The following is a 54,704-nucleotide window of genomic DNA, read 5'->3' as shown; positions in this document are numbered from 1 at the left end:
CTGTACATTCACTCCCCCTCCTACAACACCCACCAGCATGAGACTCAAACCCTTTGGGTTACGAGTCCAACTCTCTAACCAGTAGGCCACAACTTCCCCTTGTGTGTATTGATTATTTTGGTTTTTATCGACATCTGGTGAAAATTACAAGTCAACAGCACCTTTAGAAATATATTCACTTGGAAAAAAATCATGACGTTACCCTTACAAGACAAAATAATAACTGAATTTACAAAAATGTCCCCATTCAAAAGTTTACATACTCCATGAATATTTATACTGTGTGTCATTTCCTGGATCACATGTTAGTTGTGTGATATTTAACTAAGGGTATGTCCAACCCTGTTTCCTGGAGATCTATTTTCCTGAAAAGTTCGGCTCCAACCCTGATCAGCACAGCTTAACCAGCTAATCAAGATCTTCAGGAGCACTTGATAATTACAGGCAGGTGTACTGAAGCAGGGTATGAACTGAACTGTGTAGGTTGGTAGATCTCCAGGAAAAGGGTTGGGCACTGTCTGTCTGTTGGGGTTTTCCTAACTACCACACTCCACCCTGTCTCTGCTAGGCCTACCATAGCATCCTTCCTCACAGCACTGATACAGGAAAACCAGTGGACTCTGGCTGTACTGATTCCAGCAACATCTTAGTTAAGGAACACAGTAAAGCACGTAAACATTACAGCTAAATATTTTCTTACTAACTGCTCTCACCATTGGAATACAAACGAATAATAATAGCACAGAAGGGAATAGAATATATAACAAAAACTATATGTTCCTCTTATGTCAAGGGTTAATAGATGAAAACACAATCAAGACAAGGGAGAACATAAGACAATGGCGTATAACACTTCATCTAACTGTTGCATATGAGTGCCTGATTAATTGCATACTTTAAACGTACATACAGTAATTATGTATCCAGTGTTTTATTTTAATGACTGTCTACATATCCAATGTAAAGTAAAAAAAAAAAAAAAAATGAAAATATACATATATGTAGTTCTACCTCAAGTTTACAACTATTTAATACAATTTAGGCTACTGTCAAAAAAAATAAAAAAAAATAATAATAATAATAACAATAATTAAGCTTTTACTGAAAACTAGCTTGTTTCGCACTCTCTCTGATGACTTGCTTGATTTTGACTGAACATCACATAACCTCTAATCGGTTCAGTCGGCCCTTCTCGGGTTCGCCATTGCCAACTGGGCCAAATGCTCAACATTTATTATTATTGATATTATTGTTAACCATTGTGAAATCTTTCAAGCGATAAAAACCTTTGTGCTGTTGGAATTATGTTCAGAATTGCCAGATGGACAATCCGCTCCTGCAGGTAGGCATTTGAAGAAAATAACTGATAGTTGTGGTATTTGTGACTACAAGAGGCAAATTCTAGTTAATGCATAGATGTTTAGTATGTATTTTAAAGCATCATTATAAAACAGTTATGTTTGTTGAGCAGTAATTACAGTAAAGGTTTTCATTTCATACTGTGTAGCATTTTATGCTCCACCTTCTGCTCCACTCTTACGTGTTGTTTAGACAGTGTCTGCCCCTTCACATCCAAGCCGGCTCATATCACCTCTTCTGCCCCTTGGCTATCTGATGTTCTCTGTGAGCATCGTTCTAAGCTCAGAGCTGGAGAAAGAGTATGGCGCAAATCACAAAATCCTACTGACCTTAATGTATATTGATCACTCGTAACTAAAAGGACATACTATCACAACAAAATGAACAATTTGCCTAACTTTCGCATGCTCTTTAAAACATTTTCCTCCCTCCTTTGTCCTCCTCCTCCCCATCCTTCATCAACTCTAACAGCTGACGACTTTGACACATTCTTCATTAATAAAATTACAAAGCTCAGTGTGCAATTTACCACACCACAACTGTCAAACACATATCACCAGCAAACATAGACTCATTCACATTCTTCTCTTCATTCTCTGAGGCAGAAGTCTCAAACCCATCCTTTCTAAACATCTTGCTACTTGTCCGCTTGATCCTATTCCATCTCATCTGCTTCAAGCCATTTCTCCTGCAGTTGTACCTGTACTCACTCACATCAACACTTCCCTCCACACTGGTGTTTTTCCCTCATCATTTAGACAGGCACGTATAACTCCACTACTTAAGAAACCCACCCTCAATCCATCTCTTTTAGAGAACTACAGACCAGTTTCCCTTCTTTTCATTGCAAAAACACTTGAAAGAGCTCTGATCAAACAAGTCTCTGCATTTCTCACACAGAACAACCTCCTTGACAGCAACCAATCTGGCTTCAGAAGTGGACATTCAACTGAGACGGCCTTGCTCTCTGTTGTTGAAGCTCTAAGACTGGCAAGAGCGGAATCCAAATCTTCAGTTCTTATCCTGCTTGATCTGTCTACTGCTTTAGACACGGTTAATCACCAGATCCTCCTATCAACCCTACTGGCAAAGGGCATCTCAAAAACCTCACTCCAGTAGTTTGAGTCGTACCTATCAGATAGGTCCTTCAAAGTATCTTGGAGAGGTGAGGTGTCCAAGTCTCAGGATCTAACTACTGGGGTGCCTCAGGGCTCAGTTCTTGGACCACTTCTCTTCTCTGTCTACATGGCATCATTAGGTTCTGTCATTCAGAAACATGGCTTTTCATACCACTGCTATGCTGATGACACTCAACTCTACCTCTCATCCCATCCTGATGATCCGACAGTAGCTATTCTCATCTCAGCTTGTCTAACAGACATTTCTTGCTGGATGATGGACCATCACCTTCAACTCAACCATCCCAAGATAGAACTGCTTATGGTAAAAAAAAATAAAAATAAAAATAAAAAAATTATCAAAATTTCACCATCCAGTTAGGTTCATCAACCATAACTCCTTCAAAAACAGCCAGAAACCTTGGAGTTATGATTGATGATCAGCTGAATTTCTCAAACCACATTGCTAAAACGGCCTGGTCCTGCAGAATTGCTGTATACAACATTAGGACAACATTACTTCTTGCTCAAGTTTTTATTCTGCCCAGGCTAGAATAACGCAAAGCTCTCTTGGAAGTTCTTCCATTCACTTCTATTAAACCTCTACAATTAATCCAAAATGCCGTTGCAAGAGTTATCTTTAATGAGCCAGTAGGAACACACGTCACACCTCTATTCATCAATTTGCACTGGCTACCAGTAGCTGCTTGCATTAAAATTCAAGGCAATAATATTTTTGGCCTACAAAACCACTACTGGCTCTGCAACCTTTTACCTAATTTCATTACTTCTAGAGTTATGTGCCTCTAGAAGCTTGCGTTCACTTTCACTGACTTTTACATCAAGAAACTACTAAAACATATCTTTATTTCAGCCTCTAACTCTAGCCCTTTCTATTCTATTTGAATTCTACTTAATCTATTTATCATATTTTTTTTTTTAACTAAAAACATTTCTTTTCTATTCTATCTTCTTGCTTTTCTATCTCTGTGTGTGTGTGTGTGTGTGTGTGTGTTACTTGTTCACCAAGTTCTCTAATCTATCTAACAAATAAAAAATTGCATTACTGGCATGACTATAAAAATTACAATATTGCCAAAGCATAGAATATATGTGGAGTGGTCATTCCCTGATATTGTTGCCTTTTCCACTTGGAAAATGTTAAACTTAAAAAAATTAATCACTGTTTTTTTATATATCGATAAAATGAAGATACATTATGTAATTTATTATTTTATTTCTATTTTTGTTCCTCGTGTTTTGGTATTTTTTGTCAACCCTGTTACTAACACAAGCGTTACTATATACTTAGAACTACTACATGAGCAGCAATTTAGTCACTCTTTTCACTGTAATAGTTTAAATATATATATATATATATATATATATATATATATATATATATATATATATATATATATATATATATATATATATATATATATATATAAATTCAGATGACCAAGAACATCCTAATTTTGGAGGGTGACCACATGCCAGTTAAGAAGTTTATGTATTTATTTTTACAAAAGAGATGTTAAAAAATGGCTTCTTCCACAATAACATATAATTCAATTTACAATGGAAAAATCTGGACAGTTGGATTAAATATCATTTTCACAATTTTTATGAAACTGATGACAGAAACAGGAATGTAACAGGGATAACAGGACACATTCTTCAGCACACTACACTTATTTCACAAGTTTTTTCATTTTAAATTGCATTATATGGTTTTGCACTTATTATTCTAAACAGTCAGTTTTTTAGTTTAAGTCAGTTCATTGTTGATTTAGCATCACATTTCTAAGAAATCTAATGTCTCAACGGTATTGTCATTCGATAATGTGTTCCATCTGTTTGAATATATCACTAGGTGCCTTTCACACAGAATGCACTTATGTGTTGACAGATGCAATTTAACTGATTAATCGTTGTGATTGTGACACACTCTGCTGCCAAAGGTGTGATGAAGCTGTGATTAAATGTTTTCTTTAGTCCCATGCCCTGCCCAAACACCACTGAAAACCAGATATACCAACTTTCACTAAACGTGTGTAGGAGAAATGATATCATAAGTAATCATGCTCACATGTGGTTGCTATAGTGGCTTTAGGAGTGACTTGTGTTCGGTCTTCATGTGTTTGTTCGTATCATTAACACACATGATGCTGAATCTCTCTATAACTTCATCTATTGATGTTGCTGCTCTACTATGAAAATGAATGATTCATACATTCAGTTTTCTGTTTAGTATTTGTGATTTTGTCTTACTGCCACCCTTGCCTTCTCAGAGAAAGGTGTGTAGGAAGGTAGACTGACCAGGTTAATCTGTGTGTCATCTTCATTCACATTCACCCTTGGATAACATGCATTAAATATCTGAGTGCTAAACGTCCTGTTAAACTAGTCTTGTTAAACCAGTTCGCATGCAATCTTCGCAGCTGGAAGCCCTACCCATACATATAATACTAAAAGCTAGAAACTTCAGTTCAGAGTGAGTCTCACTGATCACCGCTCAGTCACTCACATGAGTCTACAGATATCTTTAGAGTGGAGACGGACATAAACAGGACTGACACTACTACAAACAGATAAGGACCGCAAACAAGTAAGAAACACTCTTTATCATTATATTAAAGAAACTGAAAGGATTCCGGATTAAAACCAGACAGCTCTTCAGAAACTTGAAAAATAACATCATAAGATCATTATACTGTGTTTTTCATTAGCACTACAATAGTATTTTGCTGGAAACTGTAGTTAGTGGTGTCAATTTTTGTAAAAATTTGTATGAGCTATTAACCCAGAATATGAGTATCTGTAAACAAGTCTGCATTCATCTGATTAAAAATACAGTAAAAATAAACATTACAATTATTACAATTTAAAGTCACTTTTTTCTATTTCAATACATTTTAAGATCATGTTAATTTTTATTATTAATAATAATATTTTAGTGAACATTTAGTTTTTTTCAGGATTCTTTGATAAATATAAACAACATGTATTTGGAAGTTGAACAACATTTGAACAACATTTATTTGAAGTATAAATCTTTTGTAACATTATGAACATTTTTACTGTCACTTTTGTTAAATTTAATCAATAATCATCGCTGCATAAAATAATAAAAAGACAACAACATCTTAATAACTATAAAGTTTTAAACAGCATATTGACTATGTATATTGTTTTGAGCCAAAATTATTATGCAAGTAGAAACTGTGTACAGAAAATAAACATTCGAATATGAATCAATTGATCTGGGTTTAATTTGCAATTATAACCATCTGACTGTACATTATTACATCATGCTCGCAAAATAAATGAATACATGAATGTGAAAAGTGATTACATCAGCAGCCATTAGTATTTGCTGAACAGTATATATATATAAAAACCTGATCAGTTGAAGGGGCTGAAGTTGCTCTTTGAAAAAGAAAAGTGTTTGAAGTGTATTTCAAACATGAATAGTAAAAAAGGAAAAAGTAGTCAAAAGGGACAATATTGGAAAAGAAGATTGTGTGTTTGTCTGAACCCTTCAGAAATGCCCAGTGTCTGTTTTATTCCCCAGTATGCCTGTAGAAACATTATCAATCAGAAACCGCTCTGCCATTGGCCGCTTTCCAACTGGCACTCTTACGCTGGAGGATCCAGACAAGCTGAAGTCACAGAAGCCAGACACGAAGTGGACATGTAGCACATGGTTTCGACAGTGCTGCCAGCGCTGCTGCTGCCGCAGAAATCCCACAGATCCCTTACCTATCTCTCTATCAGATACTCTCCTGGAGGTTCGTTCTATAGACCTGCTCAAATCGAAAAAAGAACAGAACCGTCTGGAGCATCATACGGATCGCTATCTCAGTGAGCACCTCGTCATCCGCAGAGGCCAGACCTTCCAGATGTGGATTGAGCTCTCACGGGCTTTCAACTCAGAGACAGATAAACTTCAGTTAGATCTGAAACTAGGTGAGTTTGGCCACCTTAAGCTTAAACACGCTCACCTTCAATCTGTCTGGTGTTTGTGTATACATCATGTCTTTGGATATGGTCAAGTTACATAATTTTACATTTTTTTTAACTTTTTATATGTTTGTGTGCCACTTTTTTTTTTTTTTCTTCAGGTAATCTCCCAGATGTATCCAAAGGCACACATGTGATCGTTCCTCTGGTTAAGGACCTGCAGGATGGCTGCTGGGAAGCCAAGATAGTTGAACAGAAAGGCAGCAAAATAAAACTCTCTGTCAACTCTCCACCAACTGCTGCTATTGGCAAATACAAGCTCTGTGTTGCAACATCTTCCCCAACGGGGGAGGCCGTGTCCCCATGCAGTCCCGACAACGACATCTACTTGCTGTTCAACCCCTGGTGCGAAGGTACAAACAAGGGTGGGGTGAGAGAGAGAACGACAACGTCAGGACATACAGACAAAAACACTGATGTAGTGTGATATTATCTGGCACGTTTCATATGTACAGTACCCTTTAGTGACAAATCTCATGTTAACTGTAAATCTATTATATTAGACATTAGATATCTTTTATCTAACATTAAATGAATCTAACATGACAAGTAGAATGTTATAAAAACACCAAATGTCAGTATCCTGCCTACATTTTTTTTACATATTAGTCAGATCTTGACGTTTCCAGTTTTATCCATTAATATTATAATGTTTACATAATCTATTAAATTGATATTCAATTCATTTAACTTATTATACTTACCACTAGCATGCTTTCTCCCTCATTTTGCTCACTCATAATGCATGATTACAAAAACAGAAGCAGTCTTTTGAACTGTGACATCCATTATTTGGACCAAACTGACTTGGACTAATAAATGTAAAAGTAAATGCAAGTGGAATCAAATAACGAACACAAATATATAATTGATTGGAAAATAATTAGTTAAAGTGAAAGTTTCAGGGCAAGTTTCGTCCTGTTTTTGGTCCACCTTTTTATTGTTCTTTCCTTACATCACACTCAAAGAAATCATTCCAGGACGCTGAATCATCCAGTTTCTCTTTCTCTCCTAGACGACTCTGTGTACATGGATAATGAGGAGGAGAGGAAAGAGTATGTTTTAAATGACATGGGTCTAATCTATTATGGAACGGACAGCCAGATTGGAGACAGGCCGTGGAATTTTGGCCAGGTCTGAGCAATCCATTCACGTACATCTAGGGTTTTGATAAAAGTAAAGAAAGTGACTAACTAAATACATTCCTTCTTAACGTCAACATATTGCAGAAAATCAGATATCAAATCTCCAGATTAAATGAAATATTTGCTCGTTCCTTGTGTTATAGTTTGATAAGGACATTCTTCCCGCCTGTCTGTTTTTGCTGGAGCGCAGTGGAGCCCCAGCTTCAGGATGTGGAGATCCTATCAATGTGGTCAGGCTTTTGTCTGCGATGGTGAGTTTGAACGCTCCTATTCAAGGAGTCATATCATTATTTTCTTCCACCGGGGTCCACTTATAACGACATTAATATTAATCTAATTAATATCTATTTCAGTCGTGAAACTCTTAATGGTGTCATTACATACAGTTTGCTAGCAATCACATCATTTACTACGTGGCACAACTGTGCTTGCTTGCTGAATATTTAAACAGTCTGGTTCAGTGTGTTCACTGTAAACTGGACCTGCTGCACAGAGTAGAGTTTCTCTGCAACCCTCCACCTCCCCCAGCTCCACCTGTCTACACCTATTACAGGATTTATATATGCCTATTCATGTAGGAGCAGCACATCCCAGGCTACACACTGCAAGCCTTAGTTTCTCAAAGGGAAAAAATGCATATTCTGTAATTATTACTCGCCCTCATGTCATTCCAAATCTCTAAGGCCTTCATTCCTCTTTGTAACACAAGTCAAGATATTTTTGATGAAATCCGAGAGCTTTCTGACCCTGTATAGACAGCAGCACAACTGACACGTTTAAGACCCAAAAAGGTAGTAAGGACATCATTAAAATAGTCCATGAGAAATCAGTGGTTTAACCGTAATGTCATGAAGCTACGAGAATATATGTCTTGGTACTCTTGTGAATGTGCGTGAAAGACTGACGTGGAAAAGAAGAAACTCTTCGTGCACAAAAATTTAATAAATCTTAAAATGATTAAAAGTTTTTATTTATTTATTTATTTTGTACTCTTTTAGGAACAACTCACTGAAAGAGAATCTATTTCTATGGCACCATCACAAAAAAAAAAAAAAAAAAAAAAACTTTAATCTTTAATACATTTTTAATGTAGTACATCTAGACATGTGGTGCTGGGGAGGAGGGGGGCTAAAGAAAATTCTCATGACACACAGCAGGAAATAGATAGAAAAGAGGGACTGATTAACTGCTGTCAGCTTGAAAGAACTCAAAAGGTGTTTCATGACTGAACTATGCAAGAATGCAACCACTTAGAAACATTCTGAATGCAACAGAAGAATATCTTTTGTCTTATGTTTGACAGATTAACTCCCCTGATGACGGCGGTGTGTTGGTAGGCAACTGGTCGGGTACGTACGATAATGGCACGGCTCCCACATTCTGGAGCGGTAGCAGTGACATTCTGAGAAAGTACTATGAAAGTGGAGGAACACCGGTTAGATACGGACAGTGCTGGGTCTTCTCTGGGGTCACCACCTCAGGTGTGAATATGTGCTTGAGAATGAGTAAGAACACGTTCATTTGACTTGAGCATAACGCTTAAAAGTCTTTCCTATTTTCAGTGATGAGGTGTTTAGGGATTCCGACCCGGAGCGTTACAAATTTCGAGTCTGCTCATGACTCAGATGTCTCCTTGACAACAGACGTGTATTTAGATGAGAACTTCCAGCCAATTGAGGAATTCAATCAAGATTCTGTCTGGTTAGTTAACACTTCATCCTCAAACTCGGAAGAGTGCACTATAATTGCACACATCTGAAAGTGCATATCTGAAAATGGCATTAAACATGCAAATTCCTGTCTACAGGAACTTCCATGTGTGGAATGACTGCTGGATGGCCCGTCCAGACCTACCCGCGGGTATGGGGGGGTGGCAAGTAGTAGATGCCACCCCTCAGGAGACCAGTCAGGGGGTTTTCCGCTGTGGTCCCGCTTCTGTCGCTGCTGTCCGGAACGGACAGGTTTACCTCAAGCATGACACACCATTCGTATTTGCAGAGGTATACCTAAACGTCTATAACTTTTAGTTTGTTTTTAAATGAGGCCCAAAGAGACTTGTAGGTTCTAAGTGCTTTGCTCTTTTTTTCTTTTCAAGGTGAACAGTGATAAAGTGTACTGGCAGCGAACTGCTGATGGCACCTTTACTCCTGTCCAAGTCAGTAAGAAAGCAATAGGTCACTGCATCAGCACTAAAGCTGTTGGCTCTGATGAACGTGAGGACATCACACACCTCTACAAACATCCAGAAGGTAAAAAATAAATAAAAATAATACCATTTATTTGAAAAGCTACAGTACCTGAAAAACGATGTATTCCGAAGAAGAGCTGTTTAAAACACAAGGTTTAGTCACTCCAAATGTTGAAAGCATCCTCACTTTTACTTTTAAATGCCAAAAACTTTTAACAGTAGGTTTTTTCAGATGTCTTGGAGATGTTCTTTCGGGATGGAGTCCAGATTCTCAGTTTTTAAAATAAATAAATCTGGACAAAAGTGAGTGTCACGTCACTCTTCCATATATATTTGCTGTCCCTCTCATTAGATTCAGAGGAAGAGCGCATAGCTGTGGAGACTGCCTGTCAGTATGGCTCTAAAGCAGCCATCTACAACATCTCCAGTGCTAACGATGTCACCATCCAGATCTCCATGGATGAAGAACCTCAGCTTGGTGCAGATGCTAAACTGCTCATCACTGTGAAGAACACAAGCTCAGAACTGCGTACTTTCTCCCTCCAAGGCCAGGTTATCGTTATGTACTATACTGGGGTGTATAAAGCTACAGTGAAGAAAGACCAGGTTCCTGTCGAACTCCAGCCCAATGAAGGTGAGAGAACTCAGGCAATAATGTCGCTTTGAATTAATTTTGATGAATATTGATGAAGTTTCCTCTCTTACTCGCTATAGTTGAGACTGTGGAGTGGTGTCTGCTCTATGATCACTATAAAGACCAGCTGGTGGACCAGGCCATGCTGATGCTCACAATCACTGGACGCGTCACTGAGACCAAACAGGTTCTGGCCACCCAGTTTCGGTTCAGACTGCGCACACCAGACCTAGTCATCAAAGTGAGTTTAAAAGACTTCTCTGTTTCAACCTCTAAATGATCCACGTGTATGCGTGGAGGTTAATATGTGTGGCAAATTAATTGAACTCTTTGTAAATGTGTGCTTGTTTACCTCCCAGCCTGAAGGGGACGCTGTAGTTGGCAAAGAAATGAAGGCTACGGTTGTTTTCCGGAATCCACTTAAGCGCACACTGAAGAATGTGAAGTTTCGCTTTGAAGGACTGGGACTGCAGAGTGTCAGGGAGGTTTCCTACGGGTAAGACGGTCATTCATAAGTGTGAATGTGAACTTAATCAAAATAAGGACATTGTGAACTATTGGCTTCACTGCTGTCTACGAACGCTTTCAGTAAACACTTGGTAAAACATCATATCATTAATTACACTTTGATTTATGAGTTTGGGGTTCATGATATGTTTTAAAGTATTTAATGCATTCATATGATAAATATAAAATGCTAACAGTAATGCTAAAAAATATTATTACAATAATAATGAAAAAAAAGGTTTTATGTGAATGTATTCTAAAATTGTAATTTATTCCTGTGATGTAAAGCTGATGATTTGTTGCTCAGTTGTTATTTAATTATCATAAAATTCAACAACAACAATAATTCTTATTATTATTTAAAAGTTTTTATTATCGATCATCATCATCATCATCATTATTATTATTATTATTATTATTATTATTATGCAGTTATCACAGTTGCACTGCTTCATATTTTTGGAAAACCATGATAGTGTGATTTTAATTTTTTTTATAAATAGCAAGTTCATAAGAACAGCATTTATTTGTGGATTGAAATGCATTTGATTTTAATTCATCTATAAAAATGTACTTACTATAAAACATTAACTGAACGTTAATGTAAAAAAAATAAAATATATATATTTAAACTTTATTATATATATGTAACACATTTTTTCAATCCATTTACAGCCATAATAATTCAATATAACTGTATAATATTTGTGCAATATATATATATATATATATATATATATATATATATATATATATATATGCAACATGGTTTCTCTCTCTCATCCCTCTCTCTATTGTTCTTTTTCCCAGAAATATAGAAAGTTTGGCTGCAGTGACACTGACCGAGAAGTTTATTCCTTTGGAGGCCGGCCCACAGAAACTTCTAGCATCACTCGACTGTCGTCAGCTGTCTCAGGTGCATGGAGTCGCCAACATTACTGTCAAAGCACCGTGAGACATCTCTTCACTGCACTGGACCTTCAGTGCCGCTGCAGTTCATTAAGAAAATCTCAATTGAGGACATTCTGTTCTTATCCATGTCTGAAGGGTTGTTTTTAATCTAGCAAACAGCTTGAGAATATCTTTTGGCACGCATTCTCAAATGCACCTGCATTTTTGCACTGTGTAGTACAATAACCACTTGTGCACATTTTACATAGGTTAATTTAATTTTATTAAATAGGTTAAATAAATATTTTATTTATTTATTTTTGTTACATGAACCAAAATGTCTGTATGAACTTTTGTTGCTTTAAAAGGTTGCTTTTTAGGTTGAATTTATTCATCGTTTTATTTTGTATTTTTCTCTTGGAATACAATTTTCCAGATATTTCTGATGATTCATAAATATTTAAGTCATTACAACCACGCTGTTTGTGTTTTTAGTAAGTAATCTGGCAAAGAGCCAAAGGATTATATTGCATCTTAAACATTCAAAAGCATTTCTAAATCATATGAAGTCTGGACTCGGGCGATATGTTTTGTCAACCATATCTGATTTGTATATTACCATGTTTCTGATCAGTATAGCTGCATTTTTGTCATACTGTACTACAATAAGTACAGTTTTTACATTACAGTAAGGGCTAGGTGTAAATGCACAGGTGTAAAACACAATCTAATAGGTAGAAAATTACATTTATTGTTCGTTTCCGGTTTTAGATGTATCTCATCTAGTTACAACCACAGTATGGATTTTGTTTCATTGAAATAGAACAGCTTGTGAAGATGTGACAGGTACAAGAAAAAAGCATGCACAATCGTACACAAGAGACAGAGATATTGGGGGAAATGAAGAAAAGGAAAACACTTTACAGCTTTTTATGTGATGGCCATGGTTTCAGAAATTGCTGTGGCCTGGATGAGTTTTGCTTAGGGCTCCAGACGTCTGAGAGGAATATAAGCCCGCACCCAAACAGGACGAGCAGCATTACTGAATGACAGTCGAAACAGACACCAGTTCCACAGTAATGGTTCCTTATTTTTTCACCTAGATTTGTCACCAGATCACAAAAAAATGAAGGCGCATTTAAGATTCATTGGAGTGTTTTGTATATTTTTAGAAGACTAAATTCAGAATGTGCTATTTACCATCAAGCGTTTCTCGTTTGATCCCTCGCCATCATCTCTTTCTCTCTCTGAAACCCGCCCTGCCCTAAAGTCAATGTTACAGATGAGTATGGCATATATTAAATGGATCTTGAAGCTGCTGACCGTTGTTTTAATATTGAATTGCATGGTTTTGTTCTACTATGGGGAGGGTAACATTGATTTGATCATATTTTTTATGAAGAAATTGTACTATTTATATAAACTTATGTATATTGCATTATAAGACTAATTACATGAGATGTTTATACTCTATGACTGCAATGAATAAAGAAAATGCTAATATATATGTATATAAACCAGTCGTAAGGGTGCATTGCTTTTTATTTCGATTTTTTCCATTACCATCATGTTTCTTACATTATCACTGAGATGAGCAACTACTAATGTGGTGAAAAATGATTGCATACAAGTATTATGTGAAGCCTACTTGTAATTGTTCTAATGTTGATGATTATTTTAAGTGAGGTAGTAACTAAAACTACACACTATAATACATGCTCTCCATTTTTTTAAAAATATAGAGATGAATTTATATATTTTGCTGGAAAATTACACTGAATTGTAGCTAATACTCGATGTAAACCCACTCTTTTATTTCTGTTTTTGTTTATTATCTGTATGTGTGAGATGTTTTTCTTCTTCTATATGCAGACTATCTAACTGCATCACATGAATATTGTACATAGCATTAGTCATGATCTTTGTCATTGAGTATGTTTATTGTACTCACATGTTTAGGTTACACATTACATAATTACACATACATTGTTTGAAATGAAGATTCACTCATATTCATACAGACTTTGTAATCAGCTCACAAATGCTTTGCTTTAATAAGCTCCAAGTTTTCAGCTGATTGATGTTTTCCGTAATTCAGTGTGTAGTTTTGAATAAATGATACAGTAGAATACAAAAATAACTTTCCTTTAAAAAATATATACTTTCTGTGTATATCTTCTATTGTTGGCATTATACTGCATGTATTTAAGAGATTCAAATGACATATATTTACACTGATTTAGACTGAGCTGTAATATTCAGTACTGACACCATCAAATTATGGAGCATAGATGAGAAATTTGTATGTGAGTGATTTGCAGAGTTTTCTCATTAACCAAAAGTCAAACGTGACTATAGATTTACAACATTGTTGGTTCCCACTCAAAGTGTGTGTGTTTCTCTTTGCATGGAATCAGCTGGATTCATGTTCCAACACCTGAACATTCCATGATGTCACAGTGAACAGCGCCTGTACATTCAGACACAGCTCATTCATTTGATTCAGCTCTTTTTCAGATTACTGACAAACAATAACAACAAAGTTCTGGGAATAATGGGAGGTTTGCGCAAACTAATGTCAATGTGCTGCTGGGTAAGTAGCCCACCTGACCTAAATCACCAAGTGTTACTCTGGCAACTGACAGTTAATCTTCATAATTAACTGAATTTCATAAATATCCATGTTTATGGTCATACCTCTTTTTAATTTCATCACGCTTTTTCTTGTTTTTAGGGTGAAATATGACAGTTATTTATTTATCTATCACGTACCAAGCCTAAGTTTTACCTACTGTCACTTCTTTTCAGTCTGAAAGTGATGATTCAGACCATGCACTACCATCAGACCGCTTCAAGACCACACCCCTCGAGGTAAAGTGTGTATTCGGCGCCCCCCTTGATTATCTGAAGAGACGGGGACACATGAGGCAGGGCGTCCCTGTGGTGCTGTTCCAGATGGTGGAGTTTTTGGAACAATATGGTAAGAGAAGTATATGTGTTCTTGAGCGTAGTAAGGCTAATTGTGAAATATATGCATGGATTATTTGTTTCATTTGAATTTGTGCATATATGTGTGTTTAGGTCTCCATCAGAGGAAGTTATTCCGTGCCAGTGGATCAGAGGCACGGTGCGATGAGTTGAAGAAAAGGCTGAATGGTGGTGAGTTTGAGTGTTTTGGCAGTGATGATGTCCATGCCGTGGCTTCTCTGCTGGTTCTCTTCCTGAGAGAACTGCCTAATGGACTCATCCCATGGTGGAGTGCCAAATGGCTCTTGAGTGTCTATACAAGTAGGTTCACACTCCAGAGTCTGCCTTCACCTCCAAAACCCCAAATCAGACCGAATGTGTTTTGATTCTTTACTCTATCATGCAGAAACCAGAGGCAAGGTTTTGGACCTCAAGCGTGCGAAGAGGGTCCTGGAGAGTTTTGCACCTGAAATCTTCAACATCCTGTGCTTGCTTATTCACTTCCTGTCTCGTGTAGCTGCTCGTAGTCATAACAACCACATGACTTCAGCAGACTTGTCTGAAATTTTTGGACCATGCATCTTCGCGTGAGTATTTGTGTCTTTATATTATTTGTGAAGCTTCTTTTGCTAATCGTTTGTTTTGAACCAGTGGTTCAGCGTGTGTAGCAAACTGCTCAAAGTCTTGTGATTTCTTAGATTGCAATGAATTCACTGACTTAGTATTCACCTCTAAGATAAAGAGAGTCAACCTTAGGGAAGTTCATACTGAAGAAAATGCTTCATTTCTGAAATGTTTCTTATAATGTCAATGGTTTGATTCTGGGTCAATCTCTGTGAACTCATGAACCATTGTCTATGATTTTTACCCGATCTCAGATCAGCTTTATAAATCTGTAGACATTTTTAATGACACGTTTCAGGAAGAGTTGCTTGTTGACCAAAATAATCCCTAAAATGTAATAAAACAACACATTTTATGCAGACAGTTCATATTTAATAGTACTGGATTATTGGTTAATTGCATTTAATAGATTATAGGTTCAATAAAACATTTGCAGTTGGTTTGTTAAAGGTGTTTTTATGCATTTTTGGCTTGAGTTTTCATTGCATTTTCATAGTGCGTGTCACAGCATGTGTCGTTTTGAGCACTTCAAAACAGTGAGTCATTTAGCAAAGCATTCGGATCAGCTGATTCAAAGTTTTGAAATGCTTCATTTCTCCCATGGTAGCCTAGGCTTTTGTATTTATCAGTCAACAGAGGAAAAATATAGCATGTTGTTTTAATAAATTGTTAAAGTCAAGCATAAATCAGCTTTTTCAAATACCCTGAATAGCTCCACCTTCAGCGTGTTTATTGGCTGTGTTTGCAGTGTTCGTGACAGCTGCATCAAACAAGTGGAAGAACAGCTGTGTATTTATCTGACACAGCAGCTGATAGACAATGTCACGTACCTGCTTCCGAACACGTACCCTCCCAGATACACCAGTGCCACGCTGTCCACCGGCGACTGTCCTCCTTCACCCTCTCCTGCCTCTCGGAGTATGGGAGCAGCTCACAGGACACTGTTATCTGGCTTCAGCTGTCTCTCTGTTATTTGGTGAAACACCTACTTCACAAGGACATTCAAAGCAGGACTGGACAACAAACAGGAGCGCAGAAAAATGACCTCCAGGACATGACAAAAATAAATAAATGAATAAAATAACATCAGTACAACGATTTATTGATTATTATGGATACTGTCCATAATTAAAGGACTTTTTTTTATTCAAAGTATTTTGAAAAGCATGTATCATCGTTTATTGAGCAGCAAATCAGCACATTACAATGATTTCTGGTTCATAATATAAATCAGCCTAATTTGTAGGCTATATCATAAACAGTATAAAGTTATATACAGTAAACTACATGTAATTCAACTGGCAAATAAATGTATATAAATAATATATTATAATTTGACATAAATTATTTATTGCAAATAAAGTATAATTGCAATTAAAATAAACAGAAACATAAATAAAAAACATATCAAAGCAAAAGGCGTAAAAATCTTTCTAATTGTTTGTCTAGATAACAGCTACTACTCTAGGTTACTACACTTTTACTACAAGAAAACCATGTTTAATTTACATAAGGGTTCAGATATCAGGATGATTTAGGTGTTGTTGTTGTTATTTAGCTATTGAATCTCTTTACGAATGAAAACAGGCCCTCAGACTGTATTTAAAATTATTTAGAAATCATTAGTCATCGTCAGTGTGAAACTGATTGCTTCATCCGCTCGAGCGCTGAGAAAAGTAACAGATTACACGCTGCTCGAAGCGCTTTTATGATTGAGCCACGGTGTACAAGCTCGTTTTTTTACCTGATTTAATAGAGTTTTAACAGTCATTTCGAGTGTATAAGCAGTGCATCTGCAAAACAACAAGGCAGCCAGCGCCGTCCTCCGCCACCGTGCCGCTACTACAGCCTCCAGCTTTCCTCGGGAACGATTTTTGAAGGGAACGCCAAGCTGCGTTCACAAATGCGCAGAGAGGAAGCACACTGCGGTGCAGAACTGGCGTGATCTGAATCGAATCTTAAAAAAAAACCGTACATTAATAACAGACAAACCGTTCCATTATCAGCAACAGACGTACATTGCAATACACGCTTCACGGTGAACACTGCGCGAGTGACAGCGGCGGACCGAGATGTCTGCACACGGTACAAGTACATCTCTTAATACACATTAAACGAGTTACGTCATACTGGCTCATCCTCAACTTAGACGTGTTTTTGGATATGCCTTTATAATGTCTTCTTCGCTTCTGAAACGGAAGTAGCTTTATACCCGTTGTGCGTTTATTCATCCCCGTTCATCGATCACGAGAGAACGGTGTCAGTCAGCTGTTTCGACGGAACGCTTTGCATGTCTGTCAAACACCTGACACCTCTTACAAATGACAGGGTAGCTACTAAAAGAGGCTTGAACTATCACCTACACGTCTAAAATCAGGTCTGTGATTGGAGCATAGTGATAATAAAATGAATGTTATCAGATGCAGAAGTTGGTTATTTTTTAAAACCATGAAACTAAATGTTTGCCATGTTAATACCTAGTAAGTTACATAGTAATTAGTATTGCATGGTACTACAAAAAAAAAAAAAAAAAAAAAAACACTCCAAAACAGTACTAAACTTACTGTTTTTGAGTATCATCTTGCTGAAAATGATAAGATGCTGCCATTTTTTAACACATTTGGGCACTTTATTAATAAGATTATAACAGGCTAAGTCACTTTTAATACTCGACTTATACAATTTACGGTTGCACTTTATTTTACAGTACGTGTACTAACATGTACTTATAGTGTACTTACAGTGTATTTAACTAAGAAAGTTCTGGTAATACAAGGTAACTACATGGGGTAGGGTTAGGTTTAGGGATAGGTTCAGGGTTAGTACCTAGTTATTACATAGTTATTGTAATTACTATAATAAGTACATAGTATGTACATGGGAAACAGGACTGTAAAATAAAGTGCTACCCAATTTACTCTACACTAGGAATAGATTCAAAATAGATTAATTTATTAGAAATCTTTTGTAACATTGTCTGTACTATCACTTTTGGATAAATTCAGTGTCCTTACTGAATGAAAGTATTATATATATATATATATATATATATATATATATATATATATATGGATGGATATACCTCTACACCTCTTTTGTGTGTAATTATCAAAATAAACTGTAACTTCAGCTTTGACAGTCGAATAATCCCCACATATCCATGGTTTCTGTCTCCAGTGAACAGGGAGAGCAGTGTTGTGTGTGGTTTGAAGGCGGAGGCAGAAGAGGACAGTAAAGAGATCATGGACAATGAGAGCACGCCACTGAGGAGATCCAGGGGCCCCGGTCCCCTCAGTGACAGCATGGTGGAGTATCACACGGAGCACCCGATGAGATCCAGGGGCCCCGGTCCCCTCAGTGACAGTATGGTGGAGTATCACACGGAGCACCCGATGAGATCCAGTGGCCCCGGTCCCCTCAGTGACAGCATGGTAGAGTATCACACAGTACACCCGATGAGATCCAGGGGCCCCGGTCCCCTCAGTGACAGCATGGTAGAGTATCACACAGTGCACCCGATGAGATCCAGTGGCCCCGGTCCCCTCAGTGACAGCATGGTAGAGTATCACACAGTGCACCCGATGAGATCCAGGGGCCCCGGTCCCCTCAGTGACAGCATGGTAGAGTATCACACAGTGCACCCGATGAGATCCAGGGGCCCCGGTCCCCTCAGTGACAGCGTGGTAGAGTATCACACAGTGCACCCGATGAGATCCAGGGGCCCCGGTCCCCTCAGTGACAGCATGGTAGAGTATCACACAGTGCACCCGATGAGATCCAGGGGCCCCGGTCCCCTCAGTGACAGCATAGTAGAGTATCACACAGTGCACCCGATGAGATCCAGGGGCCCCGGTCCCCTCAGTGACAGCATGGTGGAGTATCACACGGAGCACCCGATGAGATCCAGTGGCCCCGGTCCCCTCAGTGACAGCATGGTAGAGTATCACACAGTACACCCGATGAGATCCAGGGGCCCCGGTCCCCTCAGTGACAGCATGGTGGAGTATCACACGGAGCACCCGATGAGATCCAGGTGGCCCCGGTCCCCTCAGTGACAGCATGGTGGAGTATCATACAGTGCACCCGATGAGATCCAGTGGCCCCAGTCCCCTCAGTGACAGCATGGTAGAGTATCACACAGTGCACCCGATGAGATCCAGTGGCCCCGGTCCCCTCAGTGACAGCATGGTAGAGTATCACACAGTGCACCCGATGAGATCCAGGGGCCCCGGTCCCCTCAGTGACAGCATGGTAGAGTATCACACAGTGCACCCGATGAGATCCAGGGGCCCCGGTCCCCTCAGTGACAGCATGGTAGAGTATCACACAGTGCACCCGATGAGATCCAGGGGCCCCGGTCCCCTCAGTGACAGCATGGTAGAGTATCACACAGTGCACCCGATGAGATCCAGTGGCCCCGGTCCCCTCAGTGACAGCATGGTAGAGTATCACACAGTGCACCCGATGAGATCCAGGGGCCCCGGTCCCCTCAGTGACAGCATGGTAGAGTATCACACAGTGCACCCGATGAGATCCAGTGGCCCCGGTCCCCTCAGTGACAGCATGGTAGAGTATCACACAGTGCACCCGATGAGATCCAGGGGCCCCGGTCCCCTCAGTGACAGCATGGTAGAGTATCACACAGTGCACCCGATGAGATCCAGGGGCCCCGGTCCCCTCAGTGACAGCGTGGTAGAGTATCACACAGTGCACCCGATGAGATCCAGGGGCCCCGGTCCCCTCAGTGACAGCGTGGTAGAGTATCACACAGTGCACCCGATGAGACCCAGGGGTCCCGGTCCCCTCAGTGACAGCATGGTAGAGTATCACACAGTGCACCCGATGAGACCCAGGGGCCCCGGTCCCCTCAGTGACAGCATGGTAGAGTATCACACGGAGCACCCGATGAGATCCAGGGGCCCCGGTCCCCTCAGTGACAGCATGGTAGAGTATCACACAGTGCACCCGATGAGATCCAGGGGCCCCGGTCCCCTCAGTGACAGCGTGGTAGAGTATCACACAGTGCACCCGATGAGATCCAGGGGCCCCGGTCCCCTCAGTGACAGCATGGTAGAGTATCACACAGTGCACCCGATGAGACCCAGGGGCCCCGGTCCCCTCAGTGACAGCATGGTAGAGTATCACACAGTGCACCCGATGAGATCCAGGGGCCCCGGTCCCCTCAGTGACAGCATGGTAGAGTATCACACAGTGCACCCGATGAGACCCAGGGGTCCCGGTCCCCTCAGTGACAGCATGGTAGAGTATCACACAGTGCACCCGATGAGATCCAGGGGCCCCGGTCCCCTCAGTGACAGCATGGTAGAGTATCACACAGTACACCCGATGAGATCCAGGGGCCCCGGTCCCCTCAGTGACAGCATGGTAGAGTATCACACGGTGCACCCGATGAGATCCAGGGGCCCCGGTCCCCTCAGTGACAGTATGGTAGAGTATCACACAGTGCACCCGATGAGATCCAGGGGCCCCGGTCCCCTCAGTGACAGTATGGTAGAGTATCACACAGTGCACCCGATGAGATCGCATACTTAATGAGTAGGTACTTAATTTCAATAAGTACTTAATTAACGAGAGCTAAAAGAGTACATACTCTACAGCCAGTCCCCTCAGTGACAGTATGGTAAATAAAATAATTGAAATTAATATTTTATAATTAATATAAATAATAATATTTGAATATCAAATTTTCTATATGGAATTTAGTAGATGCAAACCAAAAGATTATTCATAGCATTATAATTATTATTATTATTATTATAATAGTTTGATTTTCATTCATGACATTAGTTGTATACCTTTTTTTTTTTTTCGGCTTTTGTTAAGAACGTCAGGCTAAACTAAGTGGCGCCTTGGCAACTAGAAGAAATAAATGTAATTTCTGTTTAAGTAATTGTTTTATTTAACTTTTTAAAAGAATATTAGTTAACTATAATCCTGTATTAACTATAAAAAATTAACTTTCTTCTTTACTTTCTTCCTCTCATTTAAGAGGATTTATTTGTCATCCAGCTACAGAGACAGCGGCCAGCCCAAGTCTGAAACCTTGATGGGTTCAGAAGCGTCTCTGCCCCACCTCGTTCATGTTCCCTCCACATCTCCCTTCCATCTGTGGACAGCAGAAAGCCTCCTCCATTTTCCCCCGGCCCAGAGGTGCCCAGCCCACATGACATTAACTGATGGACTGGAGTGGTGTGGATTATTGTGATGTTTTTATCAGCTGTTTGGACTCTCATTCTGACGGCACCCATTCACTGCAGAGCATCCATTGGTGAACAAGTGATGGAATGCTACATTTCTCTAAATCTGATGAAGAGACAAAATCATCTAGATCTTGGATGGCCTGAGGGTAAGGTTGTTTTTAGCTAATTTTCATTTTTGGTATGTCACTATAAGCCTAAAACTCACTAAATTGCTAGTGTATGCTTTTATTCCAGTACAGTGAACCATGCAGCAATAATTTATATTATTGCTGCCATCTGTGTTTCTGCTCCTGTAGGTTGTCTGGGCAGCTCTGACAGGAAGGTGTTCCTCTCTAACTGTACCCTACAGAGGGCAGGTAAAATGGCCCGACCCCGTGCGGCGGTGTGGTACCTGTCCACAAACATCTTCACAGCGGAGGAACTCTCTCAAAGCAGAACCAAACACAAAGAGACGTCTAAAGAGACTTGACCCAAACAAGATCAGTGCCATCAGAGGTGAGCTGGACGGATATTTGAGAAATGGATCATTTTCTGTATGATGCATCTTTTCTGTTGTTTTCACATTTAAACAATCTGATTTAAATTTAAAAAGCATTTCTCATGATGGACCTTTCCAAGAACACTTTTCGATGAGCCATTTAATCAACACTTTGCCAGCTATTTATTTTTATTTTTTCAAAGGTTATAGGCTAACTAAACTACTTGCTCAGATTTAAATATTAATATATCTAATGGAGTTTACAGAGCAGCATGAAAGTTGCTAGTTTTAACAATTTGTGGATCTCCAGAGTGGACAGTAAAGAGATACCCAAAGTTTGACCTTCGTGAGAAAGGCAAGGAGTGGAAAATGAGTCTCTCTGTAATCAGCTTGACCGCCCACTTCTATCAGTTCATGGACAAGACAAGGAAGGTGAGAATAAAAGTAACACTTTTGCACAACACTAAACTATGAAGTACAATGACTTCTCACCACTCCATTTTTTTTTTAAGTTGTTCACAAAATGTAAAATGACAAAATACTTAGGTTTTTGTGTTTATTTAATTTTAAAAATTAAAACCATTTGACAAGTTTCTTTCTGCAGCACTTCCACTAAATTGTCAAATGTGGTTATTTCCATCGCTTTCCCCCAAATGCATGAATCCCATTGACAGCTGTCCATGTTTATGTAACTATCATTATGATTATTTTTGCTTTTCTGCCTGTTTCAAGCAACAGTGTTCTCTGCAAAGTTTGCATTGATCATGTCTGTATTGGGCTACCTGACGTTTCAAGAAGTGACAGCAGTCACAATCATACAATATTTTTTTCTGGAACAGTATTTGTTAGTAAAAGTTAACATGTTACCTTAACATCTAAAGGTAAAGGAAAGGGCAAACCTTGAGAACAGGACAGAATCAGCACCTACAGTGGTTACGTGTGCAGTAGCGGCAGAGATTGATGTTGAACTGTCTGACAGCGACACGGAGCAGAAACGGCAGGAAACACTGATGAGCCACATCACAGAAGATCGTAACACATCCACAGACTGGGAATCAAAAGGTCAGTGCCAACTGAAACATCACATCTGTGAATGAAATGTACTTTGCATTATAGAGCTGGGCTTGGAGGTCAAGAGATCACAAATTTGAATATTGCTTGATTGACAACTTTTTTAAAAAATTGCATGTTTGTCAAAAGATGTTACATTGGCAATGTGTTTAGGAGATTGCTAACTGAAATTACTGATCATGAATGTCAACTTTAGGGAAACCTCGATCTACCCACACTAAAAGAAGGGTAGATGCACAGCATATACAATATGTTACCCTGAAAGAAAACGGGTCTTAAAGGGTTCATATGAAGCAATTAAAATCTTTCCTTTCTCTTCGGAGTTTACAAGCTTTTGGTGCATGAAGTTCATGCACCACCTGCCGGCCGTTCCTCACTCAAGCCCCCATCTGTTCCTCGCTCAAGCCCCCGGCCATGCCTTGCTCAAGGCCCCGGCATCTTTAGTAAATATATCAAACCTTAATTTTGGATTAGTAATATCCATTGCTAAGAACTTAATTTGGACAACTTTAAAGGTCATTTACTTAAATATTTAGCCATTTTATTTCTTTTTTTCACAACCTCAGATTACATTTTCAAATAGTTGTATCTCAGTTAAATGTTGCCCTAAAGCTTATTTATTAAACTTTCAGATGATGTATAGATTTCAATTTAAATAAATTGACCCTTATGACCGATATTGTGGTCCAGGGTCACATTCAGTGTTAGATGTAAATGTCAGCACAGCTTGTGAAAATAGTGATACTTTGATAAACAAAATAATTGTAAATGCACGGTTTTAATTTTCAAAATCGCCCAGCCCTACTTTTTTTGGATCTGTCCTGAAGCCATGTTTATTGTGCCCAGATGTTACACTTGTATTCTTATTCAAAGTCTTATTTTCCAGTGCATCTTGGACCCCCTTATCGGGATGTGAAGGTTCCTGAGCATGCCTTGTCTGCCGCGCATCTGCGAACACGTCCCGAGCTCAGCGCTTGATACCTCATTAAGTTCATCTTCCCAGAGGATGTGCTGGTGTGCAGTAACGTGTACGGCGAGACGCGGCATGGCATTCATTGTCAATAAGACAATAAGTGATTGTGAATAAGGTCTAGTTCTCGGTTCCTGATCTTCTTCAGAGCACTTGCTGGAATGTTTTCCCTGGATGAGGCTGAAGGAAGACGGAAGTGACTGGAAGGTTTGTGTAGGTGCTATAAACAGCACCATCCGCAAGTTTCGATACAAGTGCAAGATGGGCATACGCTAGTGCTGAGTATCTGATCAAAACGACTCTGTGTAGAAAAGGTTTCACCTCCGTATTGCTGAGGCTGTTTGTGTCAAGAAATGCTGTCAGTAGCTGTTACTTGTTTTTCTTGAATGCGCTACTTATATTTAATTCATGATTTATACTCATTCTTACTTTGATATTACTAATAATTTTCAACAGGAAATCTGAAAAAGTCTTTATTTGGCTATATAAAATATACAATAACATATGTTTAAACAAAAATTAAAGTTAATATACAAATTTATTAAGAACAGAGGATTTGTTAATATATTACACATCCAAAACCTCTCTCCATTGAACTCAGCAGCTATAGTAGAGAGAACAAAAGACAGCTGTTGTCAAAACAGTCAGTTATGAACACTGTATCAGTTCAGATGATTGATTGAAGTGAATGAGACTGGTTACGTTGTTGCACATCGAGCGAGTATGAGTGTCTTCAGGAGTATGAACAATCATTCCTTGTGTAAATGCCCTGAAATAAAGCACAGTAGCACCGTTTATTCAGTGTTTATCGCCCTTAAGAAAGAAAAAAAAACATTTCAGAGGACTAGCAGGACTTCTGGAGAAACACACCTCTGTTGGCAGGTGTGAGGTTTTTTCCACTTGTTTCTTGAGGTCTTTGTTGATGTTGTTTATCACTCCAAGACACTGTGCCCACGTCACACCCCTCACACCGACGTCAAACTGGGGGTACATCTCAGCAAGAAACTCTGAGCACACATACAGGGATAAATAAATAAAACTATTCAGAAACTAGAAATACTCATGCACGCACATCAAATCTGCGACTAAACTAGGCTGAAAAAAAAACCTGATTTTCAAATTCTCTCTTGAAAGGATTGTGCATCATTGCATTAAAATTTTTTTTTGAAAAACCATTCTAAAATGTACATTTAGTCAAATTAAATACAAAAAGCATATTTGTGTGCGCGCTGTACAGGTCTGGTATAAAGGATGTTTTTGCTCAGGTGGCTGAAATGCCCGCCCAATAGAGAAATGTTTGCGCAGCAAGAAAAACTAAAATTGAGGGAACATTGCTCCTAGAGTCCCTGTCCAGAGATCCACCTCAGTCCCAAACGTGTGTACTTGAAAAGACTTTACCTCGAAGGGCTTCTATTTTGTTGGGGTCGAGTTGCTGGATGCCTTTTGCAGGGTTTCCTGTGACCGCACTGCAGGACAGTGTGCTGATGGGGAAGAGAGCGTGGAGCACCGGCACGACCGCCTTCTGGGGCTCCGCCTGCTTAAACACCTCCTTGTACACAGACAGAGGGATCCAGACTTTCCTCAAGGGGCTTCCGATCATTACTGAGGAAAAGAGAGAAGTTACTGATCCATGAACAACACTGGCACTTCAACTAAATATATGGAAGTAAAATTTAAACTTGTCACGATCTAGAAAATCTACTGAAAATAAAAAGCATTCATACGTACATAGAAACATTAACGTAGAAAAAGTGGGAGAGTAATTATTTCATAAAGTTCTGATTTAAATTGATATAATCAAATCAGAGTCAGTGTGTAGTGTTATTAACAAGAAAGGATTAATTTGGCAGGATTAATTTTTTTTTTTACAACATGGAAAGATAAGATGGCCTTCAGATGGAGGTGGAAATTTAACAAATTCCAAGCACATGAATGACTGAAAGTCTTTTTCAATCGGGAAACTTGGACTTCTAGTCAATACACGAGTTGCTCAATTCTGATGTTGGAAGCGGCGTGTCAATTTAAAACACTGATCTATAGCATAACATAGTGTTCAATCAACTTTCATATTTACTTGATATCTTGGATAAATAAGGGATAGAAACTACGGCCGGGACTTTAACGCGTTAATTGAGATTAGTTACACAAAAAAATAACGCGTTAATTGAGATTAATTAGTTACAGAAAAAATTTCCCGCTTTTTAGTAGCTTATTTTTGCACCGCGGAACGTTTCTCACTGGATGAGTTTCGGCGGGACCGATTATACTGGAGCACCAACTAGCGTTCGCATATCACCGTAGCACATGATCGAACCTCAAGTATCACCTCAACGCAAAACATATAGCAGCTAGCGTGGACTTTACACTTTATGTTGAACTATGTATTATTTTGTTGGTGCAACAGTTTATGTTGAACTCTTTATTGTTTTGGCCAAGGTTATTGAGAGTTGGACTTAGTATGTTATGGCCTCTGAAGCAACAGAGAGATGTTTTCTAATAGTCAGGGTTTCCAATGTTCTGAATGTAATTGACAGTATTGTGTTTTACTTAAAAAAAACACTTTACAGAAGGTTCCAGCACCTATAAGCTTCCTGAATTTCTGAAATGTACTATTTCTAAATATGCTATTACTACACTTAATGGCAAAAATTGCATTGGTCTGCTAGACTTGGTTGAACAAAAATAAACAATATTTTGTTGCTTAAGCTTATGTATTCAGTCATTATTCAATGGTATACTATAAATCCATGTGGAAAAAAAAATTACTTCGCACTGTTCTCAGGTCAAATATTTATATGCGATTAAAATGCGATTAATATCCATTAATCAATTACAAAGCCTCTAATTAATTAGATTTTTTTTTTTTTTTTATCGAGTCCCGGCCCTAATAGAAACAAATTATTTCCATCATTTGGAATAATTTTTGTTTTGATTTATTGTTCACAGAATAATTTGTTGACTACATGTGTATTGTTTCTGATGTACAGGAGTTTCCCAGGTGCACTTAAAGACCTCAATAGTTCAGGGCCCATATTCACTGTACATCTTAAGGCTAAAAGTGGCTCGTAACTTGCAGGTTTAGGAATAGTGAAGAGGACTCCTAAGTCATGAAGACCAAGCCACAAACAAAAGAAACCAAAATCACAGAAACTAATGGTTTCCACTAAGAATGCCATTAGAAACATTAAAAACCAATAGTCTGTGGTGTGTTTTAAAACCTATTCCATTAGGATTTATAGAGATCAACAGGGTCCTTTACAGTTTCCATCAAACTAATACAATTCCCATAATAACCAGAAAAACCATTACAAATTCTGTGATGTTTCTATTGTTTTTTAGTTTTTTTTTTTTTCCAGAGGGGCTAAATGCTCGCAATCTGCCTCGAAATAAAGATTTTAGAAGCACGCTGCATTTATTTGAACATTTAGTTTTTTGGTTTTGGAGGTCATCCCAACTCCTTTGATCATATCCTTGAATTATTTAACAAGTTGGTCAAGGAGTAACAGCTGTTCTAGTGTCCAGTTTGGTTTTCTTTTAAATTTGCATGTCTTACTATCAGCCATGATTATTCTACTCTGTTAATTAAAAGGCTGTTAATATGCATATCCACTAACTCAGCGTTTCTCAATTCCAGTCCTCACGCCCCACTGCTCTGCATATTTTTTACGGTTCTCTTTGTTAACACACCTGATTCGGATAATCAGCTCGTTAGACGTAAGCTCCGTGCATCAACCGTGTTCAAATTGTTAATTTCTCCCTACTCCCGGAGCAGGTTGTTCACTTCAGAACAGTCATTCACTGATTTGTGCTGCACATTTGTTTAATTAGTGACACTTAGCCTGCATTTTATAATCTTTATTTGAACGTGACCCTTTTATTTCAAAACCTATATTTGAATATGGAAGCATAATATTGCACTCTACAATATTTCTATGAGTAAATCTCTGACAGAGACCCCTCCCCAGTCAGTCAATAACTGTGTGCATGGATAAAAAGCACTTTGACTAGGTTTGTTCATGTCGTTATTTTCCATAACCAACTACCAACGCTCTTCAACCAAATATGAATCCTTTAATTCGGGTCTGTGACCCGTTAAAAATACTAACATTTGTGCTGTTAAGTGTAATCACCAAACATTTTTTTTAACGTGGATATTGGAACGTGAGTGAAGTAGCCTGCATAATAAATAATTTGGCATTCAAATAAATTGTGAACACAGAAACATGTGATTCACGGATTAATTGCATAGCTTAACCATCATAGAGTGAAATTTTATCATTTGTTTTTGTTTTTAAGTCATGTCAGTTTAACAGGGCAGAGAGCGAGAGAGCGCGTGAGAAAGAGATAGAGAGAGAGAGAGAGAGAGAGAGAGAAAGAGAGAGAGAGAGAGAGCGAGCGAGCCCCGGCCGCACACTCACAGTCTTCAAACAACACGATCCATGTCTTGCTCTCTCTCCCTCGCGCATATTAATCAATTGACACGATGGTGTCGATGTATAAATCATTTAAAATGAAAAAGTGTGCTCACCCCATTTTTGTTTGTATGAAAAAATTAGACATATTAACATATATCGCAGAAAAATAAAATTTGCCCTACTACGCGGTGTATGTTTTTTCTCTCTCTAAAACAATCGTTTTAAACGCGTAGCCTTTTTTAACAATGCAACAAACCTTTTGAAATATTTTGATTAAATTACTGAATATAAATAAGTGACTGTTTTAAACCGTTTAACTGATTGTATTAATCGGTCAAAATTCTTAACGGTCGGTAAACGGTTAAAATTAACGTCCTTACTTTAAGACCTCTCTCTATCCCTTAGTAAAAGTTTGTATCAGCAGCTTTGTGAATAGGTTTTAAGAGAAAACTCTTCGATAAAACGTTTACTGCGGTTTAGGAGAACTCTTAGTGGTAAGATAAAATGTTTTGTGAATATGGACTCAGGTTTCCAAACTGTATATTAAAAAAATATATAAATTCAGAAAGTCATTTAGTCCTCTTCAACCTCATCCCAAAGCTTTGAGTGCAATGTCATCTCTCAAAATCTCAACAACTGTTGTAAAAAACCAAGTTCTTCCCTATACTTCTTCTTTGAATCAATTTCTAAATTTTTTTTTGTACATTTTTAAGAACTAGAAAATTCAGCCAGGAAACAATTTTTTTAAATTGATAATTCATTCATCTCAGACAATCTTATTTGCATCATACCTTGGTCGACCTGAACTTCAAGTGTGGCCTCTTTACTGTTGGGCATCTTCTCCAGTTGAACATCCTCCCCGTCCACCTGAGTAAAGGATTTCTTTCTTTTCTGCTGACGCTTTGGGCCCGTGTCAGCCGGACAGCCTTCCTTCATTACCTGGGACGGCTGTGGCTCTTCTGTGGATGCAGTGCAGACCTCTTCTCCATTGGGCTTTGAGATTAGTGAAGCAGGATCTTGAGTTTGAGACTGACGCTGGGATCCGTTACCGCGCCCCCGTCCTCTGCCTCTTCCCCTGCCCCTGCCTCGCCCCCTGCCTCGTCCTACACCGGGGGGTTTGCCCGGCTGAGGGATGCTGTTGTCATCCTGCTGAAGGTCTGCCTTGTCCAGCCCTCGTTTCCAGGGAGGGATCCAGCGTGGGTTTCTCTGGACTGGTGGATCAAGTCTCTGGCCCAAAGACCAGGACATCTGCCTTTCTTCAACACGCAGAGACGCCCTTCTCTGAGAGATATGGGATACATTATCAATAGGACTGTCAAAATTTAGAGATTTTTTTTTTTTTTTTAACTCTTTAAAAACATTTACGCAGTGTCTGTGAAGTCACCTGTAGGCAGATAATACACAGAGCCGTAGTTTAACATGGGGAGTCCTTGGGACTGTCACCCTTTTGGAGCCAGCCTCTAGCGGCCAGTCGATTAAATGTTTTAGTTTATGCAGTTTTTTACTACTTTGTTAGTTTCACGAGAAAGCCTTGAAGGTCGCGCTTTTTTAAAAATACATAACACAGCATCCATTATTCTTTTAAATGTTAAGGTTGTTATATTTTTCAAAGACTACCTAAATAAATAAAAAAACTTTCAATAATACTGTAATATGTAATGGCTATAATTTTGGACAAATTGCATTTAAAAGAGACACCAGCAGCAGTATTGTTATCAATGATACTGGCCTTCTTTAATAAACAACTTTGTAAAAAGTTCCCATTAATCTCAAACTTATATACCATCTTTATGTTGTTTCAACATAATTTATAGATTTGATGTGAAATTATGGCAATATAAATATATGCAATTCATCACAATTAAAGAAAAAAATGTGTAAATAATTAGTTAATTTTTTTATCAATTGAATTGCTATAATCTGTTTAAAACCTTGATCAATGGTTTTAGGGGAGACCAAATTAATTTAATCAAGAATAAATGGTTTATGGACAAACCTTTGGACCATTCTTCAGCATCGCTGAGCTTCTTTCATATAATGGCTTTAAGAGAAAAGAATTGTATTTTTAAGAATTATCATCATCATACTTGGCCACAGTGGTCGTAAAACATTCCAATTAGGGATGTAACGATATCAAAATTAGTGGTCAACCGTTATATTACCACAACCGATATATCGGCCGATATTTGGCATTTTTCAAATATCTGTAATGGGCTAGGGGTGTGCCGGTTTCAGAATTGGTGATGACGGTTATGACGTGAGTCAAATGTGACGGTTCATGACATAACCATCGGGGGGGGGTCCAAGTCAATTGGTTGTTCTTGGAGATAGCGGGTTAACTCCGTGTCAGCGCGCGCTCTGATCAGTAAAGGGGCAGAGATTTCAGACCTCCATTTATTAAGGAGATCTGTCACAAAACTCATCATCCGCGCCAACGTTTTTTGATCAAATTTCAAAGCCGCACCCGTCCGCCATCCGCTGATTGTTTTGGGGTCTATGGCGATGCAATGCTTTGCTGATGCGAGCCGCAAAAAAAAGCCATTGCCATTTGACCAATTAGCTCTGCCCACTACCGGAGAAACTGGTATGTCTTCTGCTTGTTCGAAAATGAATATGAATAATTCTAAATTAAATCCATTATTTTGACAGGAGAAGACAACAAAGAATAGTTTACATATAAGGTGTTGTTTAAGCGTGGTAAGACTCTCGATCTCTCTCTCTTTGCATGTGTGAGAAACAGCGCTATCAGTAAAGTGATGGTGAGTCGTGTGCCTTCACAAAGAGTTTACAGAGTGTCAAATACAGGTGCGCTGTGTGTCCATTGAGATGAGCTGAAAAGTTCAGATCGCTTGAAGGAGAGAGAACTCTGAAGCTCAGATGCTGAAATTAATGCAAGCGTCATGCGCTTCAGTCTATGTAGTAAACAAACCTGCACGTCTCTGCCATTCATTAATTCACACAGAGACGCGCAGAACACGGATTTATATTTTAAACAACTTTTGCGGCTTAACATTTACAGATACTTGTCCATATGGAGATTTGATTTGATTATTTTATGCTAACTTCGGCAAATTCCATGACTGTCCATATTAAAATGCAAGTTTCATTTTCATGACTGGATTTCGAGATTCCGTCCTCGTTTTTTGCTTCATGGAAATCATAGAGCAAATTTCAAAGCCGCACCCGCCCGCCATCCGTTGCTTGTTTTGCCGTCTATGGCGATGCAATGCTTTGCTGATGCGAGCCGCAAAAAAAAAGGCATTGTCTGTTCTAGAAAGGATGCAGCAAAGATATTTAATGCTAAAGTATGAGGCATAGGCCTACGCTGAGTTTCATTTACGATGAGATGTGCTCTAGTTCACAGTGCAGTGCAAGTGAACGCGGCGCGCTGGTGCTTCCATGTCACGGTTATCATTGTCTGCTTTACTTACTTTTTATTTATTAAAATACATGCAATTGGTTGATGAAACATTTATTAAAATTAAGATAAAATTTGTACAAAACGAAATTCGTTTTTAAGAAAGGTTTTCTACAAAGCAAAATTTTATGAAGTGGTAAATATCATGTCTGACGATTTACAAAACTTCATTAAGTGGTAAAAAACATGTCTCCCGATATATTGCGCATCTTATGATCCTATCTAAAAAATGAAAATATTTTTTTATAAAAAATGTTTGTAAAAAATATTTTAATGACACGGTTTTGGCGGTTATAGAGTTCTAATGACGGTGTTCAACTATAACCGCCAGTCTCACGGTGATATACTAACCGTCACACCCCTATAATGGGCGATCAGTTTTTCTGGATGGAACTTTTATTTTGACGGTGCTGAGAGTGGCAGCACCTGAGCGCACACAGCTGGGCTCACACACACTCTCTTGTTTACTGTGGTTCACACAGACATATTCTGTCTTATAATCAGATAGAACAGTTAAACAAAGGAATTAATGTATACAAAAAGTGTTATAATATATTTGATATTATTAGTAATAGAAAGACAAACATTATAATACTTTTTCGTTGGCCGTCAGAATTAAGCAAATACACATTTATATAATTTAAACAAATCTTTGAATGGCTAATGAACATTTCATTTCACAAACTTTGGAAAATCCAGCTGTGAGATCTTGTGAAGTGTGTATCCAGCATGATCGTGTATTCTCTGTGTGACGGTCGGTCCGTGTGAATTGAATGCTTTAATCTCCTGATTTTAAATTATGCTGCTCTTTATGCATTTGCCTGCGGTCATATTCATGTCATTTTCACTGTGTGCTTTATATAAAATAATTTACCCTGGCTTGATTTTGAAAATATGAGATTAATTTATTCCATCAAATGCACTTTGAGAATTCAAAATTAAGAGCTCCAACCCATGTATCTTAACTCAGAAAAAAGTAATTAAATTGACATGTACCTGAACTTTACAGGGGACACAACCCTATTTTTATTTGTGATATACTGTCTCAGTCTACATTAAATCCACACTGGTGTTTTAGGAAGCCAAACTAATTAGAATACAACATTAACAACAACAGCCATATATTGTAAAACAACTACATCATCTGTATATTATTTTTGCTTTAGACCAGGGGTTCCCAAACTTTTCAGACCACGACCCCCAATATTATTGCTGACGACCCGCGACCCCCCCCCCCCCCCCCCCGTCTTGTGAGGATTTGCGATTTGGTTACATACTGACAGAGCTAAAACAAAAAGGAACACAATCTCTAAGCCAGGCTATTTTATTAACAAATTATGGACAAAAACAAATACATCCATAACTGTGAAATGCTTACAGACAGAATACGAACAAGCTGCCTATAACACGCATACAACAATAACTTTGTATTCAGAAAAAACGCCTTACATACATGTATGGATTTCCCAATCAGGACCCAGATTTGGTCAATGGGTGGAGCAGATAATTGTATATTTTTATAATTTTAATTTCATTTTTAAGATTACAAGTAAACAGCATTCAAGACTGCAAGAGTTCCAATCTATATGGGCCTTAGTACTCTTTTGGATGTTTTTTTTGTTTGTTTTTGTGATTGCGTTGTTTGTGTAATATGTGCTAAATTGTGAATAAGAAAAAATAAATAAATAAATAAATAAAAAACGCCTAATGTGATGGATGGGCGCTGTGCGCGGAGCAAAGCAGGTCCACTCTAGGTTTAATTTTGGAGATCGCCACCCGCAGATCATCTTCCACGTTAAGCCGTGACCTGTGTTTATTCTTAATGTAAGTCAGCACGGAGAATGTCTTTTCACATAAATACGTTGAGCCAAATTGCATGAGGACATCCAACGCGGCTTTCGACAACTGTGGATATTCCAGCGTGACAGAAACCCAGAACTCATCCAGCGTCTTGCCGTCAAATGCCGTCCTCAGGGTTCGATCGGTTGAAAGTTCTATCAGCGCATCTTCCATATCTGACGCCAGATGTTTTGCCGTGGTTACATTGAATGGTGACCTTATCCAGTCATATCGGTAGCGTCTCCTTCAGGGAAATACTTATGAAAGTGATCTGGATAAATCCAGATTAAAAATTATTTTTTCCATTGTGCTCACATATTAGATGGTGAAAAAATTACAGAGGGATTTATGGATATCTACTTATGTTATCCTGTAAATCAGAATATACTATCAATCAATAGCCTTAAAAAATGATTTTCGCCATGTTTTTTTGTAATAAAATGTTATATAAATCAGGCTAGGAATAATATATTTACAAATCCCTCTGTAAATGTCTTCATAATATAACTAGGTACATGACTGGAAAGTTTGGTGTATATAGGTGCTACTAAAGTGGAGATTTCGTACTTGGAGTATGAGAAAGGTCATTTTGAGAAAACAGGCTTTAAAGATTTATCATCAGCCAATGAGACTGCGCATTCATCCCTTTTACTTTCGCGATTGGTTGCTGATAAAAAGGAAATGACCATATTTGGATCTGACAGCATTGTACAGTGAAGAGAGAGCTTTCCAGCCGTGCCTGTGATGAAAGAGAGCAGACAGAAATCGCGGATCGGCAGGATGATTTACAACGTTAACTTTTGTTGAATTCACGCGAAATCTACAGACGCAAACAGACAAAGTGTAATAAAATAAAGACCTAAATGTGTATTTCGGACTTTTTTTTTCACCATCTCGAATTAACATATATATATTAAAAAATATATATATATATATATACAGGAATTATATTTTCTGTAAATCATCTCGCGACCCCCCCGCTCCCCCCCACTTTGGGAACTACTGCTTTAGACTACAGAAGGGTAATTACAATACTTCTTTCCTAATGTCAACATTGTTTTGAATTTGGACTGCAATAAACCGCTAGCTGTCAGCAATTTATACTGCACTTTAAGATTTAATTTGGATGGAAATGACAGCAGAGCTTTTATCTCCAAGGAAATATCCAGCTTCAGTGAAAACAGGCTTACAAAAATGTGTTTCACTACAAATCTAGTGAAACTCTTTAATCATCTGCCACAAAAATAAAGCATAACTGGTGGCTATTGCATTCCCAAACGAGCACTGAACTCACAGCATGTGCAATAAACGAGTTCACTGCATTCATTCGGTGTGAACAACACCGGATCACCAGCTGATTGCTTTATTACGTGCGCTTCGCTTTGAAACATGCAGCAAAAACAGACTTGATAAAGGGGTTAAGCCATATCGTGCTTTCCGTTTTAGTCCATTTGACAGAAACTGTGCCAAAGCATAATAGCCCAAAGCAAATATACTTTAAACACTACACTTTGTTTCATATAGTCATGTGACCACGATAATATCAAGACAGTTTTGCTATCGCTATATTGCTAATATCGTTACATCCCTAATTCTAACATGAATACCCAAACTGAATTGACCTTACTGATCCTCACTCTTGAGTCCTGGATCAGTAAGTTTAAAGACCAGTACCTCATTTGACATCTGTCGGTCGAGCTTCTGTTCAAGCCTCTGCACTGCTGCATGCAGGAACTGAAAAAACAAGCCACTGAAATCATCCATCATCCCAAATCAGCTACTATTTTCATTCACAGCATTAAAGTGGTATATTGATAAGAAGATGTGTGAAGAACGGATGCTCTTACCCTACAATGGTTCAGGACCTCAAGTAGTATACTCTGCTGATCCTCCCCAACGACAGATGTGCTCTGGTTAGAAAACAATTAGGACATTAATGAAAAAGAAAACTGGATCTGTGCAACAACTCAATGGCAAACGGTGAATAGAATAGATCCATGGATCAACTGAGGTAACACTGACTGGTGTCAGTTATTATGAGGCTCAACAAACCTGTACTGGTGCATTTGGAAATACAGGAGGCTCCATGGCAGCTAAAGGGCTGACTGCTGTTCCCAGTCCAGACGTCTCTACGGGACCTCGACAGGCTGAATCAGACGGAGGCGCAGCTTGGTAAAATGTGTGATTCTCAGACGGGAGTCCGACATTCACGTCCTGTGGAAGAGAACGATGATGGCTGCAATGACCAGGCTTCCTGAACTTACAAAGTTTATCTGATACTCGAGTGAAATTGTGCTTTTTTTAATCCTTATGCCGTTCCAAACCAATACGACATTGGTGAAACACAAAAGGAGGTTTTTGCAGAGTATCTGGGCTGTTCTTTTCCTACTGCCAAGCAAAAAAACTGACAAAAGAGCATTATAAAAGAATAAAAGTTATCTATAGCCCTATTCACCCATTTCGCCTGATACTGATATTAAAATGATTTGTGTGCCGTAGTGAAAAATAAATATACCAAACTATATTTGAAATACACGTATTTCATTCCAAATATACTACAAAGACATAATAAAAATTACCCACAATTGTACTTTAAGTATATTTGATTGCTCTGAAGTGGAACCATTGCAAGTATACTTCAGGTTCACTGTAAATATCTTGCTTTTATAGACATAATATTCAAAGATCATACAATCCTCATCAACAGTGACATTAAAATCACATTTTATGCTTAATACTAAGAAATGTGCATTGTGCACAAGTAATACTCCAAATCAAGTTTCATTAAGTCTCGAGTGATGTCAGTAAATGTGTTAAGTACACTTAGTATGAACTTAACATTACTTTTTTTACTAGGTTGATTTGGCTCTCCTTGATTAACTGTATTGGATAATTTTTTTTTTGTGTTGGATGTCTTCCATTAAAAACTGCAACATGTGCTAAGAGTTCATGCATGGTAGCTCAGGTTAGTAAAAAAAAAAAAAAAAAATGCATGAGAAGCATTGGGATACAAAAAATAATTTTCATTAACACCTCTGGCATCACACACATAACTGAGGCACTGTTTTTAACATGAAATAAACCATGGGTTTGAAACAGCATATTTGCACACTGCATCTGACGGACGCTTTTATCCAAACTTGCATTGCATTTAATGTACACACTAGATCAGTTTATGCATTACTTGTGACTAGTAGAGCATGGCGCTACTGTTTCAGCCATACAATTTAAAATTAATAGTTATAATAATAATTCCCAAGAATATATTGATGTGTGCATCTGGCCAGTGTGATTATTTATTAATAACTGCAACACTTAAAGGATGAGATACCCTGTTTGCCACACTGCAGTCCAGACTCTGCTTGTGTCTCTGCTCGGATAGAGAGGTCTGTCGACTCTTTCGCTGTCCTGTTAAACTTCTCCTGGAAGGATCCTCCTGGTTATCTGAGAAAGACACATGGGAGTGATCAATCAGGAAATATATGCACTCAAATGTGTCCACATATGTGTCCCTGGAGCTCAAAACTGGTCTGAAGTCACTGGGGTCTATTTGTAGTGATAGCCAACAACACACTGTTTGGGTCAAAATTACAGATTTTTATTTTATGCCAAAAATAATTAGGATATTAAGTAAAGACCATGTTCCGTGAAGATATTTTATATATTTCCTAGTGTTTATATCAAAACTTAATTTTTGATATATGCATTTTATTATTTTCATTTGGACAACTTTAATGGTGATTTTCTCAAGATTTAGATTATTTGTACCCTTAGATTCCATTCAAATATAATCCTATCCTAACAAACCATACATCAATGGAGAGCTCATTTATTCAGCTTCAGATGAGGAGTTCATCTCAATATCACAAAACTGACTTGATCCTCATGACCGGTTTGTGTTCCAGGGTCAAAAATGGACACCTAGTTTATATGCCTAAAATACAACACGGGGAACAAGTTATTTAAACAAATAAACATAGCAAAATAATAATAAAAATAAATAAATTCTTCTATCAACTTAGAGGCGGTTGCAAACCAACTTACAGTGAATTTCTGCCCCCTACTGAGATGGAGCATCAATAAATTAGGAGAAAGTGAAGTTAATTAAAGCTATCTTCACTTTAACGTTACGGTTTGATATTCTAGTAACTTTGTGAGCAGGTTTTGAGAATCAGGGAGAGGAGACAGACTGATAAAGATGCTTTATACTCAGATGTAACGTTAGAGTTAAAGCAGACCTCGCTCCCGGGTGTTTTTCCTTCTCCAGGTAGAAACACTGCAGGACTCGGAAAGATCATCGTCATCTTCATCATCCTCTTCCTCACACTCCGAGGACTCGACAGGGGCAAATATACTCAGATCCATCTCGGTTTCTGGATCTTCATCTTCAAGCTTGACGACGATAAACTGGTTGTCGCTGTTTGTTCCCTCCTCATCACTGCTGGAGCAACTTTGTGTCTGCGAATCAGCGTCTGAATGGAGTTTAACCTTCATATTTAGTCACCACATGCACAACTATCGAGGCTTCGAGTCTTGTTTGAGCTCCTCCAGTGAGTTTGAGGGTTGTTTTTAAGCGGGAGACGGGCTCACAGTCCTAAGGTATGCAGCTGGAGCACGCTGTGTGTGTGTCGCTGCTGGAAGTATTTCAGGAGGCGCAGGCGGATGGATCTTGATATCGCGATACTCTGATTCGTTAATTCATGAGAATTTATCCTCGTTTTATGATATCGATAATAAACGTTTCTTTCAATAGTTTTTAAAATAATTGTCTGGCTTGGAAATAACTGTATATCACACGTGAGGAAATGAAATAAATGAACTCTAGCTGTGCAGGACAGGAACTATTTCCCCTTCCGCTCAGCACACAGTCAGAGATCAGAGCAGAGCTTGCGTAAATCATCTCACTTCACTAAACAATCACTGAGTTGTCGCTTACCGTTGTGTGATGATAATAATAATAATAATAATAACAATAATAATAATAATAATAATAATAATAATAATGTAAATACAAATTTGGCAAACATGTTTCTGATTGTTGTTATCAATGCATGAAATATAATCCTTAGATTACACAAATATTTTCTATTTAATCAGTATTGTAATGGGCGGGGCTTTCAGTGAGGGCTGAATTTTGATTCGATTTTTGAAGGCATGCTTTGTATCCTGTGCGTTCCATTTGTAATAATAATAATAATAATAATTTTAAGACGATTAGAAAATGCTATAAATATTTGTAAAGTATATATATATATATATATATATATATATATATATATATATATATATATATATATATATATATATATATATATATATATATATATATATATATATACCCTTATGATTATTTTCTTATTTATAGCCTATTTATATTTGTAATATGATAATTATTTATTATATTATTTATAATTATTATCATTTGTCATAACAATAGCCTTAAATATTGAGCCCACAATTTTTTTTAAACAAAAACATAAAATTTCATGACATTCATTGTATAAACATTCATAAAAGAAGTTAATTAACAAACCATCCGATTTGTGGTGGAAGTTCAGAAAAGTGAGAAAGTCCAACACAAACTCACTCCCAATCTGGGGTGCATTTCCCCCAAACCATAGTTGCTAACCTGTTAGCGCACCCCAGGAGGAGGTCAAGGGTTCCAATTCAGTCAGGTCTGGAGGTATTCAGACAACGACTGTGTTTTTGCCTTTATACACCACTACAAAGTCTACAATGGATGTAAAATAAAACAATCAAGATGTGATTGAAGTTCAGACTTTAAGCTTTTATTCAATGGAATTGGACAAATAAATGTAATCATAAATAAAATGTGAATGCTTAATATTTAGTTGAGAATCCTTTGCAGGCAGTGACTGGTACCTCCTGGACATCAGCAGAAACTGGGTTTCCTCTTTTGTGATGTCCACTCCAGTTGTTGGCAGTTACTGTATTTGTTCATTCAACTTAAAATGTTAAGTTTTCACTGTCTCAACTAGTTTGTAAGCTGAATGAACGTAGTAGGCAAGAGTGCAGTATGGATGATGGGGTCACCTCAACGGTTATTGGTTTATGATTAAGATGAACTTATTGGTGTAGAGAATTATGATGCTGCGAGCGGGCTTGGAATGCAGAAGTAGACATTCAGACAAATAAACTTAATATAAATTAAAAAGCCAATATAAATTTTCTGTTTTACATTTATTGTTTATTTTCCTCTTCCCCGTACACTGGTGGCAAAATACAGGAAAGATAAAAAAAAAAAAAAAAAAAAAAAGTTTAACAGCCTTGTACTACAAAGTTCAATTGGTGGATGTGCATTGATCAGGGAGAAAATAGCCTAACTGTGTAGCCGGGCAAAGTGTGCCGCTTTCTGAAAAACTTGAGTGAAACCATCTAAACCACTAAACCATCTGCATACCAGAGGAAGTGTCAAATATGCAGTCACCTGTGGACAAAATAACTTCAGGGAGGATTTCAGAAAGGATTTCCAGGGAAGCTGTTGAAACAAAAATATAGGTTTATTTATACTTCTATATAAAAGTTATTAAACATTATATAAACACTGACTACAGACAACCTTAGACAAATTTGTTAGATTGTTGTCACTACTGCATACTCTGAAAAAAAAAATTAAGATGAATTTTTCTTTTATCATACTACTAATAAAATAATGTAAACAGTACTGTGCAGAAGTATTAGGCATGTTAGTATTTTCACATAAAAAAAAAAAAAAGTTTTAAATTTCCTTTTATTTAGTTATAATTCTGTGTTGTGTAATGTAAAAGCATGGTCTGGATGGTATAGTTTATCTTTGGTAATTAAAACAAACTTGTCAATACATTTGACTTTCTCTGTAAAGATTTATTGATATATTTATGTTTATTACTTTACAGTCTTTTAACGTGTTTCTTTATTTTTCATGTTTATGATATTTTGGAATGACTGAAGATCAGCGCAGAATTCAATAATCTTGTGGATGGACCGCAGCGAGTCCTTTTGCAGTTGGATCAATGGATTTGCTTTGCAGACATAATGGAGATGACATTCACATTGTAGAGCTTGGACAGAGTTGTAAGTGATCTTATTTACTTAATAAATGCACATTTATTGGAGTCTTTAAGCTTTACGATTATAACGGCACATTTTAATGCTTCCCTTTGTTTTTATTAAAGCACACAGGATCGGCGCAGGAATTCATCAAGGACATGACTGCTGGGATTACGCTTGTGGATGACCAAATTGAGCACCATCAGTCTGCAGTAATAGAAGTGCTAATGTTTCAAAATGTTAAATGCTTGTTTTGTGTTGTTTAGTAGACATGGAGTTTACACTTGCTCACATGCTCACACACGCGTCTGTTAAATGTTATAATATCAGTGTTAATGTTGTGGTTTATTTGTGTACTGTCATGCCAGAATAGTTTGTAAAAAAGTTTTTGTATATTTTTATGTACATGTTGTTAAAACTGAAACTCTGTGTGTAATATCGTGCTTCCCTGAAACCTAACAATCTGTTGGGAGTTTTGTCTGTTTTCCTCTGTTCCTCCCTGTCCTCTCACAGAAGATGAATTGATGTCACCTGTTCCTCGTCAGAGCTGTGAAGGGGAGCTTGTTTTTAAACAGGGGGAATGACTGTTCACCAGAGGGAGTTTGGTCTGTCTGTTTTACCGGATGGTGTTTTCTGAGTAGTTCTCAGCTTTAAGAAAGTCTGTAGTATTTGTTCACTATTGTGTGCTCAGGGCCCTTAATGTTTCTTCAAGAAAGCCCGTTGTACTGTAGTGATTGTGTGTTATTTTTCCCAAGGAGGTGGGTGCTACTTTTATTTGATCAACATATGCTTTTCTCCTGGTTTTGTGGAACAGTGAGGAAGGGTAGAGACCTGTTGTTTATTTTGATATTTTTTGTTTGCTAGGTAAGTTAGACTCTCTTACTCCCAGGTTGCATCCCCTTTTTGTTTGTTATTTTACCTTAACCCCCTTCTGGAGATATAAGTGTCTTATCTTTTCTTTCTGAATTATCTATTCCCGTGATCCTCAAATCTGGCAAAAAAAAAAAAAACTGATTAGCAAACTCATGCGTGTTTGATTAGGGTTCGAGCTCAACTTCGCAGGAAAGTGGAACTCGCGAGCCAGATTTGAGGATCACTGATCAATTCGAGTACTGGGATTGCAGATGTCAAATCTCTCTCTCTCTCGCGCTCTCTCTCTCTCTCTGTCTGTGCGCGTGCTTGGGCGTTTGCTGAGTGAGCGGAGTGTGAATCGGAGCGAGACTGTCGGGTTTTTTCCCATTTCAAAGGTCTGTTTACTTAAGTGTTGTTTCTTTCACTGGGTTTATTTAAGCTTTTTGTGGTGTATGGTCACAAAGTACTGAAAATATTGTGGTGGGGGGTAGTGTAGCCAGTGGATGCCATGGCGAATGCTGAGACTGAGATTTATGAGCAACTCACCCGGCAGCATGGAATTAAAGTGCCGGTGGGAGTTGAGTGCTCGGTTGAAGAATGTGTGTTAGTGGTAGGAGAGGTCGTTGGTCACAGTAGTATTCGAGTAGTGAGAAACCAGTTCAAAAAAATGAGACCATGGATATTGTCTTTGAGTTGGAGGGTGAAATACTTAAAGAGGATGAAGAGGTATTTAAAGTACCGGTGTTCTGTCGATTTGTCCTACGCTGTCAGATTTTCCTACCTCCCACTAAAACAGTGGGTACAACGAAAAATGCTACTGTAAAGTTATGATTTATTAATGTCTACACCTACCACAACCCTAATCATACCCTTACAGTAATGCAGATACATTAAATATCGTTGTTTAGCATGAGACAAAGGACGCGATATTGATGTGCGCGTGCGCAGTAAACCTCGGTAGGAAAATCTGACAGGGTAGGATAAAATGTCAGGACACCTGTTCGGCAGTGAAGAGGAAGTCGAATCTTTGTGAGATGGAAAATACATCAAAGAAAAACGCACATGATGAGATTGTTACTGAAAGTTCTGGGGAAGTTTCGAATGTAAGTGAAGTGTCGGGCTCAGAAAGTGAGCGAGATTGTTCTGAAGTTGAAGGAAATATGAGTAAAGATTATAGTGGGTACAGTTTGGAAAGAATGAAACGGTTTCTGCAGCGTACAAAAGGAATGTGGAGGTTATAGATTTTTTTTTTTTTTTTTTTTTCCTGATCTTTCGTTATTCATTGACTCGGCAAAAATGCTTATGAAGCAGAAAGGTGAAGTATGTTTTTCGAACCCTGAGGTGTATCGTTTAAAAAAGATCGTACAAAAGGTGCGTCCTCCGACAATTCACAATGATATGTCACAAGAATAATGGAGTAATGCGGATTTGGTTTTTTTGTGCTTTTTTCATCCCTCATAATGAATAATTTTAAACTATCTTCCCTGAATGTAAACGGGGCGAGGGATGTAAACAAAAGAGCACAAGTTTATGAGTTAATGAAACTTAAAAATATAGATGTAATGTTTTTGCAAGAGACACACAGCACAAAGGAAAATGAAGTTGAATAGATGAAAGAGTGGGAAGGAAAGATTGTTTTGAGTCATAAGACTGCTCTTAGTGCTGTTTTGTTCTCAAATACCTGCCTACCAATATCTTGTGATGTTATTGAGGTAATACAAGGCTGTTTAATTAAGATGATAGCAATGTTTGAAAATTTTACTTTAGAATTGATGTTTATGCTCCTGTGAAGTTAATGGAAAGAATGTTGTTTCTTGAAACTTTATGTGGTAGTCTAAAACAATGTAATATGGAAAGTTTTCTAATACTGGGTGGAGATTTTAATTGTACAAGCAATGATTTAGATAGGAATCACATTGAACCTCATATGGCTTCAAAAAATAAATTGAGTATGATTAAAACTTTGCAACTTCGTGATGTTTGGAGAATTTTTCATTGTAATGAAAGGCAATATACATGGGCTCATGTGAAAGAAAATTCTATCTCTTTAGCAAGACAGGATATGTTTTATTGTTTTAAATATCAGAAACAATGTTTTAGGTCTTGTTTTATTTGTCCTGTTGGTTTCTCTGATCACTCAATGGTAGTAGCATGTGTTTTTATTAATTCTATTAAAATTAGGAGTGCCTATTGGCATTTTAATAGTGCTTTACTTGAAGATGCCCATTTTTGTAAATGTTTTTCATCTTTTGGTTGGGGTGGAGATCAAAAAAATCTTCCTTTACATCAATACAGCAGTGGTGGGATATTGGGAAGGTGCAGATACAACAACTCTGTAATCAGTACACTTTTAATGTTACTAGAGACATGGTTTAATCCATAAGAAGTCTAGAGATGGATATTGTGGAACTTCAGACTTTAAGTGGAGCCACTGCAAATCAAAATCAATTGCAGGCTCTTAAAGGAAAAAAAGCAATTTTAGCAGATCTATTAGGTACAAGGTTTCAGGGGGCATTGGTTAGATCCAGATTTCAGAACTTTTCTGAAATGGATGCCCCAGCAAAGTTCTTTTTCAGTTTGGAAAGGAAAAATGGCCAAAGGAAAAATATTCAGTCTCTGAGGTCAGAAGATGGAATACCCGCAGCTTTGTCGATGACCAGTTAATGGCTGAATTTGTGGCAGATCCGCTTCCAAAAGTGAATGAGGATTCATATACAAAACTGGTATGTCCTTTAACAATAGATGAAGTTTTTAATGCTTTGCAAAGTATGAAAACTGGTAAAGCACCAGGTTTAGATGGGTTGCCTGTTGAATTTTATAAAGCTTTTTGGCATTTGTTAGGAGAAGATCTACTTGCAGTTTTAAGTGATAGTTTGGATAAAGGACAACTGCCACTAAGCTGCAGAAGAGCTGTTTTAACCTTGCTCCCTAAGAAAGGTGATATCAAAGAGATAAAAAACTGGAGACCAGTTTCTTTATTATGCACTGATTACAAGATGTTATCAAAAGCTTTGGCAAACAGACTGAAAGAAGTAATTGGACAGGTTATACATTTAGATCAATCTTATTGTGTACCTAATAGATCAATAGTGGATAATATATCCTTGATTCGGGATGTGTTGGAAGTCTCAAGACTGTTGGGGAAAAAATATGGTCTAATTTCTCTAGATCAAGAAAAGGCATTTGATCGGGTGGATCATCAGTTTTTATGGTATATTTTTGAAACTTTGGGTTTTCCACCTGCTATCACTGCCTTTGTTAAAGTGCTCTATGAGGATATTGAAAGTGTACTGAAAATCAATGGTGGTTTGAGTTGCCCTTTTAAAATAGAAAGGGGAATTAGACAAGGATGTGCCTTGTCAGGTATGCTTTATTCAATAGCAATAGAACCTATGCTACATAAAATTAGGACTCGTTTAGATGGTTTTAGATATGAGAGTACTTTTCCACCTATAAAACTATCAGCTTATGCAGATGATGTTTTGGTTTTAACCAGTGGACAGGATGATATTGATAAATTGGTTGATATTGTTAATGTTTATGCAAAAATTTCATCTGCAAAAGTAAATTGGGCTAAAAGTTCAGCATATAGGGTCGGGAAATGGAATGAAGGGGAGCTGGACTTACCGGGTGAGATGGTTTGGTCACAAAGCGGTCTTAAATATCTTGGAATTTTTTTGGGTGATGAAATAATAATGCAAAGAAACTGGGAAAATGTTCTGGAAAATGTTGAAGGAAGGTTAGGAAGGTGGAAATGGATTTTTGGTTACCACGAAATGTTCATTATCTTCCAATGGAAGAAGGTGGACAAGGGGTTGTTGATCTTGTAAGTAGGAAAGTAGCTTTTAGGCTACAGTTTGTTCAAAAGTTTTTATATAGACCCAATTTATCATGGTTTGGACCTGCCTGTTGTCTTTTAAGTAAGATTGGTGGGTGGGGTTTTAGAAAAAATATTTTTTGGACAGATTGTAAGAATTTTCATTTGAAGTCTATTTCTTCCTTTTATGAGAGTGTAAGAAGAGCATGGTGTATGGCAGGTAAAAAGATCATTGCCATGTAAGTCTCTGTATTGGTTTTTGGAAGAAGCTTTGATTAATGGTGCTCGACTGGAGTTTTGTGGAAATTCATCTTTATGGTTGATGCAAGCATTAACAAAAGCCAGAGTTGTTAAAATTAAGGATTTAATAGAAGTGGCTGGTTTCACGTTGGACAATGCTGATGCACTTGCGCAGAGACTTGGAATTAAATCAGAAAGGACTGCCCATCTTTTGTTAAAGAAGTGGCGAGACAATTTGAGTGATGAAGACTGGAACTTTGTGTCGAGTCAAGCGCTTCCTGATAAAACAGATATTTTTCCTTGTATGGTGATCTCTAAAAGTGTAATTGAAAATGAACATGGTTTAATGACTTCAGGGTTTTTGAGAGACTTTATTTCTGATACAATGGGTGGAAAGAGTTTATATAAAGTTTGTGTGAAGGTGATAAATAAAGACAAATTAAAAAAAATGGATACACCATGGAGAGACCATTTAAGTGCTGATATTGAAGTCAAACCTTTTTGAGGCTCTTGTTTCAAACCACCATTGACTAAAAATGTGGGTGATCTTCAATGGAGAATTTTACATGGGATTGTTGCTGTAAATGCTTTTATCTCAGTGTTGAATCCAAATGTGCAAGATTACTGTCCTTTTTGTAATCAAAGAGAAACCATATTTCATTGTTTTATACATCGTGAGAGATTAAGATCTTTGTTTGCTTTATTGGAGATTATATTTACTGAGGTTAATGAAATTTTTACAATGGTTGTGTTTATTTTTGGTTTTAAATATTGTAAAAGGAAAAAGAGGAAAGGACGGTTGTTAAATTTTATTTTGGGTCAAGCCAAAATGGCAGTTTATATTAGTAGGAAATATAGAATTGCTCATGGTACCAGTAAAAATGTTGAATGTTTGTTCAAGGGACTCATAAAAGCTAGAGTAAAACATGATTTTATTTTCTACTCTCATATGAAGAAATTGGAAGAATTTGAAGTGGTTTGGAGTGTAGAAAAAGTTGTGTGCTGTATTGAAAATGATGCATTGAAATTTTTTGGAGTTTTTGAGTAACTGTGATTTTGTAAGTTGTACCTGAATTTGTGTAGTTAATAAATATGTGGTTAAAAATCAAATCTCTCTCTCTCTCTCTCTCTCTCTCTCTCTCTCGTTGGTTTTGTTATTTTTATTTATTTTTTGCCCATTAGTATGTACATTCACAGACACAATATAATTAAGTAGCATATGTTACTCCCCTTGTCACCCCTAGAGAAAGACATTATACTATACAGGTCAGGTGCTGGTCATATAATCAGAATATCATCAAAAATTTTATTTATTTCACTAATTCCATTCAAAAAGTCAAACTTGTATATTATTTTCATTCATCGCACACAGACTGATATATTTCAAATGTTTGCTCCTTTAAATTTTGATGATTATAACTGACAACTAAGGAAAATCCCAAAATCAGTATCTCAGAAAATTAGTATATTACCTAAGACCAATACAAAGAAAGGATTTTTAGAAATCTTGGCCAACTGAAAAGTATGAACATGAAAAGTATGAGCATGTACAGCACTCAATACTTAGTTGTGTCTCCTTCTGCCTGAATGACTGCAGCAATGCGGCGTGGCATGGAGTCGATCAGTCTGTGGCACTGCTCAGGTGTTATGAGAGCCCAGGTCGCTCTGATAGTGGCCTTCAGCTCTTCTGCATTCTTGGGTCTGACATATCGCATCTTCCTCTTCACAATACCCCAGAGATTTTCTATGGGGTTAAGGTCAGGTGAGTTTGCTGGCCAATTAAGAACAGGAATACCATGGTCCTTAAACCAGGTACTGGAAGCTTTGGCACTGTGTGCAGGAGCCAGGTCCTGTTGAAATCTGCATCTCCATAAAGTTGGTCAGATGCAGGAAGCATGAAGTGCACTAAAACTTCCTGGTATACTGCCGTGTTGACCTTGGACCTCAGAAAACACAGTGGACCAACACCAGCAGATGACATGGCACCCCAAACCATCACTGTCTGTGGAAACTTTACACTGGGCCTCAAGCAACGTGGATTAAAGTCCTGCACGGACCCGCAAATTTGGCTGAAATGGGTGAAAAATATCCAACTGTTACTGATACGGGTGCGGGTCAGGTCGGACACAGGGGAAACACGGGTCTAACCACGGGTTCAAAACGGTCACGTGCAAATGTAAAAATAGGCCTACGTTCCAATTTAAAAAAAAATTACATCCGATCGAACAGCTGCATGAGTCATTAGTTAACAGACGTAAAAGACCAGCCAACTGTTGGGAATATGGGAGATGTTATATTTTATATATATTATATTATATATATAATCTGAATTAAAATGTTTGATTTAAGCCTATTTCAAAATTTGTGTCATAAAATTATATTGCGCATACAGCTCAACTAACGCGATCGTTATAAAGGTGTTTAAAGGGGGGGTGAAATGCTCGTTTTCACTCAATATCCTGTTAATCTTGAGTACCTATAGAGTAGCACTGCATCCTTCATAACTTTAGTTTTATTATATTCATAAGAGAAAGATAGTCTGTACCGATTTTTCCCGGAAAAACATGAGCACCTGGAGGCGTGACGTGTGGGCGGAGCTAAAGAATCACGAGCGCCAGTAGGCTTTTGTGTTGAGAGCAAGTGGAAACTGTGACATTACCGTGAGGGAAAAACCATCATCCAAAACAAACCATGGCTTACAGTCAAATTCAGCTGTTTAATTATGATCCAGAATCAGATCCCGAAGCTGAAACTGAACGAGAGCAGCAGCAGCAACGACTCGCTCCGAGCGGGGCTCGAACCCGGGTCTCCGGCATGGGAGGCGGACGCACTAACAAGGAGGCAGAGATATTTGAAGCAGTTTCACTCACCGCCTGCGTATTGCATCTGTTTTTGTTTGTTGAACCTCAATTAAATTGTTACTCTTAACTTGGTTTTGAAGTTTTTTTGTACTTTCCAGTTCGGGGGAACAGACACAGTCTCTATAGTGTGATATCTAGGTGAAAGAGTCTCTATGTGCTGAGAATTAAATGAACTCTGTGACGGGAGGCAGCTAGCAGACGGTCGGTTTAGCCAGTCTGTCTGCTTCCTAACCTGGGCCCCAGTTAGTCAATTATAAACTCAAAGACTATTGGCCATATTTCTAGAGAGGAGAGCGGTGCCACCCCAAGAGGGAGAAGAGCTTTGTTTTGACCCACGTCTATGCCGCCTCACTGTCACCCAGTTGCCCTGCTGCAGGAGCTCTGTTACCGGAACCGAACAATGTACAGGAATCCCTGAGCTAGACGCATCCAAAGCCGTATCTAGAGCCCTAACATTCTTACTGTCCTCAATTAAAGTTTGGATGCATGTCTCTAATTCTGAAATCTTCTCTGTCAGTCTAACTATTTCCCTGCATTTATCACATGTGAATCCCTCATCTTCCACAGAGAAAGATAAACTATACCTGTGACAAGAGGTGCAAATAACAATAGCAGGAGAAGCCATTACTCACCGTGCTTGATGAAATATTCTTACCACAGTTGTTTGATGAACTTGTGAAAAACTGGAACGAGAGAGAGGAGAGGAGAAAAGAAAATGAAAACACTAATGACAAGCTAACAAGTGTTAACCATAGACAGTAAAAGAAATGGACACAGCAACCTCATTGGATTCAACGGAGAAAAATGAAGTCAGTTAGAAGCACACACTTCCTGGGGGTCAAGCGTACTGTGCAGACTCAAACTGAGCTTGATGACGTAAATGTCACGTGAGCAACCTGTAAGTCTTCTAACCCGCTGTGCCAAGAGAAATCTGAATCCCCCACCGAATCTTGCAGAGAAGGCGAGCGTGAACAGGAGCAGATTTTGGTAAGTATTCTGATTAATTATCTCCCTTGACTTTATGCCTCCACCCCACATAGCAAACGGACTTGGCCCACATGTGGCCTCAAGGTGGCACTGCTGGCCTCCTGTTGGCAATGGCATGTACCCTTTCAGCCAGAGCTGGGCCACGTGTGGCAATGATGGCACCGCAAGGATCCGGCAAACAACATGAGGGTCGATTGTTGGTGGGAGGAGTGTGGCCCATATCAGGCTAAGATCTGGCAGCATATTATGTGACCCATAATAAACAAGAAGATAAATACAATATTGCATGATAATAGTTAAATAATCACATACATTTTAATGAAGTGTAGTATTGTTAAAATGTAGTCTTTGAAATGGTAAGTCAAAACAGAATACATTATCATTTCAAAATTAAGCAAATCAGTCAGGTGCATTAAACTACTTAATTATGATTTTATTAAATTTTATAATATTATTCTTGGTACAAATAATCTTAGAATCCATACATGAAAAGAAAGAGAAAGAGAGAGAGTATTTAATCGTTATATGTAATATTTATTTGGTTTACTATGGGACACGCACTGATCTATAATAGAGTGGGGACACATCATTTTTATTAGTATGCTGTCATGCACAAGCATTAAATAAAATGATCATGAAAGTATTTTATTTTTATTTAAATCCTGTATCCATGTGATGCTTGGTGTAAGCAATAAATCCATTCAAACCGCATTAATTTGCGATATGTATATCCTTCCTATAGACAGTAAAAGAAATGGACACAGCGACCCCATTGGAACTCAATTGAGACAAGTGAAGCCCATTTTTAGCGTTTTTTAGCACTTCCGTTTCTGACGCGCAGACTCAAACTAAGCTTGATGATGTCAGCAACCTGTCTGACAGATGTAAATCTTCTAGTAGCTGTGCGTGCAAACTGCCATCATTAATCTTGCAGAGACGGCGAGCTTGAGCGGGGAGTTCTTTGTCGTGAGTGAGCAGGAGTAAGTATTCTGATTAATTATTTTGTATAGTATTTTAAATGTAACGCCAGTACGCCATATTAAGTTAATTGCCTGGAGCTTCTCCTCCTGTCTGTACGGTAATTTCTCTACTGTGTGACAAAGAGTCGAGTGATTATGACGCAATCGTTAGCCTATTTTTACAAAAACTGTTTCTACGGGGCCATAATGTAACATAAAAGGTAATGGAGCCCTTTATACATTGTTGTGTATCTTTAGAAATAAATAATGGACAAACAAAGTCTTTAAATGCCTCAGGTGTAAAGTTATTAGCTGTCAAAGTGACGCCAAAATGAATGGGAGGTCAATGGGATGCTAACGCAAGTGAAGTTCTGCTACAAGATGGCGGCACCCGGCCAACTTCAACTTCCGGTCGACTTCCTTGCCGCCTGATCCTTCCTCTGTAGCTATAGTAACTATTTAAAAATGTGCCATTAAGAAGTTTTACGACAAGTTTTACAACAGCGATATCAAATGCTCATTGGCTCTCGTCAGTTTCGTCAGAGATTGCAACATGCCGTCCGGTGATGCGTGTTTTGAATGAGAAATGTGCGCCTTGAGGAGGTGGATCGGCATAGTATTTTCAGTAATTAACAACTTAAATTATGCCCTGCTCCTCACACTACTAATATATTCTGCCAGAGTGAACTGCAACTACAATGCATCGTCATTTGGACTACTGTGGACTACTGTGGTATATACATATCTGTAATAAACTCTTATGATTAAGTTACATGTGTCTATCTGTTACGTTTCACTTATAGACTGTATACTTTATACAATCACTCTTTATTGGTTGATTTGTTCTTTATAACAATAAATAGAAAAACCAATTCAATACATTTTTTATTGCACAGTTACATGATGTGTGGGTTTTAAGTCTGATTTTCTATTCAGTTTAATATACTTTATTGGCATAGTTTGTGTCTACATTAAAGCATGTCACAAAATGAATAATTGTGATCATAGTAATATACAAGTTAATAATATGAAATATTAACATTCCCAGACAGCAATATAGTGTTGGCCCAGATCCAGTCCACATCTGGCCCGCGTGAAATCCATTCGGGCCGGATCTGGGCCGACACTGCTAGTTGTATGGGTTGGGTCTAGGCTATATAAGGCTCAGGTGTGGCTCAGATTAGGGGATTCTGGTTTACTTAAGGCTGAAAATTGGTACCAATAATAAAACCTGTTTTGGCCCAGTTCAGGGCCAGCTATAAGGCTGATAAACTGGCTGAGATTCGGGCCGGTTATGGCCCATGTGTTGCCCGAGTCTTTAATCCAGTTCTGGGCCACTTCAGGGCCGTCATTCTTTGTGGTACTTGAGCCGAGGGAAAAGTCATTGTGTGGCCCAGATCTGGGCCAGAAAACATTTGCTATGTGGGACATCCCTCCGATAGGCTCATAGACAGTAAAAGATTGTCTGTGAGCTTCTCCTCCTGTCCATACTGTAATTTCTCTACTGTGTGACAGAGAGTCGATGGTTATGATGCAATCGTTAGCCAATTCACTGCTTCTACAGGACCATAACGTAGGATACAAGGTAATGGAGCCTTTTATAAATTGTCGTGTTTCTTTAGAAATAATTAATGGACAAATGGAGTCTTTAAATGCTTCAGATGTAAAGTTATTCACGGTCAAAGTGACGCCAAAATGAATGGGAGTCAATGGAATGCTAACAGCAGGTGGGGGTCAGCTAGCCAATGGCGGCGCCCTGGGGTGCTTCAAAAAAATATGAAACCCTGCCCCCCTGGTGCTAACGCAATGCAGGTGCACTGCACTCACGGATATAAAATGAAAGTGAACGATCAAAATTATTCTGATAAGATTGATCGATAATATCAGAAATATGGTGTGAATTAAGTTATATTTTATCTATTTAAAAAACAGAGAGTGATACTAAGATAAAGACTCTAAAGAATTAGCATTTAATAAGCAAATGTAACAGTTTGTGTTTTCCCAGCCATCCGGTGACATTAAGGATGTTGAGAAAGAAATTGAAAGAAATTGAAGATGGCAATCTGATTGTAGCAATGTGATGTGCTTCCCAAAGAATAACAAACATTGCTCTCATTTGGACATCCTGTCATCTCTGACATCTCCCATGTTCCCAAGGCATTTGGACTCCTATTGCTGTTATACCATGGCACAGTACTTTTTTCTCTAACCTTTTTCAGTTTAATGGGGGCAACAGCTTCTAATGTATTAGAGAAAATAGTGCCCGTGTTGCCAGTCATTTCATCTAGTTTATGTGTATTTTTGGGTACACATAGCAGTAGAGATAAATCTGCCTGTTTATCTGCAAATCTGTCTTTGGTGACTGGAAAGATTATTCTGCCCAGACAGTAAGGCTGAGACATATAGTTAATATCAGTGATACGCAGCATGCACGATACAAGGAAATGGTCTGTAATATAATCACTTTGAGGTACAATATCTATAGCAGTAAGATCGATCCCATGAGATATAATTAAATCTAGTGTATGATTAAAACGATGAGTGGGCCCGGGGACATTTTGCTTGATTCCAAAAGAGTTTATTAGGTCAGTAAACGCAAGTCCTAATGTATCATTTGTATTATCAACGTGAATATTAGCACCTTATCAACTGTAACCTAAAGGTCTGGGAGGAAATCTGCAAATTATTTTAAGAATTCTGTATATGGCCCTGGTGGTCTATACACAGTAGCCAGAGCAAGAGATACATCAGATTTCTTAACATTAATAATAAACCTGTATCCTGTTTTCTGGGTAACTTTGAGAATATTACTATATATTGTTGCAACACCTCCACCAGAGTACAAGCAGAGTACATCAAAACTATTATCTGTGATCATTTAATTTACAATAACTGCTTTGGGTGTGAGGGATCTGATGTTTATGAACACCAAATCTTACATCCCGTGGTTACTAGGATAAAAACAAGCTCCAGTCTGGATCCAGAACACCTGAGAAGAGAGGAAACCAACCCCTCAGAGGACTTCAGATGATGCTAAACCTGAAACAACATACAGAACTAACCAATATTGCTACAAGTGTGATTGCATCATATAATAATTGCTGTTAATAGTGTTTATCGTCTGGTTGACTACTAGTAAATATTGTAAAAAAAAAAATAAAAAAAAAAAAAAATTCTGTAAAGTTGCTTTGCAATGATTTGTATTGTACAAGCACTGATTTAATAGATAACAATCATGATCTTATCTCACATGATCTTATCTTATCTCATTTAATTTAATCATATAGCAACTAGTAACATAAAAAGCACCATTAGCTGAAGCTGTAATTATACCATATCAGCGAAACAGATTCAGCATACCCTCTATAGTGTGTACTGTATCTGTATTAGCACTCTGGAAAGCATCAGAGGTTTCTACAACGTGTTTTTGCAGTGTTGATCAATGTAGCTAATTACAGACATACCTGTTGATTTCTTGAATAAAATGGCCAATCAGAGGTGTTTTGAGTCGAAATCCCCTTAATATACACTCACGGAACCCAAGAGTTTTTTGTTCAGCATGGAGTTTTGAAAAGGTGAGATCACTTAATATAAAAAACCGCAGGCATCAATCACATTGTCTGGTTGCTGTACTGTACAGTGAGTGTTCTTATGGCAGGTGTGTGACGTTCGGGTGCCATGGAACATGCACTATATTATTAATTAATTCATTTAAATAAAGAAATGCATTGACATTTTACATATTGCATTGCCATTTATCAAATATTGTTCAAACATTTTGCTATCCATATGCTTCCATATATAAAGGGAGTGGTCTTGGTGCACTTTCTATGCTATATTATTCAGGCAGAATTTAAATATATTAAAATGGAATTTCATGCTGCTAATATAGGTTTACTATGGAAATTGCAATGATTAACATGTAATAATAACCATAGCTATAGATGGTACAAAAATAAAAATAAAAAAATGACAAAATAGATTATTAAGGCTAGAGCACTTATTTCAGAAGCACCCTTAGTGATTTGCTTCTGGAACTGGGCCTGTGCTAATTAGATGTAGAAATG

At 38.0% G+C, this 54,704-nt stretch overlaps 4 protein-coding genes across 5 annotated transcripts; 3 read left to right on the top strand and 1 right to left on the bottom strand.

Moving 5' to 3' along the window:
• Positions 1-3,955: 3,955 nt before the first annotated feature.
• Positions 3,956-13,932, top strand: tgm1 (transglutaminase 1, K polypeptide). The gene is made up of 13 exons (XM_026199157.1): positions 3,956-5,088; positions 6,055-6,449; positions 6,605-6,856; positions 7,519-7,637; positions 7,792-7,899; positions 8,952-9,129; positions 9,211-9,349; positions 9,456-9,648; positions 9,744-9,897; positions 10,189-10,470; positions 10,551-10,711; positions 10,830-10,966; positions 11,788-13,932. Exons 2-13 carry the CDS (start codon positions 6,056-6,058, stop codon positions 11,930-11,932), a joined length of 2,262 nt encoding a protein of 753 aa, XP_026054942.1. The 5' UTR covers positions 3,956-5,088; position 6,055; the 3' UTR covers positions 11,933-13,932.
• Positions 13,933-14,360: 428 nt separating this feature from the next.
• LOC113041714 (protein FAM13A) lies at positions 14,361-16,535 on the top strand. The gene is made up of 5 exons (XM_026200374.1): positions 14,361-14,461; positions 14,677-14,848; positions 14,950-15,156; positions 15,242-15,422; positions 16,208-16,535. Exons 1-5 carry the CDS (start codon positions 14,423-14,425, stop codon positions 16,437-16,439), a joined length of 831 nt encoding a protein of 276 aa, XP_026056159.1. The 5' UTR covers positions 14,361-14,422; the 3' UTR covers positions 16,440-16,535.
• A 4,751-nt stretch (positions 16,536-21,286) lies between these two features.
• On the top strand, positions 21,287-24,510 carry LOC113040941 (BEN domain-containing protein 2). The gene is given in 7 exon segments (XM_074559792.1): positions 21,287-21,630; positions 21,738-21,826; positions 21,977-22,118; positions 22,120-22,175; positions 22,469-22,590; positions 23,040-23,220; positions 24,116-24,510. Coding segments are annotated over 7 exon segments (873 nt in total). The 5' UTR covers positions 21,287-21,526; the 3' UTR covers positions 24,295-24,510.
• Positions 24,511-24,659: 149 nt separating this feature from the next.
• si:zfos-905g2.1 (uncharacterized) lies at positions 24,660-38,690 on the bottom strand. Of its 2 annotated transcripts, XM_026199155.1 has the most exons (10): positions 38,110-38,690; positions 37,203-37,315; positions 35,924-36,085; positions 35,719-35,781; positions 35,546-35,605; positions 30,611-30,655; positions 29,406-29,895; positions 25,598-25,801; positions 25,070-25,206; positions 24,660-24,968 (listed from the first exon to the last, which is right to left on the bottom strand). In XM_026199155.1, exons 1-10 carry the CDS (start codon positions 38,363-38,365, stop codon positions 24,933-24,935), a joined length of 1,566 nt encoding a protein of 521 aa, XP_026054940.1. In that variant the 5' UTR covers positions 38,366-38,690; the 3' UTR covers positions 24,660-24,932. The 2 variants fall into 2 exon arrangements, with proteins under 2 accessions (XP_026054940.1, XP_026054941.1); XM_026199156.1 differs by lacking the exon at positions 30,611-30,655.
• Between the last annotated feature and the right edge of the window lie 16,014 nt (positions 38,691-54,704).

Source organism: Carassius auratus, chromosome 23 (assembly GCF_003368295.1).
Source record: "Carassius auratus strain Wakin chromosome 23, ASM336829v1, whole genome shotgun sequence".
Classification (NCBI taxonomy): domain Eukaryota; kingdom Metazoa; phylum Chordata; class Actinopteri; order Cypriniformes; family Cyprinidae; genus Carassius; species Carassius auratus.
This window is presented reverse-complemented; position numbering and strand designations above follow the sequence as displayed.

Bases quoted from the DNA above. Each gene is read 5' to 3' on its own strand.
- tgm1 (XM_026199157.1), top strand. From the start codon at position 6,056: ATGCCTGTAGAAACATTATCAATCAGAAACCGCTCTGCCATTGGCCGC. The intron at 10,471-10,550 runs GTGAGAGAACTC...TACTCGCTATAG, and splicing joins CGAACTCCAGCCCAATGAAG to TTGAGACTGTGGAGTGGTGT. The intron at 10,967-11,787 runs GTAAGACGGTCA...TCTTTTTCCCAG, and splicing joins GTCAGGGAGGTTTCCTACGG to AAATATAGAAAGTTTGGCTG.
- LOC113041714 (XM_026200374.1), top strand. From the start codon at position 14,423: ATGGGAGGTTTGCGCAAACTAATGTCAATGTGCTGCTGG. The intron at 15,157-15,241 runs GTAGGTTCACAC...TCTATCATGCAG, and splicing joins GCTCTTGAGTGTCTATACAA to AAACCAGAGGCAAGGTTTTG. The intron at 15,423-16,207 runs GTGAGTATTTGT...CTGTGTTTGCAG, and splicing joins TTTGGACCATGCATCTTCGC to TGTTCGTGACAGCTGCATCA.
- si:zfos-905g2.1 (XM_026199155.1), bottom strand. From the start codon at position 38,365: ATGAAGGTTAAACTCCATTCAGACGCTGATTCGCAGACACAAAGTTGC. The intron at 29,896-30,610 runs GTTTGTCCATAA...CATATCTCTCAG, and splicing joins TGCTGAAGAATGGTCCAAAG to AGAAGGGCGTCTCTGCGTGT. The intron at 24,969-25,069 runs GTGTGTTTCTCC...GCTTTATTTCAG, and splicing joins CCTCACACCTGCCAACAGAG to GGCATTTACACAAGGAATGA.